General features: G+C 30.5%; 4 protein-coding genes and 2 pseudogenes across 6 annotated transcripts; 4 read left to right on the forward strand and 2 right to left on the reverse strand.

Moving 5' to 3' along the window:
• Positions 1-8654: 8654 nt before the first annotated feature.
• Positions 8655-12203, forward strand: LOC110662756 (receptor-like protein 7). Of its 2 annotated transcripts, XM_021821860.2 has the most exons (2): positions 8655-10628; positions 10812-12203. In XM_021821860.2, exons 1-2 carry the CDS (start codon positions 8714-8716, stop codon positions 12086-12088), a joined length of 3192 nt encoding a protein of 1063 aa, XP_021677552.2. In that variant the 5' UTR covers positions 8655-8713; the 3' UTR covers positions 12089-12203. The 2 variants fall into 2 exon arrangements, with proteins under 2 accessions (XP_021677552.2, XP_021677551.2); XM_021821859.2 differs by having other exon boundaries at positions 8656-12203.
• Positions 12204-25520: 13317 nt separating this feature from the next.
• On the forward strand, positions 25521-26446 carry LOC110662757 (uncharacterized). Its single transcript, XM_021821861.2, has 2 exons — positions 25521-26138; positions 26236-26446. Exons 1-2 carry the CDS (start codon positions 25716-25718, stop codon positions 26308-26310), a joined length of 498 nt encoding a protein of 165 aa, XP_021677553.2. The 5' UTR covers positions 25521-25715; the 3' UTR covers positions 26311-26446.
• A 2858-nt stretch (positions 26447-29304) lies between these two features.
• LOC110662758 (uncharacterized) lies at positions 29305-37155 on the forward strand (annotated as a pseudogene).
• Positions 37156-38619: 1464 nt separating this feature from the next.
• LOC110662759 (BAG family molecular chaperone regulator 4) lies at positions 38620-42005 on the forward strand. Its single transcript, XM_021821862.2, has 4 exons — positions 38620-38949; positions 39548-39867; positions 39951-40097; positions 41599-42005. The coding sequence occupies exons 1-4, from the start codon at positions 38787-38789 to the stop codon at positions 41791-41793; spliced, it is 825 nt and encodes a 274-aa protein (XP_021677554.2). The 5' UTR covers positions 38620-38786; the 3' UTR covers positions 41794-42005.
• An 801-nt stretch (positions 42006-42806) lies between these two features.
• LOC110662760 (ammonium transporter 2) lies at positions 42807-47069 on the reverse strand. Of its 2 annotated transcripts, XM_021821863.2 has the most exons (5): positions 46945-47069; positions 45916-46686; positions 45527-45812; positions 45337-45440; positions 42807-43343 (listed from the first exon to the last, which is right to left on the reverse strand). In XM_021821863.2, the coding sequence occupies exons 2-5, from the start codon at positions 46546-46548 to the stop codon at positions 42927-42929; spliced, it is 1440 nt and encodes a 479-aa protein (XP_021677555.2). In that variant the 5' UTR covers positions 46549-46686; positions 46945-47069; the 3' UTR covers positions 42807-42926. The 2 variants fall into 2 exon arrangements, with proteins under 2 accessions (XP_021677555.2, XP_021677556.2); XM_021821864.2 differs by lacking the exon at positions 46945-47069 and having other exon boundaries at positions 45916-46834.
• A 1136-nt stretch (positions 47070-48205) lies between these two features.
• Positions 48206-54169, reverse strand: LOC110662770 (nudix hydrolase 15, mitochondrial-like; annotated as a pseudogene).
• Positions 54170-72089: the final 17920 nt, after the last annotated feature.

Genomic DNA, 72089 nt, shown 5'->3' on the forward strand with positions numbered 1-72089 from the left:
TTACAAAGTTAATGTCTCTCTCTTCTTACTATATATAATATAGATATAAATATTTTTTTTTATCAGAAAAAGATAGACACACACAGTGTTTAGGGATAAGATTAGACATCACTAAAACCTCTCATCTCATATAAGCATTACGCAAACACACTCCATTTCTGATGTGGGATTCCAAAGGATCAGCCTCTGAATAAGCCCACACTTACGGACCTCAACTAGGATCACACTGAGACACATTCGGCTCATTAGGGGTGAGCAGATTTCGGTTTAAATCGAAAAATCAAACTGAACTGAGTCAATTCGGTTCAATCGGTTCAGTTTTAGAATTCAATCGATTATGTTCGGTTTTATATTATAAAAATTATAGTTATTTCGGTTCGATTCGTTTTTGAAGAGAAAAAATCGATTAAACCGAACTGAACCGAATAATAATTTTATATATTCAAATCGAATCAAATCGAACTGAATCAATTTTTGAATTGATTAATTTTTATGGAGAATTTATGAATTATATATATATATATATATATATATATATATATATATATATATTGTTTAATTTCATTGATTAATTGTTATTCGGTTCAAACCAAAATCAAAATTAGATCAAATAACTTAAAAATTAAGTCTAAATTAAAAAATCAATCAAAAATTAAAACCGATCGGTTTGAATTGAATCGAACCGAAATAGAGCAGTTCAGTTCGATTTGATTTTTTATCTATTTCGATTCGATTTCTAAAATATGTAATTCAATTTTTATGATTTAATTCGGTTCGATTTAAACCGAATGCTTACCCCTACGGCTCACCCCTCTCGAGGTCTCCTTTTTTCTATCGAAATGTAGACACACACAGTCTAAGGGACAAGACACGACATCTTGATAAAATAATACAATTTTATCAAGACTTTTCATCCCATATAAGCACTATCCACGCTTACTCCACATCTGTTGTGGGATCCCAAAGTATCATAGATAAATATAAATCTTTATATTTAATTATGATTTTTTAAAAATTAAATTGTTGATAAATATTGTACTAAAATTTATCTTAGAATTTTTTTTCTCTATAAAAACTCTCTCAACTCATGATTAGATCTGGGTTGTTTCATGTTGGTGACAACTCCTCTTTCCCTCCTTTAGATATTTTTTTCTTCCTTTTTTTTGTATTTTAGTGTTTTTTTTTTGTTGTTTTATTTTAATAACTCTCAGTCCTCTGCTGAAGTGATAAAAAAAAAAAAATTTATTCTCCCATCTATTCTTCTTATTATATTTTGAATTTATTTCTCTCAATTTTTATAGTTATTCATTCTTTGGTGAGGGTTTATTTTTTAGTTATTATAAATGAAAATATGATAATTAGTTTTATTTTATTGGAGATTTATATCTTAATTTACAGATATAGATCTTTTATCATGAAACCTGTTAGTACGGCCTATTCCTTTATTTACGCATAATGGCTGAAACTCTGAGTTACGTACATCAAGTTCCTAGAAAAATAGTCCAGGTATGAAAAAACCAGAAAATCATTTTGTTGTCCAAATCAAACAAAAGACAAATAAATATTTGAAAGATTTATATCTATTATTAAGATAATAGCAGAAAAATCTAATATTATTATATTAAAAAATCAGTAAATTTTATTATTTATAATAGTATGTTTTATATCTAATCTATAAAAGTAGGGTTTTTTTTTTCTTTCCTGTAATTATTTATAATGCTTAAAACTTTGTTATCATTACTAAATTTACGTTTTTATATAAAAAAAAAGGATAGATTTATCTTAGAAAAATTCAGGCGCTCAAAATATGACCGATAAACAATGTAAAGATTAGTTGAGAAAAAAAAAAATTTAAGATGTCTTCAGGTAACAATTTTATAAGTTAACTAAAACTAAATTTCTTAATTTAAATTTTATTAAATTTCTATTTTATCTAAACTCTTAATCTCAATTTAATTTGATTCTAATAGATTATTTATTAAAACTATTTAAATTTAAAAATTATTTTTAAATAACTAAAAAAATAACTTAATTTATTAAATAAAAAAAATATGTAATTGAGTATTAGAATTGTCAAGATAAAAGTAATGTTGGTATTTTAAAAATTATTAGGATCACATAATTTTTTACTAGATAAAAAAATAATTTTAAAATAAATAAATAAGTTATATTTATAATTTTTTCTTTATATTTTTTTTACTTATAAATAAGTTTGGCTAAAGGATCAAGGCAGGCAGAGAATTTGCCATTAGCTCATGTTTCCTGGTGGTCAAGCAAAGGCAAGATAGCCTTGCATCATCTTCAATTTCCCACAGCATTTTAGCCATAAATGAAGATTTGCTTTCCTAAAGGTTTATCTTTAGTGTGGTTGATATGCTTCTAGTGTGTGTTAAATTGTAATTTTCTTTATATATAATTAAATAAGTTTGATAGTAATAATTAAATTTGCAATAAATAATAATAGCAATTAAGAGATAAATTCTAATTAAATTTTAGATTTTATTACTATCTTACTTTCTGCCATTTTTATTAAAGATTCAAGTGAGGATAGTTTTACACGCGCTAATACTCTATTAATCTAGTAAAAGAAAAAAGAAAATTTATATTTAATTAATAAATAATTATTATATATTTTAATTATTAAATATTTATTTATTTGAAACAAATTATATATTTATTTATTAATTTAACGTGTATTACGTCGATTTTAGGCGAGAATTTTCAAAGAGGAAGAAAAGGACTTCCATAACTCGCAAGTCCATGATTATTTTCTATGGACTCTCCACAGATCGTGCCGTTCATGAGCAAGCAGATAAGTTGCTCTCAATTAATTTTCATGGACCCACTTTGTCATTTTTTCTGGCACCAATTAATTTCACATTTTTGTTTTTAAAACTTTAATCTTTATTTCAGATTTAAGATATATTTTTACGGTTGTAAAGATATATTATGACCGAAGATTGATGTTTTGTACGAAACATGTTTGGAACACTAAAATAAAAAATCAATCGAATCGGTTGTGGAAACTGAATGGGTAAGGATTTTATGATTACTTTCTTAAAATCAAAGTATATTTTCACTTTGCCAACAATCACTTTTAGATGATAGAAGTAATTCTTATCTTATAAATGAGAGAACAAAGTGGAAATAAAACAGTAAATAATTGATTTGTTAGTCAAGTTTTCACATGGAAAATTTGCAAAGCATCATGATGAGTCAGTCAACTTAAGGATTTTCCAATATCTTTTGAATCTAGTCTTCTTCTTCTTTCTTCTTCAGATTTTCAGTGAATTAGGATGAAATTTTCTTCTTTTTTTTTTTCTTTTTTTTTGTTGGATTTAAACTAAATCAAATTTATTATAGAAATTGCTGTTGGATTTAAACTAAATCAAATTTAAACTAAATCACTTTTTGTTGGATTAATTAATAATAAATTTAAAAATTATTTTTACATATTAAAATTAAAATTTATTTATATTCTATTTATATATTAAAATTATTAATAACTACGTTTGCAGGGTCAATTCCCTAATTGTAAAGTATTGATTTGATTGTGCATATTCTATATTAAATTTGTGTGACTGTTATAATAAATTATTTCTAAAATGAAAAAATGAAATTTTCTTAATTTGGTTTTCATTTCATTTTGAATTTTCGATATCAATTATCATCCTCAATTAAAATTCAACAATTTATGGCATACAAAGCGGGACTTAAAGTTCCACTGCATATCATCTCACCTTGACAAATTTCCCTTCTCTCTTTGTCTCGCACACTACTTTTTCTCTAGAACTTGACAACCCAAATTCCAATATTGAGAATCATCACATTCAGTGATTCCTAGGAATTATATTTTACATTTCAGAATTTGTTAATTTTTCCTTTATCATATTCATATGGCAAATGGCAGTTAAATAATTAGGTATGTTCGGTAGAATATTAAAAAATTAAGAGTTAAATATTATACTTATTAACCTCATATTAAACACTCTAAAAATTATATAATTTTATTGTAAAATTATGTGGAGAAAGCTAAGGGTAGCTGGGGTTAGAGGTCATTACTCTTTATATCGTTTCGGCTCTTTTTTTTACCTAAATTCAATTTATCATGAACTCATATATAATATATATAGTGGGATTTACTTATTAAATATATGGATCTCACATATTTATATATTTGAATTTATGATAAATAAGAATTAAACTCGATTTATCATGAACTAAAGATATAAGATGTATGATGAGACTAACCTATTAAATGAGTAAATCTTACGTACTTGTATTTTGAATTTATGGTAAATCAGATTTAAACAAAAGATTTTTATTGAATTAAATTGGTGGGTTATAAAGTCACAGAAACGCTGAAGTTATTAAATTGATTCAAAGTCGCGAACTTGAAAAATGAGAATGTTGAAAATGACCTAACTTTGTCATTAAAAATATTTAATTTAAGAAGTTATTAACATTTGAAATAAAATGGACGTAGCAGATAGGTAAGGGAATATACTTCATTTTTATGATTTTTTTTTATATATATAAATAGTGTTGTATCGGCCATTCTTTTCGCCGAGGAACTCTTGTACCAGGTAAAGGAGAATACATTTCGAGGAAGTAATAGCATTTGGGATTTTTTATATATATATATATATATATATATATATTTATGTTTAAAATATTTTTGGGTAATTTTTGTCTATTAAAATTAAATTTAGTATTCAAGCGACTTAAAGGTCTTTGATAATGAATTTTTTTTTTAAAAAAATTTGTTATTGTAATAATTTATGATGTGACTTAAATTTTAAATATTTTTTCATGAGTTTGAATTAGAACCGATTTTGAATAGTCTGTAGTGCAAAAAGTCAACCACTGATCTTGTTAGGCAATCTGCATAGTGCAAATTACCATAAATATTGTATATTTTATAAATTATTATTTTCATCACACTAGAAAATATCATATCTTATATGTGTATATAAACTTTATAATTAAATCACATAGATTACATAATAATTAGTTTAAAACAATTACAAATCTAAAATTTATTTAAAAATGAGTTTTATTTATTGATATGATATAAAGTTAAAATATAAAATTCAATTGAATAATATATATTTATATATATGTGTGTGTGATGTATCTAATATAAATTTGAGTTTAAATGAGAATGAATTTATGAATAATATATAGACAATTTATTTCAAAAAAATTATTGTGCTAATTTATGGAATTTATTTTAAATTTCATCAAATTTAATAGAAATTGATTTTAGTTATAACTAAATTAATTTTATGAACTTAATTTTTTTTTCAAACTAAATATATAAAATATGAAATTTAATTAAAATTTTTAAAATTTTGTGAAATTTATTGAATCAAATATAGTCTTTATTACGGAAAAATAACCTTTATTTTCTCATTTTATATTATATTTATGTGATTACATGTACTATAGATTAGATTCATGTGACTGTCATAATAAATTATTCAGAAAATGAAATAATGAAATGTTCTTAATTTGGTTTTCATTTCATTTTGAGTTTTCGACATCAATTATCATCCTCGATTAAAATTCAACAATTTATGGCAGACAATGCGGGACTTAAACTACATATCATCTCACCTTGACAGATTTCCCTTCTCTCTTTGTTTCATACGCTGCTTTTTCTCTAGAACTTTACTACCAAAATTCCAATCTCGAGAACCATCACGTTCAGTAATTCCTAGGAATTATAATTCAGATTTCAGAATTTGTTAATTTTTCCTTGATCGTATTCATATGGCAAATAGCAGTTAAATAATTGGGTGCGTAAGTTGTTACTTAGGGTATGTTTGGTAAAAAGTAAAAAAATTAGAAGTTAAATGTTATTCTTATAAGTTTTAACCTCTAAGTAAGGTAATTATTAATCTACTCTCAAAATTAACATTTAACCTCTTAAAAAAGTATAAATATTAATCAGGTAAAAAATTAACATATTCTCTTTTAAATATCTAAATAATATTAATGAAGGTTAAATATTATAAGGATAACAATTACCTTTTGTTAACTTCGTACTAAACACTTCCTTAATTTTAAGCTAAAAATTACAGAATTTTGTTGTAAAATTACGGGGAGAAAGCTAAGGGTAGCTAGGGTTAGAGGTTATTACTCTTTATATCATTTAGGATCTTTTTTGCTTAAATTCGATTTATTATGAACTCAGATATAAGATGTATGATGAAATTTACTTATTAAATAAGTGGATCTCACATGTTTGTGCGTTTGATTTATAATAAACCAGGTTTAAACTCGATTTATGATGAACTCAAGATATAAGATATATAGTGGGATCTACTTATTAAATACATGGATCTTACATGTTTGTATTTTAAATTTATAATAAATAAGGTTTAGATAAAAATTTCTCATTTATAAAGCCATAGAAAAGTTGAAGTCATTAAATTGATTCGAAGTCACGAAACTTGAAAATGACAAAGTTGAAAAAACCTAACTTTGTTATTAAAAATATTTAATTTAAGAAATTATTAACCTTTGAAATAAATTGGACGTAGCATATAGGCAAGGGAATAAACTTTAATAAATGTGACAACTAAAACGGATACAAGTTGAGAGGTGGGGTTCAGAAATGGGACCATTTTCATCAGAATAACTATTAAATTCAGTTTGTTATAAATTTAAAAAATAATATATAATAAAATTATATATAAAATAGGTGAAAAGTGGTGCTTTGATTATTCAATATGAAAAAATAAACCATGGAGTGGTGCAAGAAAGACTGCGAATGAAGGTGTGAGTTGAGTCAAACGAGATCATTACAAAGCAAGAACAACGACTGGCTTTCGTGTTTATTACAAGAGTAGATTTTGACTTGGTCATTTGTTGTTAATCAACCAGTGAGCTGCTAGGTGCAAACCCACCTAAACCTAATCCGGACGTCAGAAGTTGCCGTATTTATTAGTCCATGTGGATTCAATCTGGCTCACTGTGAAGTTGAAAGGACGCCAAGCCATCTCATTTTCTATACTCATTAATGTTCCATTGAAAATTCAATCAATCTATAAATTTTTAATATGTTTAATCAAATAATATATATTAATTTATAAGATTGATGAATAAATCATTATTCGAATCGTATTTTAAGATTTTTTTAATTATTATAATTGATAAAAACATTTTCATTTAAAATATGATTGATGAATTATTATATCAAAATATTTATAAACCATTCTTTTAGTAGTTAATTGTAAAGAATAAACTATTAATTTTAGTAGTTTATAAACCTTTCTTTTGGTAGTTATCCAACAAAAGAATAAGTTTTAATTAATATATTAATTAAAAAATATTAAAAATAATTTTAAATTCAATTTAATAAATTTTAATTATAAAAATATTAAAATAATAAAATAATTTTTTTCAAAATATATATTTTTAAAATATATAAAATAATATTTTTAGTCATACAAACATTTTGAGCCCTCTAAGTTTAATGCCAAACAAGCACATAGTTGTATGTTTTATCCATTTATCATTTTAGTAGTTTTCTGGCCTTGGTGCTTTATTCATTCTTTTTCTTGGTATCCACTCTTTCTTTATTTTTCCCTTAAATATTTACTTAATTATTTACTGATTCATACTTCAAGACTGTTTGATTTAATTTATAAATTAATTAAATTTATTTATAAATAAAAAAGTATAAATAGTTTATTATTTAATTTTGCTTATTAGATTATAATTTAATTTTATTTATAAATTAAAAATTATTTAAAATTAATAAAAGTCATAATAAGGTATTTTGTTTAAACTACACTTTTTATAAATAAAAAATTGTATATTATTCAATAATTTTTAAAAAAATTAATACTATCCTCGTTTTAACAACTACAATACTCAATTATATATATATATTTTTATAATTTTAATAAATTAAATTACTTTTAAATACATTTTAATCAAACACTTAAACTATTTAAAAAAAATAATTTTAAATAGTTTCATCAAATAATAAATTATATATTTTTAAATTGACTTATAAATTAAAAAATATATTTTAAATTAAGAAGTTAAAGTAAGTAGTCAAATTAAGCAATTTATAATAAATTTTAAATTTAATTTTTAGATTAATATTTTTTTTAAGAATTAATTTTAAATTTATTTATTTAATTTTCAAATCAAATATTAATTTTAAAATTAATTTTTTTGTAAAAATAATATTTTGCTATAAAATTTAACTTTATTTCTAAATTTTATAAAATTAAAATTTAATAAAATTAATGTAATCATAATTAATTAATAATAAATAGAAATATAATTAATAATTTTATGAATAAATTTAATAAGTTAAATTTTTGTAAAAATAAAATATTTTTTTATTAATTATTAATTATTAATTAGTTTGATTATAATAAATTAAAAATATGAGAGAAAAGGAAATGTTGCCATCCGACATCGCATGATCCACCTCCGTGCAATCACCACGCAGCATCTGCCAATACCAATTTTAAGAACAAAGATGGAAGGCCATGTTTGCTGGTTTGGTTTGAATTTTCATAGTCTTCCGTAACTAACAAGCCTACAAAGTCTACGAGGACAGGCTGACGGCAGCAACGCGTTACGTTACGCGTCCAACAAATTTTCATAGCCGTCCCTTGCCACCACTTAAACCCAACAAACCAAAAAAAAATTCTCGCTTGTTTACTTTTCATAACCCAAACACCAAATGAAAATTCCTTTATCCTTATGGTTTCCATTGCTGCCTCTTTTAACACTGCTCTTTGGTGTCCCTGTAGCTTTGGCTTCTGGCGTATGCCAGACCGATCAGAAATCCTTGTTGGTCGAATTGAAGAACACTCTCATATTCAATCAATCCAAGTCTACAAAACTGGTGGCATGGAATTACAACGCAGATTGCTGTGGGTGGGCTGGTGTAACCTGCGATAAGGGTGGTCTTGGTTATGTTACTGGCCTCAATTTGAGCAACGAATCAATTTCTAGCGGAATTGACAAATCAGATGCAATCTTCAGCCTTCAATATCTCCAGAATCTAGATTTGTCTTTCAACAACTTCAACACAAGTTTTCCCGCTGGATTTGCCAACCTCACTCGTTTGATTTCCCTCAACTTGTCCAACGCTGGATTTATGGGTCAAATTCCAATTGAAATTTCAAACATAACAAAATTGGTGACTCTTGATCTTTCAATGCTCTACTACCTTGGAGTTCGATCACTGAAACTTGAGAAACCAAATTTGGCAACACTGGTTCAAAGTCTTAAACAGCTGAGAGAACTTCGTCTTGACGGTGTAAATATATCTGCAAATGGGAATGAGTGGTGTCAGGCCTTATCGTCTTCTCTGCCTAATCTGCAAGTGTTGAGCTTGTCCAACTGTTCTCTTTCGGGCCCTATTGATCCTTCCCTTGCAAAGCTTCAGTCTCTCTCAGTAATTAGTATGGGCCGTAACAATTTATCTGCCCCAGTTCCAGAATTCTTCGCAAATTTCTCCAATTTGAGGATCTTACTTCTCACCTATTGCAATTTGCGAGGAACATTTCCTCCAAAAGTATTCCAGGTATCAACACTAGAGATTCTTGACTTATCTTACAATCAAGAACTTAGGGGATACATGCCAGATCATTTGCAGAATGCCTCTCTTAAGACCTTGGTGCTCAGCTACACAAATTTTTCAGGGGCACTACCAGATTCCATCGGTACACTTAAGAATCTGTCAAAAATAGGGCTTGAAGCTTGCAACTTCAGTGGATTGATTCCTACTTCAATAGCGAATCTCACTGAACTTGTCCATTTAGACTTCTCATCCAACATATTCAGTGGTCCAATCCCATCATTGGGCAGGTCCAAGAAACTCATGTATATAGATTTTTCTTACAATCAATTGTCTGGTGAGATATCATCCACTCAATGGGCAGGCCTTCTGAATCTTACCTATGTCGACTTGAGGTATAATTCACTTAATGGGGACATTCCGTCATCTTTGTTCGCAATCCCATCACTGCAGAAGATTCAGCTTTCTTTCAACCAATTTACAGGTCAATTTCCTAACATCTCAGGCGCATCTTCTTCTTCTTTGGATACCCTGGATTTGAGTAGCAACAAACTAGAAGGGCATATTCCCCGTTGGGTATTTAATATCAGCAGACTCAACGTCCTCTTACTTTCCTCCAACAAGTTCAGTGGCACTATAAAGCTAGGTTGGATTCAGAAGCTTCATAAACTTGCCACGCTTAATCTTTCACACAACAAGTTGACAGTGATTGCAAATTTCACATTGTATTCCCTTCCGCAGATGACCACAATAAAACTGGCTTCTTGCAATCTAAAAGTATTTCCTTATCTAAGAAATCAGTCAAAACTAGTCTATTTAGACCTGTCAGATAACCAAATTAATGGAAAAGTACCTCGATGGATTGGAGAAGTTGGTTTTGACACTCTCCTCTATCTGAATCTTTCACAGAATCTGCTGATGAGTCTACCAGAACCTCTTTCTCTCCCTACTAGTCTTGCTGTATTGGACCTGCACAATAACGTGCTCCAAGGGAATGTTCCACTTCCTCCGCCATCTGTTACCTATGTGGATTGCTCAAACAATAACTTTTCTTCCATACCACCTAACATTGGTAAGTCTCTCTCCTTCACCATTTTCTTTTCTCTTTCAAACAATGGCATCGTAGGAGTTATTCCTGAATCAATATGCAATGCTAGTTATCTACAAGTTCTTGATCTGTCCAACAACAGTTTGAGTGGCACAATACCACCCTGTTTAATGGAGAGAAGTAAGACTCTTGGTGTTTTAAATTTAGGAAGGAACAAATTCAGAGGCAGCATTCCAGATAAATTTCCAAGTACCTGTGAATTAAAGACTCTATATCTGAATGGAAATCTATTAGAGGGGAAGCTTCCAAAATCCCTTGCTAATTGCACTACGTTAGAGGTTTTAGACCTTGGGAACAATAAAATGAATGACATATTTCCATGCCTTTTGAAGAACATATCCAGTTTGCGAGTCCTTATTCTACGGAAGAACAACTTTCATGGCAAGATTGGATGTCCAAACAACCATGGTCCTTGGCCAAAACTTCAGATTGTCGATCTAGCCTCCAACAATTTTGGTTATATTCTACCAAATGGATGCTTGAATACGTGGGAGGCAATGAAAAGAAATGGAAATGAAACAGATGGTCACCTTAGTTTCGAGGCCCTAAGCCTCAGTGGACTGTATTATCAAGATTCAATAACAGTTACAATCAAAGGTCTCCAGTTGGAGCTGTTGAAGATCCTAACAATTTTCACGTCCATTGACTTCTCTGACAACCATTTTGTAGGGCCAATCCCAGATGTCATTGGCAATTTTAATGCTCTCTATGTTCTCAACTTGTCCCACAATGCACTCGCTGGTCGAATTCCACCATTTTTAGGCAACTTATCACAGCTTGAGTCCTTAGACCTCTCAGTTAATCAGTTGAGTGGAACAATTCCTCAGGAGCTTGTAGGCTTAACATTCCTTTCATTTCTGAATGTCTCATACAATCAGTTGGTAGGAAACATCCCAACAGGTAATCAATTCCTCACATTTGAGAACATTTCATTCGGAGGTAATAAAGGATTATGTGGGCCTCAGTTGTCAAAATCTTGCTCACATACCAATTCATTAGCACCCGCTGGACAAACCATCAAAAAAAGGAATGGAGTTGATTGGCAGTTCATAGTCCCTGGCATGGGGTTTGGGGTAGGAGCAGCAGCTGTTGTTGCACCTTTAATGTTCTGGAAGAAGTTAAACAAATGGTATGATGATCGTATAGATAAAATTCTGATGGTTCTTCTTCCAATGTTGGGATTGGTGTACTACACAAGTAATGATTGGAGAATTGCAGCTGAGGAAAATTTTGAAGAAGATAGCACAGATGCTGACTATGAGGAAAGTGAAGATGATCTTGAAGGACGGTTCTGTGTTTTCTGTACAAAACTCGATCTCACAAGGAAACGGGCCATTCATGACCTGAAATGTACTTGTTATCACTCACCACCCCTATCTTCTTCATCATCTTGTTCTTCCTTCTCCTCAGTTGCTTCTCAATAGGCACATTTTTTTTCCATCTTTTTTTTATTAACATTTTTCTCTATTATTGTTTCTAGAATGTAAATAGTACAGAAAGCAATTCATGTTGATGAGAACATAACCTGAACATATGCAATTCTGGTTTTCTTGGTTAAAACTGCAGTTTCTACCAGGCCCATTAGCTAGGCATGGCCTGGCGATACAGGAACTCGTTCAGGAATTTCATCGAACAGTTTGAGGTCGTTTTCACACACTAATCTGTTAGCTACCCTCCCTCTGCTCAGTTTGTAGGCCACACCACCACCACGTCTAAAACGCCTTTCCTTTTACCTCCGAAATTTTTTTTTTACAGGGTTTCACTCCTATAAAAATCTGGCTTGCAGACTTTGTTAAAACAAAACGGGCCCTTAGTATGTGGATCCATAGCATCTCGGCAATTGTATTCCCCTTTTTCAAACTTCATTGATGTGCTTAGCTTGGCCCACTCCATAAAAATTTTCCGGTTCCGCCCTGACTGGTGATAACTTTCTGACAAAAAATTTCATTGTAATTGTGATTAAAATAATTCACAAAATCTAAAAACGTAAAATTTAAAGTTATTTAATAAAAATTTACTCTACAAAATAAATTTATTATTAGAAAAATCCACTCACAAATCAATCAAATTACTACGTCACCACACACTACTACTACATGCACACAAAATTCGTACCTACTCTAAATAAAAAAAAATCCAAATACATTTCTTAATGAATGTAGCAACTATAATACATTTCCCTTTGAAATCATTCTTGTCCTCAGGAATGAAAATTGGAGGTTGTAGAATGAAGGAAACTCTACCCATTTGGAATCTTGAATACTCGTCACTTGAATCAAAAGTTTCTTGTAGTTGTTTTGAATATTGAGTTTGTTGTGGACACAACAAATGGCTATGCTTGCATACTCTTGGTAAAGAATACTAGCAGACTTGATTTGACAATGAGCAACTTGAGGCTATGATAATAGGAATTGTGCATCAACTTAGCATTTCTGCAAACATCATATTCTCTCTCTTTTTCTCTACCTTCCTAATATCTCCCATTTCTCTTGTACAAGAATTATAGAATTACAAAAGCAGAACTCACGAACATAGTTTGCTAAATATTGCAGCTTCCGTACAATCCTCACAATTGCCATAACTCTCCTGTTTTTCCTCTTATTGAGAATATTTCAGAGAATCTCAACAACAAAAGAATCAAGTTCATGAATGACTTGTGCAAACCCAAAAATTTTAATGGTACCCTAAATATTTTCTCAAGAATTGCAATAGATTCAATGATAACAACATTACCATTGTCATCTTGATTTAAGGGTTTCAATTTGATTTTGGATTCTTTAATTTTTCTTTCACCGAACCCTTGACAGGAAGAAATGCTACATTCTTTCTCTCTGCCTTTTTCATATACCTTTCATTCAAAATCATATTCTTGATTAGGCTCTACTGCAACTTCTTTCAAGAAGTCGAAGACTTCCTTTATGCCTTACTTGTAAGTTGTCCACCTACTGATTCTCAAACAAAGATGTTTAAATCTCCAACAAGCCCTCCATTCTTCATTATGTCTTTGTGAATCATCCAAACCTTCAACAATTTCCTCCAAAAGAATTACACAATTACATTCTAAATAACATAATTCCTCTCCAAGACTTTGGATTTGGGGTTTTCTGGCATATATTTAGGGCCCATTTGGTTCGCATATTAGAATTGAAATCGAAATCAGAATAAGAATCGAAGGGAATAGGAAACGGAATGATGTGTTTTTATTTATGTTTGGTTCACTGCAGAATCAGAATCAGATTCCTTTTCAAGTTGTTTGGTTTGCGCATAAAAACAATGGAATCAGAATTAAAATTATTTTGCACCTGAATGAAAATTGTTGTAAAATTTTCATAATTTTTAAATAATAGTTTAATTTAAATGATTAAATCTCATCATTCAAATAAAATAAGATAAAAATAAGTGCTAAATAATATTATTCTAAACTAATATTATCATTCTAATATAACAAAAAGAAACCATGATAATTGTCTAACAAAATATATCCATGACAAGTTTAACAAACTATCCAAAGTTTGACACAATATCCATAACAAAAAGCTTGATAAATTTTTAAGCATGGTAACTTAACAAAATACAAGGTGCTTTGATTTCAGCTATCATGTAGGAGGAATATCTCTTAAGTGCACTCACTAAGAAGATTGATGATGAATTGCTTTCTTAAATTAGTAGGGAGTTCATAAAATACTTCACGCTTATGCTGCTCAGCTTTGAGAATAACAGCTGCATACATAACTTCAGTTTTAGTCAAACCTTCAATTTCAAGCAATTCATTCACCACCATTTTCTTTTGCTCAGTCACCCTTTTATTCTCATATGCTATTTCTTTCTCGATTGCATATTGATCTACCTACACATTTGCAATAACACCCAAGTGTGTATTCATTTGTTCTATAAACATGTTGAAATTAGCAAGCATGTCATCATCATGTGAACCTTTTAATTTCGTTTCTTTAGAATTTTTGTGGTGCTTTGGCCTTTTGGAGGTAGAATGAGATGTAGGTTGACTTACTGAATGATTTCCAGTCATATCTTCAAACAAGTCATCTTTGTCAAGGTCAACTGTCATTTCTTTTTCCATGTTCTCTATGGCATCAACAAAAGTCTCAACACCTTTTCTAGTTGCCCTGTCCCTTCCCACCAACTCTCCAATCATATCAAATAAAGGAAATACTACATTCCATAATCCTTTGGCTTCATTATGGCTCTATTAACATGAAAAAAAAAAAATATAAAAGTATATACGATTAAATTTCACATATACAACATTTTGCAAAAAAAAAAAAAAAAAACTTAAAAAGTTCTTTCATAATGTACTAATCTTACCTTGCACCATTCATCATAAACACTCTTCTCGCATTGTATCATTTTCCTTGTTTCATCCCAACCAAATCCAGATTTGTTCAACATATCTGCCATTACATTACATTTTGCTTTCAAGATTTTCCACCTAGAATCATTATGAGGACTAGCCTTCAAACCAGAATTAAGTAGTTTTGCATTAATCAGTTCCTCAACCCGAAGTAGATAGCCATTCTTCCATCCATTTTCCTTCTTCCATTTTGGATCTGTAGCCACCTCCTGTAATGCTTCCACCAAGGCATTATCCTTTTCACTTGTCCATATTCTCTTGTTCTTACCTCTGCCACGAGTAACTTGGCTACTTTCAACAAAATCCATCCTATAAAAAATGATAAAATAAATATACATACATATATGCACTTATGTTAGATAAATATTAGCAAAATGACAATAGTTTTGATTGATACATTGAAAAGTTATCACAAGTCTAGAAAAAAAAAAACACACCACAATTACAATGATATACCAATCTCAAGTCTTTAAAATAACACACTACAATAATCAAATAATAATAAAATGGTTCATCATAAATTCAATGTCTAATAGAATGAGCTCTAAAATTATTGAATATTTGTTGGGCTAAGGAATTCCTAAAATTTGTCCAATGGTCAGATGTTTGAATTGTGTTGATGAACTCAACTTCATTATTGATACTTTCTTCCTCTTCATCTTCATCATCAAGAATTTCCTCTTCCATATCTGTTGGCATGAATCTTCTTATTAAATTATGTAATAAACAACATGCCATAACAATACGTCCTTGAGTTCGTATTGGATAGAATGAAGGACTCCTAAGGATTGACCATCGTCCTTTAAGTAAACCAAAATATCTCTCTATGACATTTCTAGCTTTGGAGTGTTTCATGTTGAAATACTCCTCTGCTGTTTGTGGTTGTCTTTCACCATTCATTAAGATGATAATGTTGGCCTCTATAAGGGGTGAGAAATCCCTTGTAATTAGTGTAGCCAGCATTAGCCAAGTAATAGCAACCTTAAAATGTATAAAATGATGTCAAATTATACAATATATAATTCAAATTTAAAATTTTTAAAGAAACTATATATTTTATTATTAATTATATTTACCTTGAGGTACCTTTAAACCATTTGGCCTAGAAATAGCATCTCGAAGGACACGACCATCATGTGTTGAGCCCTCCCATCCAAGTAACACGTAAATAAATTGCATGTCGGGTGAACAAACTCCTAAAACATTCATTGCAAGATTGCCCTTTCTTGTTCTATATTTTGGTCTTTTATCAGATTTTACAGACACGCTAATAAATGTCCCATCTAATGCTCCTAAGCAATTCTACCAAAAAAAAAAGGATTAAATTGAAAAAAAAAATCATTAAGTTGATCAAGGACTTGTGATGATCATTCAATGACTTAAGACATATATATGTACCTTGAAACATCCCCGCCTATCATCCGTGCAGTTATCCATTAAGGGTGTAGGCCTTTTCAGTAACTCAGAATGCAATTTCAAGACAGTTTTAAGACAAAGATTGAATTGTTTACTCACAGTTTCTCCACTCCTAATAAAATAATTAGCATTTGTTCTATTCTTTTTATGGTGAGCTAATGTGTATAAAAACATTCTAACTATCTCCTCCAACTCCAAGACAAAGATTGAATTGTTTACTCACAATTTCTCCACTCCTAATAAAATAATTAGCATTTGTTCTATTCTTTTTATGGTGAGCTAATGTGTATACAAACATTCTAACTATCTCCTCCAGCTCCATATTTCGAGTTTGTTTCAATCCTCCAACATCTCTTAACATCTCACAAAGAACATAAAAAGTATGTCTATTCACACGAATTTCATTCTTACATGCAACATCACTCTCTATAATTATGGCATTTAAATTAGCTAATCTATTCCTTTTTTTTTTATCAGTTTTCTATTTTCTAGCCTAGGTCTATGCATATGCATAAAATACCACTTCATATAAGCAACTACAACAATGTAAATCATAATAATCATGAAATGGAGTTGTTGCACTTGTCTCTTCCTTTGTAGTGACATACCAAAACGAGCCATTTCTGTGCATATTTCACAAAATAAACAATCAACTTTAAGTAAAATAAAAAAGTCATCAAAAAACAAATAAATCTAACAATTAAGCAAGCAATATGGATTTATATAGTAATTAATAATTCCATTTATATAACACATAGCATTTAAACTTAGGCTAATGGGCCATTTCCTATTACTTAAGTCACTGCAATTATATAAGTTACTGGATTTATATAAAATTAACTTTAAAGAATATGTAATATACATTAATTTAATACAGGAACCAACTCTAAGCGTTTCACTATGCCAATGTCTTTCTCCAGTATGGCATTAATTTAATCAAGGAATAGATCCTAAGTTTGAATGTCCCAAATGCAAATAATAAAAGGAATACAAATAAAAAAGGAAGATAAAGACAATGCCAAAGATTAGAAAGGTAAAAGAAGGTAACAAAAGCAAAGAACATACGATGAGGGTATTTGATTAAGGAACAAAAGATACAAAATTTTACTAGGAAAAATTAATATTCTCATAAATTTAACATATTGTGGTGTTGTAAAACAAAATAAAGAAAGAAATAAATTGCTATCACTTTATGTTAACAAAGAAATTTTATTTTGTAATGCCTAATTAATTGTTTATCTAGACAAAGTAATTTTATTTTTTTGAATGGTATACAGTGTGGAGTATGTGGCCAATAAACTCTAACCTTTTGACATTTGATTAATGATAACAAAGAAGCACAAAGTAGCAAAATAGCAAATTGAAATAATCAGTTTTAAAATATTCTCTTTCAGAATTTACAACTTTTTTCCTGTACAAGCTCACACTTAAAATGCTAATTAAAAGAAAAAGATTAAGGATTAATTTAATAATGGTTTCATATTTCTAATTCCATATTCTCTGTTCCCATGTTTTCATGATTTCATTCATTTATTTCTTTTGTCAGATATGGTTTCTATAAGACAAATCCACCATAATTAGTTATAGTGATTTAATTTCCTTTCTTCTTTTGGATTCTTTTTCTAATAATTATTTGATTTACCCTTTCTAAATCTGTAGCATTTTAATTTCTTAGGCAACTTATTTACTTCCACCTTCAAATCATGCACAGATGATGGCCGATTCTTTTCATTCAAATTAATTATTAGAAAAAGAAAAAAAAAGAAGTATCATAATGATTAATGATGTAATTTTTATTAGATTAATTAGGATCACCAACATAAAAATTAGATCTTTTAGTGTTGTGGTCTTGCCTGAACTTTCTGATCATGTAGATAAGGAACTTCTAAAATTTGATGCAAAAGGGCTCTCATGCATGGCCTCGAGCTAGTAGAGTTCATTATTTCTAAAGCTAGCAAACCATTCCATGAGAGTTTTTATTTTTTTTTCAAAATTTTAAAATAAAAAGTGCAAATATGATTTAAAGATTGAACTTTAAGACCTTTAGCAGCTCCTAATGCTATTTCTATTGCTAAGAACCAATCTAATGGCTTTTGCTTTGGAGGAAGTTCTACTAGATGGTATTCAAAAGATCCATAAACAATGTTCCAGCAATTAGATTAACAAGATTTAAAGATTATGAAGGTGCAGGAGACTCAAACTCAAGCCTTTACCACAAATTCTCTGTTTCAGCTATATGCTCAAACTAAACTAGAAAAATGAATGCTATTGATGAAAAACAAGCAAGCAACAAGGTTTTACCCAGCAAAAAATAATATTATAGTAGGAAAATCATATATTGGCAGCTAAATAGCAATTCAATTTCTTCAGTTAAGACCCTTTATCAAACTAATCAAATCAATAATTATCCAATATAAAAAATTCATCACCCAAAGAACCCATAAGATTTTTGGATCCAAAGACTTCATATGTTATACCTAGATCATGATTATACTCTAATTCCCCAAAACCAGAGATACCCATACAGCCACAAACCATAAACAAGTATTAGCATGCATCAATAAGGGAATTAGGGGAAAGGGGCCTTGAGTTTCATAGACAATTATATCTAGGTTATAAAATAGAAGCAATAGAAATTGATGAAGGGAGAAAGAAGTTACTAGGAAGTGATTGTGAATGGTGATGGTGACGATGATGAAAAGTGATGAGAACAGTGGATTTAATCTAAGCAAAGAGGGATGGCGTTTATGGGAGCAAATGGGTTTCTTTCATTCCCGACTTTAGATTCCCTAGTTAAATTTGGGAATACTGATTCCCTTATTTGTGGGAATGACATTCTCTAACTTATGGGAATAGGAATGAGAAAAAGGTCTTACCAAACATCAACAAAGGGAAATTGTTAGTAGTATGCCCTAGAGCATATCATTTAGTATGTATCTTGTACATGTTTTATTAATAAAATGCATTTTCACTTTTCCGTTTACATAATATATTTATGTATAATAGAAAAGGTCCATTGATATTTTGTTAGAAATTCTATTCTTAAGTTGTTAAGAATATGAGTGACAATATTTATAGCACAAAGTATCATAAATTGGTTCACAATCGAGGATACTTCACAATAAGGACATGACTTATCCAGAAAGATTGTAATCATGTTTGTTCCCAAATTATTTATATGAGATCTAAATAAGATGGAATGGTGAGTCTCATGCCATATAACAAACATGATAGGCACTTATACATGATAAGTAGGCCGAACCAGTGACATTTATGACAAGCATATGGAGTTTACTCTTGTCAATGTATTGTCATAAATCATACTAGTGTATATAATCTTTAGACCTGAGATAGCACAGTTATCTTGTACATAGGTGGTTTGAGTTTGATACTGCTTTCATACTTGTACTGTGTATGGGTATATGGGCATGTGTTGGCTCCTACTAGTTATATATGGAGGTAGGTGTTGATCAAAATGGAATCTGTTATCCTAAGTAAAGAGGGATAAAATCCTATGTTCATTTAATTGTTCTTGATGTTTCAAGTTCCTGGCCAGGAATTCTGATGAGAAAATTTTTTTAATTAAGAACTGGAATTAAAAGAGAACAATATTCATAGTAAATGGAGTTTGACATAAACCATGACTCCAGCTCGAGTTGAGATTTTGTAACAGAGAGATTCTAGTGCATGGTAACATATGATTATAGGTTCATTTAAGGTAAACTTTATTACTAATTGGGTGGCCATGGCATGCTATGCTAGGTGTTAACCATGGTCTATGAGGTGCATAAAATGATTTAGAGAAATCATTTATGGTAAGAAAGAGTTTTGATGATATTAAGAGTTGATATCATGTCTCATTGCCAATTAGTAATGAGCCTAGTAAGTCACACACATACACAAGAAATCACCAAATTAAATATGATTTAATTAATTAATTAAAGAGTTTAATTGATTAATTAAATAGATTTGGTTTGCAGTTAGATTGCAAAGTCCCTAGCATGGCTTGAAACCAAATCTAGGTTAATGGATGTATAATATAAGTTAAATTTATATTTAAAATATTTAAATATGAATTTAATTATGAGAAATTAATTAAAAGAGATTAATTAATTAATTTATATTTGATATAAATTGATTAGAAGAAGAGAAATAATTATTTTGAGTTGAAAACTCAAAATTAAGACACATAGATATTTTGGTCATTACATAGGGTGACATGTGGCACCATGAGATGGTGACACATGACACTACACATAAGCTTACCATATGTCTTTTAATTATGTAAGATGATCAAAGTCAAGATTAAATATAGGTTTGACACTTAGCACAATGTGATTGGGTCAATTAAACCTAGAGCCAATCAGAAGGTGACATGTGGCAAGAGTTTTAAGTGGTAACCTAGCTATATAAGGGAAAGGATGAAAAGAAAAAAAAATACAAGCTGCTCATTCTCTCTTTGGTGCTGCCACCCTTGCCTTGCTTTCCTTCTCATCTTCTTCATCTCTCATCAATTCAAAGAGATTTGCCAACAACCTCTTGAATTAAAAATACTAGAAATTGTTTCTAGTGTCCTGTTTACATCTGTAATCTCTCAAAAAGCAAAACATGATTTTCTAATTGATTGGAAAAGCTTTAGAAGATGTTCAAGGGGCTGCCATTAGTGATCTTGGTGTGGACAAGCTAGAGGGACAGCATCTGGTATCCTAGGCGCATCCCAAAGGTGCCAAACATACTGTAGTGCATTAAAAAGGTTAATGCACTTGTTCTTAATCTAATCTAGGGTTCTAATGAAATAATCTGTTAATTCTAAAATCTTAAATGACAAATGTATATCTAAAAATATATTAAAAGAGTTTTAATATGCTGTTTACCATTGAAATTAAATAGATAAAAATGAATTTTGCATGATACATGTGACCCTAGATGAAAAATTTTTGAATTCAATGATCTAAACCTGTGTTTTTCATGCTTCCGCTCCTTCAAAAATCTCATTCCCATTCCCATTCCCATTCCCATTCCTGGGTAAAAAATCTTCCAACCAAACAGGGCCTTAATTTGAGTTGTGATAGAGGCTAGGGTTTGTGTTAAAGGAAAAATGGTAAGAAATAGATGGAATTCAATGGAAAGAAGGGATAGAAAATAGTGAAAAAATATGTGAATTCATAAGAATCCATATTAGAGTGTTTGGTAACCAAAATATCAAAGGAAAGGGAAGAAAAAGGTAGAGATTTAGAGAGAAGGAGGTAAGGAAGAGAGAGAAGAAATTATAGAGAAGAAGAAGAATTGCCCTTAATCAAACCTGCTTTGATACCAATTGTTGTGACAGAGCTACAATAGGAAAAGAATAGATGAAATGGGAGAGAAATGGAAGAAAGAGAAGAGGAGAAGAAGGAAGAGAGAAATAGAGAGTTGGAGAGTAGAAATGGCAACGGGCAGGTTTCTCCGTGGGGTTTTTTTTTTAATTTTAATTTATTAATATATAATATAAATTTATTTATTGAAAAATAAAATATGATTAGAAATGTTATATTTTGTTAAAATTATAATATTTAGATATATAAATATATAAAAATAAATTATTTTTTAATAAAAAATAATAATATATTACTGTGCAAGGCCGGTTACAGAGTTTCGAGATGGGGATAAGATCATCCTGCCCCTGCCTAGCACAAATAGGAGTCAAAAAAAATTGATCAGGTTTAGGGCAAGTCAGGAACTTTTGTCATCCCTATTCGAGAGGGAAGGGATAGGAAGAGAGAGTTATGTTATTATTTCTCAATGATAGTAACAACGTATTCCTATATTTATACAATCTTTCTATGATTCCCTTTTATTCTTTCAGTTGCAACCAATTGCTAAGCAACGCAATAGGTAAATATCACACGTAATCACTCAATTTTAAGTGTATTTTCATAAAAGTCACTAAACTTTAATTTTTTTCGTAAAACTTATTGAATTTCAATTCGATTTCATAAAAATCACTGTGACCGGAAATTAAAAGTTTTCATATTAACCTGCTGGCTTGTCAACTATTTTATAAATAAAATTACTTTATTTATTAGTTTCTTTAAAAAAAATAAAAATATGATGCATAAAACATCTCTAGCTATCTCCCTTGTCGTCAAACCCTTCCCCTTTCTCTATTTCTTTTCCATTAGTAACCATTATTTAGATAATTTTATTTGTAAAATAGTTGGTAGGTTAGCAGATTAACCTTAAAAGTTTTAATTTCTGATTACAGTGACTTTTATGAAATCAAATTGAAATTCAGTGAGTTTTAGGAAAGAAATTAAAGTTCAATAATACTTATAAAATTGAGTGATCACGTACGATAATTACCTTAATAAAACTAATTACTAACTGACATTGCTTATTAATTACTTCTCACTTAGCTCAATTTGTTACTCATTAGCTTAGCTAACCAACTCAGCTTTACTACTTGTATTCACAGCACTCTCATATGTCCACTTCAAATAAAACACCCATAATTCAAGTAATCTAATTTACCAATAAAATCAAATTCCTTTAGATTCACTAGCATCTTAACTTCTCATTAAGCAATTTGATTTTTAATCTACCAATATCTTCAACCCCTTCCACCATTAGCTAGTTTCACTTGCATTTCTTTATTCTTATCAATCTATCAAACACTTAATCTTTGAGCCAATGGAATGGGTGAATGGAATCCATCAGCCATTCATTGTTTCCTTGTCGTCATCAGTATTTAAAACTTCACATTCAATTTCTCCATCAATTATAACCGTAGTAGTGTAGTAATTCCAATTTTCCTACAACTCTTTTTAAATTGTTTGAACTCTGCAGAATTTTCTTTCATATTCTTACTTGAATGTGATGCATATCATGATAGTAGTAGCATTTTTTATCTACATAGTCTACTCGTGTTCTCAAGTGACTTAATTTTTCTTCAATTATTTCTGCATAGATTATTTCTGTTACAACCAGAACTAGTAATAAAAACTCTACCTCTTTTGCTACTTCCAGTATCATAAAGTGGAAGTGTAATATGTTAGCTAACCACAAAATGCATGGATCTCCTAATTGGAAATAAGACACTGATGAAAAATGCAATCAACACAGAGGCACGTATATCCCTTCTTGCCTAACTTGAAAGACTTTTAGAATTTTTCATGTCTAAATCCAGTTTACGATTAAGATACAAGATGTATAATAGAATTCATCTATTAAATATATAAATCTCATACATTTGTATTTTAAATTTATAATAGATCAGGTTTAGATAAAAATTTATCAGATATGAGGCACTATTTACTCTCAAAATTCTCCCAAGAATCGCCAAAATGCTAGAGTTACAGTGTGGTATGTCGACAAGAAAAGCAATCAGTAGAGGCACTTAGGAAGCCACTAGTCAATAGAAAGGACCACAAGAGCAATCACAGTGTGTTATTATTGCTTGATTTCTTTAATAGTTCGAGCTTGATGATAAATGATCCATCACTTTATTATATTGGCTTATAACATTATCGTTAATCAAATAAGAGCTAATTGTCCAATGACAACACTAAAATCTATCGAGGTGTCACCGCATGGCAGAATTTGAAGAATGTACATTCTTGGACTGATTGTCAGGAGCCAATTAAGAAATACGATCGTTCTAACCTACATGAGACCCATATATGGGCTCCTAATAAATTAAATATAAATTCCAATATATGCTATTAAAATGTCAACTTTAATGATTATAGCCTAATTTGGCATGCCAATGAAATGTTGACAACAGTAACTAGGAAACCCATAAGTACACACTAATGCTTAACGTGTAAGACCTGAACTGCGGCCTTCAGCTTTAGTAACAGTGATGTGTATACCATAGGGGCTAATTAAAAAGGTGTGATTAGGTTTCGTTTCAAAGAAATGCCTCGAGGGGGTTTTATAGGCTCAAAACATCCCGGAGAAGCTGAAATCCTTGACTGTGGCGTCACCAATGTCCAAAGATTGCAAAAATTTACAAAAGCAAAGTATAAAATCCAGCTAAAAACGATGGAGATGTCACACTAGCATGACCAGCTTCTGAAACTCCTCGCTTGCGAACTGATGCTGCATGGCAAGCAGCGATGGATCTAAAATTTTTTTTTTTCAATATATAAAAATAAATAATAAAATATTATTAAAAATTTTTAAAATATAATATTAAAAAAATAAAATTTTGTCTAAATTTTATAAAATTTTCAAATTTTGTTTTCTTGTCATGTCTGAAAAAAATTTGGACATTACATTATTGCGCTGGCCAATATTTTTTTTTTTTAAAGGTAAAGCAAGCTAATCCTTTCATATATAAGAGCTCTCACGTCTTCTTTTTCCTAATAGCCTGCTAATTAATTGTTCATTAATTTTTTTTTATGTCAGTTTAATATTTTTATTATTAATAATTATTTTTATTATTATATCCTTTTAAGCGCTTTAATCAGTATCATTATATAGATCTATTTTATATCAGATTTTCTTTTTTCTAATATTATTTTCTTCTAACTACATTAAGCCAATATCATTTAAAAATAATTAATTTAATGTATTTTAATAATTTATTTTGGCATAAATTTATTAATATCACCTAATATGTAATAATATTTACATTTTTTTTCATGTCATCTTATATACTCATATTTATATTTAATTTTTAATGTCAAATAATAATTTACAAATAAATCAAATATATCATATACATCAATTTAAATGATATAACTAATTACATGATTAAAAAAATAAATATTTTATAATTAAATGAATTACTAATAAATTATTGTTAATTTTATTATAATTATTCGTAACTTAATGATAATTAAGTATAAAAAATAGTAGTTATAAGTGAAAATTTATATATATATAAGATTTTATCATTATTCCTTAAAAAAAATAATCATTATTATTGTCATCTTTTAATGATATGAAATTTTAAAATTAATTCAGAATATAATTAAAATTTAAGAATATTAGAAAATAAAACTAAAAATATGAGATAAAATTTAATAATAATTACGTGCGAAAGCATGAACGTTATATAAGAGAAGAATTGAGAATGGTTTACGCTTTCTACTTCAACTGGTTGTAGAATCCTCCAGTACGCTGCACGTGTCCTTCCACGCGTCCCATCCTTGCGCTCCTTTGCACCTTCTCTGGACAACGCGAAACTTCTTGTCCCTGTGTTTCCGGATCCACCATACTCTATAAGCTGCCTTGGCACAAACATCCTTTCATCACCGGTAAATAAACAAAGCTTTCTAGCCATGGCGGATGAGTTCAGGCTGGTGTCCCCTGCAATAGACCATGAAGGAAGGTTGCCAAGAAAGTACACAGAGGAAGGTCAAGGAGCACGCAAGAATCTATCCCCACCTCTGGAGTGGTATAATGTGCCAGAAGGAACCAGGAGCCTGGCCTTGGTGGTGCAGGACATAGACGCACCTGACCCAGAAGGTCCTATTGTTCCCTGGACCTGCTGGGTCGTAGTTAATATACCCCCTACGTTAAAGAAGCTACCTGAGGGTTTCTCGGGGAAAGAAGAGGAAACAGGTGGTGATTATACAGGGATCAAGGAAGGAAACAATGACCATAAGGTTCCAGGGTGGCGTGGACCCAAGCTTCCAAGTCATGGACATAGGTTCGAGTTCAAGCTCTTTGCTTTGGATGAGGAACTGAGTCTTGGAAACAAGGTACGTCGTGTAATAATAGGTTGATTGAGATTGTGAAGTTGATGATAATTCCAGTTTTTTGAAGCCCAAATTGATTGAGATTTTGGTGGTTTTTCAGGTGACAAAAGAGAAGCTGTTGGAGGCAATTGAGGGGCATGTTCTGGGAGAAGCAGTCCTGATGTGCAAGTTTTGAAATAGAGTCATGATTCATGAGTATCTTGGCTCGTCTAAATTAATGAAAATTTTCATCTTTCTTGTACAGATGGGATAGCTTGAGAGCCATGCATGTGTTTTCCTCCCAAATAATTAATCATATATAGTTGCTTTGATCTCGTTGTCTGAAAAGAAACACGTATGAGAGCCTTTATATTGATGGTTATTGAATTATATATTCAAAATTTATATTCAGCATTCAATTATGCTCTCAACGTTAGCATCGATTGGATTCTTAATGCTATAATACATAATCGATGATTGTAAATAGAAATCTAACACTAGTTAAAATTTCATGAATAAATTGAAGTATTCACTATACATCAAGGATAAGGATAATTGACAAATTTTGGAGCCCCGAAAAATGTTGTAAATAAATCTGTGAAGCATTATTGGTTAACTCTCAGTGTGGAATTAAATAGCCTCACTATAAGAAAAAAAAAATGTACATTTTCCAAAACAAAATTTCGTTGCTAAATGTTAAATTGACATTGTAAAAATATTTGAATATAAATTTAATAATGGTTCATTTTATTATTATTTTATAAAATTAAAAAAATAACAATTATATAAATTTACTTAAATAATTAATTTTTTTTATTAAATTAACAACGAAATAAAATCTTTGTTACTTAGAAACGAACTTTTAGAATTTAATATTAGTTTTATGAGAGAAAAAATTCGTCATTTGAAAGTATATATAATTATAAGTATTAATGAATTTTGAAATATATTGCTAATTAATAATGTATTTGAAAATCATTGTTATTTTATAAGGAAAAATTTTGACACTAAAAATTTAAAAGTGTATACAATATATAATTATTTGTTGTTAATTTTACAAAAGAAAAATCTCATCATTAGAAAATTAAAAATATAATTATAAAAATATATATAATTATATTTAATAATAAATTCTAAAAATTATTGCTAATTAGCAATAAATTTTGAAATCTATTACTATTTTTTACGGGGAATTATTATTGCTAAAAGAAAGCTGTAGCATTGTCTTTTGCATTTATTTTAGATTTGTTTAAGAATTGTCAATAGAAACTACATCGTTTTTGGCTGCATTTTGGATTCATTGAAATAGTCAGAAACTTAATTTGTTGGAAAATATGATATTTATAATTAGTATCAATTTTGATCAAACTTTAAAATATTTCAACTTAATAAATTTTTAAATTGCTTTATATATTTTATAAAAGTTTTGCTTGATATTAAAATTATAAATTAAAAATTGATACAATTAAAAAGTGAAATAATTTTTTTTTAATCAATAAAACTACTTTCTAAAATATATCAATTATAAAAAAATTAAAAAGCTATTTTAAAAATTATACCTCTGCACAGTTTTCAACACAAATCCAGATGGCAGTAAATTTCAGTCATATATATATATATATATATATATATATATATATATATATATATATATATATATATATATATATTAATTTTCTTATATTAGTTTTATTTTAATTTAGTTACTTACAAATTATTTAATTATTATTATTAAAATGATTTTAAAATAATTTTTTTTAATAAAGTGTAATTTGCTGTTTAATAATTGTTGTGATTAATTATTTTATTGTGGATTTTTGTGTTCGATTTCTTTATTTTTTTAATAAATTTATATTATTACTAAAAGTAAAGACCTTATTTTTAATTTTTACAAAATATATATCTTGAAATTTCTTAACATGCTGTTCTGTTATTTGTTTTCAATTAGTTAAATTTTCTGAACTAAAAAGAACCTTATTACTTATTAGAGTCTCATTATATTTTTATTTAAATTTTTTATTTTATTAATTAAATTTTTAAAATATCTTTTTATTTATTTTAATCCTAAACCACTTAATTGCTTATTTATATATTTAAATGAATTTTATTTTATTTATTTATTATTATTATTATTTTAATTTTTTTAATTATTTAACTACTTAATTATTAAATTTAAGTTAATTATTGTTATATTTCTTAAATAATTTTAAAGCAACTTTATTTTATAATGAAATAAATTTTAATTCATATATTAACATTATATTAAAAAAATATCAAACTTTCATCCCATTACAATAAAAGTATAACAATTCATTTTAAGAATATTTCTTATTTTTTTAAATTTTTATTATAAATACTATTTTAAAATAATAAAAATTTAGATTGACATAATTATTCTTTTATAATAATAATAATAATAATAATAATAATAATATTATTATTATTATTAAAATAATCCCTATAAATTTTTTATAATATGTATAAATTTATATTGTATATAATAAATAATTAATTACTTTACTCTCAAATTTTAATGTAATTTATAATATATTTAATTTATTTTTTAATAATTAAAAAATACTTTAAACTGCAGTGGGTTCCTAAGAACCTTGCCATATTGAATTAATATAATCAGGAAGAAAATCAAAAACTTTATACTTAACCTATTATTATAAGAATAGTATTAGATTTTTTTAAATGAGTTAATTATTATAAGTAGACAACATATTAATTTTTTTTATTGATATTAACTAATTTTAAAATAAACTATATATACATAATCAATATCAATATATTGAATTATTAAAATTTTATTTTAATAATTTTAATAATTACTGATAAATAATAATTTTGTTTAATAATAATTTATTTATAAAATGTAAGTCTAATATCTTATATTATGAAAAATAGAATTCAATATATTTTTAATATAAATATTTTATATTTATTAATTAAAACAGCATCGAGTGGGGGCTCTTTAATGCCCGTATGTGTTAAAACTCTCAATCTCACGTCACTGTTCATAACAACCGTGACTAGGGTATTGGCAGGGTCTAAATATCCAAATTGCCCCTGAATCTTTTATTTATTTATTTCTTTAGTATTATTAAGAAATATTTTATCAACCCGCTGCAAAGCGCGGGAATCCTACTATACATACCAACCAGCGACTCTTAAATTTCATTCGCCAATGCCAATTCTAGATCCGATGAAGAATTTGAGTTACTTGAATGAAGATTGGGAGGCGAGGCCAGGAGGCATGCACATCAGTAAAGAGAATCAGCTGCCGCTGCTGCTGATGATGCTGGGCCCTTGATCCAGATGAACGTGTCTCATGGTCCCTCCCAGCTTCAAATTCATGTAACCGCTCAATCTACTTCCGGCAATTTCTATATAGAGTTTGATCTCCGGTTCTAGGAGGTTTGATTTACTGGATTGTATGTTGTTTTATTCTTGTGTGAAATTAGGGGTTTTCAAGTGGGTTTTTGCTTGTTTCCTTCATGTTCTACTCGTGAAAAATCCCTCTTTTGCTTGTTAAAGTGAGATTTCTTTTAGCATGGCATATGCTTTGCTTCCTTGTATGGACATGAATCTTGAGGTTATTTTACCTTTAGCAAATTTTGACGTAATTGCACTTAAATCGAGCTTGACTCTAAGCCATTCTTTGTACTTATTGAAATTGTGATATGTCTGCTATATTATAATTGAATGACTGTTTTTTCCTGTTTGATAGAAACAACTTCTCTTGTTTGACAATATCTTTTAAAAATGTCATACTTGCAACTTTAGTTTTCTGGATTAGAAAATTTTACGAGATTATTCCTGTAATGATCTAATTTGAAGGCTGAATAAGCTTTGTACATACTGATGTCATTCTATTTTAGCAACCATTGCTTTTCTATTTCAGGATATATGAAAGAAGCTGTTGAATCAAATTGGGGTAGGAGTGGAGGGGTTTACGTCCCTCCTTTTAAGTAGGCTCGAATGATGAAGGAAGTTCAAGATAAAAGCAGTGTTGTGTACCCAAGGTTGACATGGACGCTCTTCGTAAGAGTATTAATGGGCTTGTGAACAAGATTAATGCCAGCAACATTAAGAATATTATTCCAGAACTGTTTTTGGAGAATCTGATTCGAGGGAGGGGTCTTTTCTGTCGATCATGCATGAAGTCTCAGATCGCATCTCCGGCTTTTACTGATGTTTTGGCCGCTTTGGTTGCCATTCTGAACACCAAAGTCCCCGAGGTGGGCAACCTTTTGTTGAGAAGGATAGTTTTGCAGCTTAAGAGAGCATATAAACGGAATGATAAGGTGTGTGTCTGCACTTATTTTATTATATCTGGATTGTCCTTGTGGGGAAATTTTTTTAATTTTATTTTTTGAATTGCCTATGTTCTGAATACATTTGCCTTTGTTTAATGTTTGGACAGCCTCAATTGCTAGCTGCTGTTAAATTTATTGCACATTTAGTGAACCAGCAAGTGGCTCAAGAGATTGTTGCTCTAGAACTTCTTGCTGTTTTGCTGGAGAATCCCACTGACCACAGCGTTGAGGTAGCTGTGGGTTTTGTCCCAGATTGTGGATCCATACTTTAAGACCTTTCACCAAAAGGCCTGGATGGTGAGTCTGCTATTCTCTTTAGATTTGCTTTTATCAGAAATTTATTTATTTGTTTATTATTATTTTTTGGTGTTATTTTGAATGTTTATGTGATCATGAACTGTAGCTCTCTTACCAACTTTTTAGTGTGTGCATGTGTATCTTCTTATTATATATTTGCAGCTAAGTTGTCTTTCTTTTAGTTGTTTATTTTGCTAAGGTCATTCACAAAAGGAAAAAAAAAAATCTTATTTGCATTGGATAGTAGTTTGTCCTTATTCATTAATAAAATTATGGAACAGATTTTATAATCTCATTTTGGAGATGTTCACTTTGTTTTTATGTTCTATGTGAGGTTATGTAAGGTGGTAGTCATGCCTACTTATAATGCCTGAAGCTGACATACACTTGGCTTTTAGATAAATACTATTCATTGCTGAAATAGGCAGGAGATCGTTGTGTTGAGAACCAATTCCATCATTGACTATGATTGTGAATATCTTTTGAAGCCATGAATAATTATTTGTTAGATTTTTAGGTTGGGACAGAGAGATTCACTAAAAAAAAAAAATACTGATGATTAAATATTGTGCCTGCAATAGTGGATTGATGTAGTGACATCACAGTGAACTAGTGTAGCCTGGGCAATAGCATGGTTACTAATGAAGATAAGGTTGCACCACTTTTATCGTTTGAAAAAACCTTTGTATGAGAGAAGTGTTTTTACTCACGAGACATTTTCATCTTGGCTATTGGCTTGTGATTGGTGGTGGTGTGGACTGGTGATCAATTGTGTGATAGTGATAATTGGTTGCTTTTCAACTGAAAATTAACAGTTCATGCACTTGCAGGAATGTGAGGTTTTCACTTTTTTACAAAATAAGAATAGAATTTTGGTGGCTATGTGGTGTAGTCTTCTATTTGGTGCCTGTAAACTTTGTTTTTGATGTTCAATGGATTTGTAATCAATATTGCCCTTTGATCTTGTTAAATTAGAGAAAATGCAGTTGGTTTTATGCTATTTCTTTCCCTTTTTGTGCTGTTATATATGTATGGCGTTTGCTGCTTGTCATTTTTGCAGGAGCTTTTGAGTGATTTCGTGGAATTCTTCATGAAGGAGAGATTGATAAGCGGGTGCAGTTTTTGATTGAAGGCCATTTTGCCATCAGAAAAGCCAAATTTCAGGTGCGATCTTCTGCCTTTGTTGATTGTTTGTATGATGATATGTATAAGGCGTGCAATAGCCTAAACTGCTTTTATGAATGTATGCATCTGCAGGGGTACCCTGCTGTTCATCCAGAACTGGACCTTGTAGAGCAGGAAGACCAGTTAACACATGAAATCTCACTTCAACAGGACATAGATCCTGAGATCACCCTTGGTATGGTTTAGAACATTAACTTGCATTTAGCAGGTTGATTATTTATCTATTTCTGTATATGGTTGTAAATGTTGTTTTATTTATTTATTTTGATATTTGTTCAGATATTTTCAAGCCAGATCCTAATTTCCTTGAGAATGAGAAATGCTTTGAAGAATTGAAGAAAAGCATCCTTGGTGATGAGTCTGAGGATGAAGAAGGTTCTGATGCAGTTTCAGGTGATGATGATGAGGATGATGAATTGGAGGAAGATGAACAGCAGATGCAAATAAAAGATGAGACTGAAACTAATCTTGTAAATCTTCGGAGGACAATTTATCTAACCATAATGTCCAGTGTAGATTTTGAGGAGGCTTGCCACAAGTTGCTGAAAATTAAACTTGAGCCAGGACAGGAGGTAAGCAACTGAGATTCTGTTTGCATCTACTGCAGTACAATTATGATATTTGTGGTAGGCATATGGTCCCTTCAGAGCTTAATATTAAACTGTATTTATTTGAATTTAGTAATTTGGTAGGAACAGAATTTCAAGTACTGTAGCAAGTGCTGCCATTTGCTACTGTGGCAAGTTCTTTGTTCATGCTACTCAATTTGAGCATTAGTTTGTGCATTTTGCTCTTTATTTTTGTTCTGTTTAGGGTTATGAAGAAAAGCTTGGATTAATTAAATGCTATATATCAATAACTTGTATGAATTAACCTTTTTCCCCATTTTCCCTTCCCCCCACCTATTGGTGATAAGCAAAGAGAGAATAATATTGAAGGGAGGCTGTCACCTATCAAACAGTGTATGGTATGTCAATCACCTGCTAGAAAAATAAATAAAGGTCTGATAACATGTATTTACACAGGTTTCTGGCTACTAAACCAAAAATCAACATATTTTGCAATTTATCTTTGTTCTGAGAAAGACAACTCTTCTCTCTCAAATCCTCTTCTATTCGTTTCCCTACAAAAATTCCTAAAAGCATCTTTGGGAATTTAACCTGAAAATTTTCCCCTTTTTTTTGTAGAAGACTGCATACCCCTCGAGCCCCAAGATTCTTTTTGGATTGCCCTCACAGCAATGTAAGAAATTCCTAGGACAATTAAGCTAATATCCAAAGATGTTGAGCCTGGGTACAACTTGATAAATGCACTGACTCTGCTGCAATTTGGCATGAATAACATTTATTACCATGATATGTGCCTCTAGTAGATTCGTGAGCGAATAATGCAGCTTTTGAAGGGAGCAGAAAAAAATTTACCTTTCCCACTGTAGGTTGATAGCTTTTTCTGTATCAATCAACTCGCGTAGAATTTGCATTTTCTTTTTCTCTCCTTTGATAAATTTGTTTGTCTTTGTGTGTTCAAGCATATCTTTTCTTGGATGATTACGTTTTGACGCATTATTAGGTTGGCAATGGGGTTATGCTGGACTTTGTTTTATACTACTTGGTGACTGAACATGTTCTTCAATTGGTGTATGTAGATGGAATTATGCATCATGCTTTTGGAATGTTGTAATCAAGAGAGAACTTATCTTCTGTACTATGTTCTTCTGGGGCAGCGGTTTTGCATGATCGATAATGTCTACCAGGAAAATTTTGAGAAGTGCTTTGTTCAGCAATATTCCATGATTCATTGGCTAGAAACAAATAAGTTGCGAAACATGGCAAAGTTTTTTGCCCATTTACTTGGTACTGATGCCCTGCCTTGGCATGTGTTAGCCTACATACGGTTAACTGAAGAGGACACCACTTCTTATTCTTGTATGTTTATCAAGATTCTCTTCCAGGTAATTGAATAAGCATATTTTGATATTACACATATTCCTGTTTCCATTTTCTTAGGTTTTATCATGCATAAATGTATAATGCTGCTGATCTAACTTATGCATTTTGGATGGGTTATTGTCTGGCGATGAAGCATGGAAACTTTAGGGTGCTAGAGTTTCTGCATTTCACAAACGTTTCCGAAACTGAAACTCTAGGTTTGTCTGAAATGTTTTAGGGCAGTTTCTGTAATTTAGGAAAAATTTGAAATGCATTTCTGATAATAAACGTGTTTCTTTCATTAAAAATAAACTCTTGCATTGAAACAAAAAGGTCCCTTAGGGTAGCCAGAGCTTTAAGAACAGAGGATTTGCATTCGATTATTAGATAAAAGTGGAGTTGAACAAAAAGGATTGATTCAAAGAAGGGAATAGTGAAATACAAAAACGCTTCAATTGGTTTGGTAGGAAGCGTAGTGCATTGAAGGTGTGGTTTAGATTCTGTCTTTTTTTGGTGTTTGTGTATAAAATTTTGTTTATATAAAATATAAATTTATAAATATCTTTATATTTTTATATAGAACTCAGAATTTATAAATATACCCCTACAGTTTTTTATATTTACACGTTTCTCCCATGTTTTTGCTTCCTACAGTTTTAGAAAAAAAAGCCTTTTTTTTCTGCATTTCTGTTTCTGTGCTGCATCAGTGTCTGGGTCTTTACCACATTGGTCTCCCCCCAACTTGTTTGTGAAATTATAATCATAGCCAAATGACAATGAGTAGATTTATAAGATAAAGTATAGATAGGTAAGAGGTTAAAAAAATGGAAATCAAATTTTAGATGATGAGATGTTTGAATTTAGCAAGTAAAAAAAAGGATAGAAATAGGTGCGTAGCTATAAAGAAGATGTGTATAGAGCAGAGAGAGAGAGAGAGAGAGAGAGAGAGAATTATGTGTTTGCAGTCAAAGAGAGTGGAAATGGGAAGAGAGAGAAGTTATAATATGACAGTTATATAGGGGTTAGAAAATAAAATCCCAATGGTGAGCCAGAAAGATGTCTATACATCTTTGAGGGTCCTAGTTATACTGTCTATTTTAAAGAAACTTTGGTGAAGATATGTATCACCAACATGGTTGCCTTAACTATTCTTATTTTAGTTGATCAGCCATTTAGAGAATTAACTTTTTTGGGTTATACTGCAAATATAGGTATACTGTACTTAAATTTAGGTTGGGGAAAAAATATTCTCATGAAACTGCTCCATACCTCCTGAAACTGGTTCCTGATGGTCATAAGAACTGTTAGAAAGAAAAATATGAGATACGAAGCACATGCATGGCATTCCCTTCCTCTAGTATATGAATAAAGGATATCAGTTTATTCCAATTCTTCTTGATACCCAGACACACCCGCCACACTTCTTGTGCAAAGAGATTTTTGGTTAAAATCATCCGTTGCTCCAAGTTCATGAAAATCAATAAATATCATTGGACAACTCTAAGGAGAGGCAAATCAAATTCAATTTGATATTGTAAACATCTGTGAAGCATTATTGGGTAACTCTCAGTGTGGAATTAAATAGCCTTTGTCTTCCCAACTGTGGACTCATTGAGATTCAACAAGGATATAATGTTGGTTCAACATGTTATCAAGTGTCACTTCTATTCTCTAACTTTGAAATGATTATTTTCATTTAGCTCTGTATGCAACTACGTATTGATGCGAAATTGTGGGAAAAAATCGAATTAAAATTGAAATTAATGGTATCCTCTCATATATCTTTGTATGTAAAATCTTTCTGTAATATAATATGCTTTACTAATTCAGGTGAAGTTTTATGGTGGAAATTGACTTGCTCCTATTGCCAATGCAAGTAAACTTTATCTTGTAGATGAGAGAATCTAAGATCTTAATATTTGCTAAATGCAAATAACTAACCCCAAAGGATGGAGAAAAATGAAAGAATAATGTAAATGTTTTTATGTTATATATCATTTTCATTCTAGAACATGTCTGAAAAAAATTTACTGGTTTTTTTTTTTTTTTTTTGGAACAAAATTTTACTGTTCTTTTGATAACGAAGTTCAACTTTGTATTTTCTGGTGCAGGAGTTGTCAGAACATCTTGGCATTCATACATTGAATGAACGCCTCACACTTCCTGACTTGCAATACTCATTTTGAATCTATTTTGCCTAGAGATAATCCGAAGAACACACGGTTTTCCATCAACTTCTTCACATCCATTGGGCTTGGTGACGTCACTGAAAATTTTCGTGAGTACTTGAAGAATATGCCACGGCTTATCATGCAACAACAAAAACCCGCCTTAGAATCTGAATCAGATGATGAATCTGGAAGTTCTGGTTGAGTCTGGTAGTTCAGAGGGGTGAGCAGATTTCGGTTCAAACCGAAATATCTAACCGAATCGAATTAATTTGATTCAATCGGTTCAATTTTAAAATTCAATCGGTTCGGTTTGGTTTTATATTATAAAAATTTTTGTTATTTCAGTTCGGTTCGGTTTTGAAGAGAAAAAAATTGGTTAAACCAAATTAAATAATAATTTTATATATTCAAATTGAACTAAATCGATTTTTGAATTGATTTATTTTTATAGGAAATTTATGAATTATATTTAATTATATATATAAATTGTTTAATTTCATTGATTAATGGTTTTTATGTTTAAATCAAAATCAAAATTAGACTAAATAACTTGAAAATTAAGTCTAAATTAAAAAATTAATCAAAAATTAAAACCGATCTGTTTGAACCGAATCAAATCAAAATAGAGCGATTCGATTCGATTTAATTTTTTATCCATTTAGTTCGGTTTCTAAAATATATAATTCGATTCAATTTGAATCAAATGCTTACTCCTAATTCAGAAAAAGCAGAGTCAGAGTCAGATTCATCAAGTTCTTACGATTCATCGAGTTCTTACGAGGATGAAAGACACAAGAAGCTAGATAGAAGTGATAGGGATGAAAGAAGTAGGAAGCCAAGTAGAAGTGATAGGGATGAAAGAAGCAGGAAGCATTGTAGGAGAAATTAGGGAAATGGAAACCTTATGCTGTAAGGTGAACAGTTCAATGTTTACAATTTTTAGGTTTTCATTTGAGGCCATCATGCAAATATGGCAGTGTTCTATGCAAGCCTTTGTTGGATTAGAATCCTTTTTTTCAGTTTGACCCTCGGGTTTATTTAAGTAGTCTACTGTCGGTCCTGTACTTATGCTGTAGTATTGTCTTTTGCATTTATTTTAGACTTGTTTAAGAAATTGTTAATAGAAACTAAGAAACGAAGGGCTGTTTGGTTTAAATATTTGATAACTGTTACTGTTAGCTAATAGCTGATAATTAATAATTGATGGTAATTGATTTATATTAAGTGTTTGATAAAATTATGTTTAATTATTATTGTTAATATGTAAATTGACTAATAAAGATATATATTATATAATTTATTTCATTATTGAAATAAATATAAAATTATAGATTTATTATACTATATTATTTATTATATTATTAAAATAAATATATAATTATTGATTTAATATACTACATCATTTATTATATTATTAAAATAAATATATAATTATTGATTTATATTATATCATTTATTTTATTATTGAAATAAATATATAATTATTGATTTAATATATTATATTATTTATTTTATTATTAAAATAAATTTATAATTGTTGCTTTATTATATTATATTACTTATTTTATTATTAAAATAGGAAAATAATTAAATTCTTTAAAAAATAATTAAATAACTTTGAAAATGTAGTTATAAAATAATAAAGTAATTATTATTGTTGATAAAGAAAAAATTTATAGCTAAGTTTAAGTTATTAGATATAAAAAATGTATTATTTCATAATAAATAAGTATTTTATATTTTATGTTATTAATAAAAAATATTTTAACAAAGTTGTAATGTGTTAATTAAGATGTTAAGATTAAAAATAAAAAATAAAAGTATTAATAATATTAATTTTTGAATTACATAAAAATTGATAATATAATATAAATAAAAAATAAAATCAAATCAGCTGGTAAAAACAGTTTTAAAAATAGAATTGATACAAGTTACAGCTGATAAGTATCATATCAGTTACTCATTAGCTATCAGTTCTATTTTCATAAGTTTATCAAACACTTTAATTCACCTGTTTTAATATGTATCATCTATCAGCTGTATCTAAAAAGTGAATCAAACACTCCCTAAATTATTTTTGTCTGCCTTTTAAATTTATTGAAATAGTAAAAAAAAAATTATCAAAAATAAATATACATGCAAATTCAAAAAAAGTGATATATTTTTTAATAAAATTATGACTAAATCTATCTGGCACGGTTATGAAATATATAATTAGGATTTTTAAATATTTTTGCTTACAAAAAAAATTTTAATATTTTAACTCAAAAAATTTGTAAGTTACTTTATAATTTTATAAAAATTTTGCATGGCATAAAAATTATAAATTAAATTCATAAAATAAAATTTAAAAGTGAGCAAGAACAAATAATGATTTTTTTTTAATCTGTTGTTTTGATTCAAACTATTTTCTAAAATATAATACCAATTATAAAAAAATTTAAAAAGCTATTTTGAAAATATACTAGTACAAATGTATCAATATAATAGTTCATATGCCATTAACAAAACGATGCCGTATTATTTGCCCAATATTAGATGGTCGTTTTCTTAATTCTATGGGTCCTACCCTAATAGGTGAAAAACCATATATCGATTCATTGAAAACCGACAAACCGTTTCTCTAAGAACTGATAAAAATTATATTTAAAAAAAAAAAGAGGATAAATTGTATTTGCAGCCAGGGATCCCTCAGAAATCCATCTACTTGATTTGGTGGTAGGCAAAAGTAGTCTACATTTTCATGCACCAACTCTAATTTCAGATCCGATGAAGAATTTGAATGAAGATTGGGAGGCCAGGCCAGGTGGCATGCTTGTCCAAAGACGAGATTCAGCTGCTGCTGCTGCTGATGCTGGACCCTTGATCAAGATCAACTTCTCTCATGGTCCCTCCCAGTATGAAATCCATGTTCCCGCTCAATCTACTTTCGGTAATTCTCTATTTTTGTTTTTCAGTTTTCTATTCTCTACTTTTTATATGTAATTTTTCGTTGATCATTGAAATTACTTTAAGAATTCGATCTCTGTTCTAGTAAATTTGGTTTACTGGACTGTATGTTGTTTTATTCTTGTGTGAAATTAGGGGTTTTCAAGTGGGTTTTTTGCCTGTTTCCTTTCTTTGGGTTTTTTCAGTTGTCAAAGTGAGATTCTTTTGAGTTTAATTTTTAATGGGCTCTTTTAACTTGCATACTTTTTGAACAAAAGCATGGTATATGCTTTTCTTCCTTGTATGGACAGAGAAATTTCTTGAGGTTATTTTCCCTTTAGCAAAATTTGGCGTAACTGCACTTAAATCGAACTCGAGTCTAAGCCATTCTTTGTACTTAATGAAATTGTTATATGTCTGTTTTCTTGTTTGTTGGAAACAACTTCTCTTGGTTGGCAATGTCTTTTAAATGTCATACTTGCAACGTTAGTTTTCTGGATTAGAAAATTTTATATTCCTGTAATGATCTAATTTGGAGGATGAAGAGGCTTTGTACATATTGATGTCATTCGATTTTAGCCATCTTTGCTTTTCTATTTCAGGATATATGAAAGAAGGTATTGAATCAAAAACGGGTCTGGAGCCTAAACAGCAAAAGATTTTGTTTAGGGGGCAAGAAAAAGAGGATCGGGAATATTTGCATGAGGCAGGTGTGAAGGATAAGTCCAAGGTCTTGGTTTTGGAAAACCCAGCAAGCAAAGAGAAGCCTGTGGAATTGAAGGAACTTGAAGGAACTTCTAAGGCTGAGGTAAAGGAAAGTGAGGAGATATCAAAGAGGGAGATGAAGGAAAGAGAAGAGATGTCAAAAGCATTTCAAGCTATTGCTGAAGTCAGAGAAGAGGTCGATAAACTTGCAGAAAGAGTGAGTCTATGTCTACTTCATTGGCTAATTAATCATGAACGCCTTTATTCTGTGGAAGCTTACTATTATTTTCATTTTTTTAGGTGTCTGCCTTAGAGGTGGCCGTGAATGGTGGGACCAAGATTGCAGAGGAGGAATTTGCAGTGTCATCAGAGTTACTGATGAAGCAATTGCTGAAATTGGACACTATTCAGGCTGAAGGAGAAGCAAAGGTGCAGCGGAAGGCCGAGGTTAGTATTTTGTGCCATAGAGATCACATATGAATAAGTTTATTCATCACATTATCTTCCATATATCTTACTTAATGAATTTCAACTGAAATGTGCTTGTGACTTTGGCTTGTATCTCCATTATTTGAGATAAAAGTTTTTCACTTGGAAAAATGATGTTGTCAAATGTTAAGATGGTTGTGCCAGAAAGGTTGAGGGCAATGGAGTCAATTAGGAAGAAAAGTGGGGTAGCAATTAGTGGGCATATTCAGTATAATTGTTTTTGAATATTGATTTGTTAATAATTGAGGTTTTTAAGTTTTCACATTGATCAGCTGTAAGATCTTGTGAGAATTTCTGGGATCCCAATGTAAAGCTATTCCAAGTGCTGAGAAATCTCTTGCTTTTATTCAGCACTTCCTGCCTGAATGTGGGTTTTCTTCTTCTTTTTTTTTTTTTTTTTTTCACATTTTCCTTTCCTGGATAAAGTCCGTAATGAGAGTATTAGAGAAAAGGTAGGAGTGGTGCCAATTGAAGATAAGTTGAGAGAAGGGAGATTGAGGTGGTTTGGTCATGTGAAGCGTAGACATACGGAGGCTCCAGTTAGACAAGTAGAGCACATTAGGTTAGAGTATAGAAAGAAAAAAAAGGAGTAGACCTAAATTGACTTGGAGGAGAGTAGTACAACATGACTTAGAAGCATTACACATTTCCGAGGATTTAACCCAAAATCGTTCAGAGTGGAAAAAGCGAATCCATATAGCCGATCCCAAATTTTTAGGATAAAGGCTTAGTTGAGTTGAGTTGAGTTGAGTTGAGTTGACCTTTTCCTTTCCTGGATGCTGCATGGTTGGTTTTTCATGACTTGGCATAATCAGTGGGTGAATGTAATCCTTGTACTGATTACACAAACTGTAATTTTTGCTCTTTAGGGGCTTGTTATAGGGCTTGAAAACTACCTTGCCTCTTTTTACTTGGCAAGTTAATAACCCATAAGCCTGAATTAAATTGGGTTGAACTTTTGAATTTCTGATTGAATGAATCTTATTTATTTTTTTATTGCATGGATAAACTAAAAGATATATTATTATCTTCCACCCTTGTGACTTGGAAGTTGTTGCATTTTTATTTGTCTTGCATTAATGCATCTATTGTGGTAGGTCTACTCTTTTACATGTTGCACTCTTGGTTTCTACTTCTTTAGGCTTTCCTCTCATTCCTTTGTAGATTATCTTATTTATCCCATCTTCCCACACCTGGCCCCCAAAAGGAAAAATAAAAAATAGTAAAAAAAAATTCTTGCCATGGAACTTCTTCACCTTTATTTTATTTTTTTTTTCCTCCACATCCTGCTTATGGTTGTGAGAGGAATTTCTGCAAGTAGCAGACTGTGTATGCTTATTTGTATTCTCTCTTATAACTATGTTTTAACTTGAGAAATTCGGAATTTTAATATGTCAGTGGAGAATTAGTTACTTGGTCATCGAATGCTGCTGGCTTAACTCATAGCTTCCCTGAACAGGTACACCGTGTCCAAAACTACCATGATCTACTGGACAACCTAAAGTCAAGTAATTCAAAGCCATTTAACAATAGCAGCAATGCTGTGTCAGTGACAACTGAGTGGGAGACCTTTGACTCTGGACCAGGGAACTTGAGTCCTCCCCCACTGTCATCTTCAACAAGAATTACTCAGGATTGGGAAAGGTTTGATTAGGAACCTTCTTGACTATTTTAGCCTATAGAACAAAATGGAATATATAATATTTAGAATGTAGAACTCACTATTATGATTTTATGTCTCATTTATATTTGCCTTTTTCCCCCTTCCTGTCGGCTAGAGATATTTCATCGTTAAGAGCTTTAAGATCTATTAGTTACACTTGGAAATGATACTTGTTTATGGAATAGCCAATTGATATTTGCGTATTGCTTCCATCTTAAATTAAAGATGGGGATATTGGAGCACCACAGCTTCATGGTTTCCACCAATCTTTATAGAATTTCCCTTTTGTCCTTGTCCAGCTGGAGCATATGCTTGTTCTCTGTGAGCAGACCATCACAAACTCTTAGTTCTTCAGTCATCTACAGGGGTGTCAACAATTTTATCGCACAAAGAATGATGGACGTAACTAATACATTCCACACTATGAAAAAATCTGCTCCTACTAATTGAATTCCGCATCGGCCGCCATAGAATGTCCCTTTTGAGTTGTGGACTACTAAGAACGAGCTACTGAGGTATGGATGTGCGAAGAGTCCTGTTAGATCCCCACCTAAGATTCCAGCAATAGCATGAATGTGTAATACGCTTAGTGTATCATCAACCTTTGCAGCAAGGGCAGCTTCTGGCTTAAGCACATCATGGTGTACCCGGGGATGCTTCCTGACGCTAATCCTATTGCCATGCTGTCCATACTTGAACAAGACCTATGGGGGGTAAATTTTGGGAAATGAAGAAAGCTTTATACTGAGAATTTTGAAAAATGGGCTTTTTGAATTGAAATATTTTTTTAAAGATGAATTGTTATTTATTAATTAAATATTTTAAAATAAATAAGACAAGTATATATTTATTCACATTAATTTTAAATTAATTAGATTTTTACTAACAAATTAAGGTATAAAATTAAATATGATCAGGAGAAAGCTACTATACACATGCGATATAATTATTGAATAATTTTCTCTTTTTCCCCCCCTTTAGAAACATCTAAATTTGGAGCAATATAAACATCAAATTTCCCCCTTTTTTTTTCTTGCAAAATTAAATTAATACCCTCATGATCCAACTTTTACAAAAATTTATAGACATTAATATTTTGTATAAAACAAACACAAAGCCGTATCTCACAAGTTAATGGTAACGCCTCGAGCACCAATACCATATGGTGAAGGGGCAATATCCTGTCCATGATGGTTAGTTGGGTCATATTTTTCGCCGTCACCCCAAAGGGCATAAGCTTCCTCTCCATGAACAGCATCGTCTCCGATCACAAGTTGTTCTTCGGGCATTCTCAACGGTATGAACAACCTTATAGCTAGAAGAATTATTGTTGTGGACGCTATGTTCCATGCTATAACAAAGGAGGCTGCAGCCATTTGCTTCAAGAATTGCACCCCACCATTTCCACCGTAAAATGCACCTCTTGTTTTCTTTGGCAGAACTAGTTCGCAAAGATCTGGCTCTGCTAGGAGGCCGGTGAGGAGGCCACCCAATAGGCCGGCCACCGCGTGGGTGTGAAACACTCCTAAAGTGTCATCCACCTATTGCCATACAATCAACAGTAATGAGTACCACTAACTAAAAAGCTCTATAATGGACATTTTCTTTTTTTAAAAAAATCAAAATTAGTAAATTTAATATCTTATCCATATTAAAAAATATATATTATGTTCTTGATAACACGAATAAGTAGATAAGTAAAATATAAGAATTTCTTTAATGTTTTTAATATATAGAAATTAATTTTTAATAAAATAAATAATGAATTTAAGAATGATCAATCACTTTATTTTTAATGGGAATTGTTTATAAATACAACATAATATAATAAAAAAAGATTTTTTTTGTTGAATTGGGGTGAGGACTAATGGGTTGAAATATGCCATCAATTTCTTTTTTTTTTTAATGAGATGTTTTTGTATTTTCTATTATTTTCAAAATGTTTAACGGTTTGTAGAATAATTTATATTATATCAGCCCTCATCCTTGACTTCAATCCTCTAACAAATGGAAAAATTAAGAAATTTCTCTTGAGATTTTAATTTGTGTTAATTGTTTTGAGTGGAAAGATCCTGAGAAATTTTACTATTTGCAATTTTGTATTCTGAAATTATGGATAGATATATAGATAATATATTAACAAAAAGTCATTATATTTTAAAGAAAACTTAGTGTTAAGGATATATAAATTGGACTCATATATGTACATGTTGAGAGATTTAAAGTTTATTAAAAGTACATTTTTTAAATTCTTGAAAATATAAAAAAAAAGTGAAATCAATCTTGATTCTTGAAGAGTGGCAAATCTTCTGTTCTTAAAAAAGTTTGATGCAAGAAGAATGTTAGATTGGAGATAAGATTAGAATGAAGATTTTGATTTAATGGTCAAAAACAAAGTGGTGGTACAAAGGGCAAAACACTAGTAAATTCCTTGTTTGAAAAGAGATCATTTTGGTCTATATAGGAGACTGGTGGTTCCCTTCCGATGAAGTCATCTTTCACCAACTTAATTAAGGGAGAAAAGTCTATATCCGGGTATTTATTGTAATTAAAAAACAAAACTTTTCATTCTTGGTCAAAACCTTATCATTTTAAGATGACTGATATCTTTTATTCCAACCAAGTCTTTTTTTCATGAAAAATAATTTATATATAAAAAATATTTTTTATAAAAATTATTTTTTAAAATAATATTTTTTATAAAAATTATTTTTTAAAATAATATTTTTTATAAAAATTATTTTTTAAAATAATATTTTTTATTATAATATTAAAATAATAATATATATTTATATCATATAATAAATATTTTCATAGTTTAATAAGATTATTAAAATAAAAAAAATAAATCAATTTTTTTTAAAATGATTAATTTTTCATTTCATCAAGAAAAATATTTTCTATGAAATTATTTTTTTAAATACCCAAACACTAAAAATACAGAAAAAAAATTTCATAAAATAAATAGAATCTTAACATATTCTTTTCTTACATAGACTAATGTATAATGTTTTTCTTTTTTATTTTAAGGGATTTAGGAAATACAGGCTCGTATGTCTTTAATTATTAAACTAGATCAGATTAGTGTCTTTTTTTTTTTCTATGATTAAGTAAATATGGTCTATATCTAGTCTTACTTTGTGGCTACTCTTGCTGAAAATTCTGAACAACTTATCATATAAGATGTGTGATTTTATTGAATGGCTTCTTCTTCTTTATCATTATCTAGCTTTTCTATGGTTGAAAATTAACTAATATTTATGAGACTCTTCTTTTGCGTAGGTACAACGATTCAATGTTTGCATACGTTAGTTGAAGTGGAATAGTTTGTCGTGTGATGCATTTAATTTCTTGGAAAAAGACTAGCGATTGTTAATTCAATGGATCCTAATGCTATAAAAAGATTAATCATTAATTTTTGATAAAATCTTATTATAATAAAAATCAATAAAATTTAAAATTATTTCTTAATTATTGCCTTAATTACACCATTAGAAAAACCAATAATTAATTTTTGAAAAAGAACAAAAGTACCTGCTGTAGCAGCGTAGACTTCTTGTGAAGCACCATCATAGACACCCACGGAATGCTTCCAGAAAGAAATCCGAATATGATAGCCGCCCACGATTGAACCAGCCCTGCGTCAATGTCAATAACTCCATCAATTAATTAAAATCCATTAATTTCAATTGCCAGAAATTTCATAACACCTTTCGACACTTACCTGCTCCTGGGGTAATGCAAGCTAGACCAGTCATCATGCCCTGAACAGCTCCTATCACCGATGGTTTACCAAAGAAAATAACATCTAGAGTCGTCCACACTAGCAAGCTTGTAGCTGCACTTATGTTGGTGTTTAGTACCGCAATCGAAGCATCGATATTGGCTGCATATGGTGCGCCACCATTGAAGCCCGACCACCCCATCCATAGCAACCCAGCACCCGCAAGCATCAGCAACACGTTATTTGGGGGAAATCTCTCCCTATCGCTTTTTAGCCTTGGCCCAACCTGCGTCATTTGTATCGGAAATTTAACATTGATTTTGCTTGAAAAATAGAAATATGTAAAGAATCATCAATGAGTTGAATCTCAGGAATTCTATAGCACGTACCCAATAAGCTGCGGTTAGCCCTGAAATTCCTGAGGAGAGGTGAATAACAAAGCCACCGGAGTAATCGATTGCACCCCATTGATATAGAAAGCCGCCACCCCAGAGACTAAAAGCACCAACAGTATAAGAGAATATAAGCCATAAAGGCACAAAAGCCATCCAAGCTTTAATGTTCATGCGGCCAAGAACAGAACCCGCAAGTAGAATAAGCGTAATAGCAGCAAAAGTGAATTGAAAGTAGACGAGCGTGGCCATGGCGTAGTAAGGCTCAACAGTCTTAGATTTTCCATCACTTACATGGGTACTTTCAGGGACTTTAGCTCGGGCAACGAGATACTTTTGGCCTAGAGCAGGAGCACCCTTACCCCAGAAAGGAAGGAGCTCATCCCCAAAGGCCATCCGGTAGCACAACAGCACCCAGCAAATTAGGACGGCAGCGAAGGCGTAAAGGGCCATGAAGGCAGAGTTGACAGCCCATTTTTTCTTGACGATGCTCGCGTAGAGGATGACAAGCCCTGGCATGCTCTGGATGGCTACGAGAGTCGATGCTGTCATTTGCCATGCGTTGTCCCCTTTGTTTAGCCATGAAGGGACTGCTGGAGTCACCTCTGAGTAGGCGTTTGAGATGTTCATTAATTGCCTCCGGCTCTTCTAATACAAAGTTCTTCTCTTTAGCGTTTGGGCTGCAAATACTTCTCATATATATGGGGAGCAATGTGAAGAAATTTCGTCATTTCGGCTGCTCTTTCCTTTAGAAATTTCTCTGACCACCTACGAAACGTGCACTAATTAAGTTAATTAATTATATATTAACGAAATGGCAAAATTGCACTTATTTTTAAGTTCTCTTTAGGTAAAAATTAATTGATATTATATCAAATGAAATTTGTACATAAATATAATTATTAATTAAAAAAAAAGAGAGAGATAAAGATGGATGGTTATATATGAGGTATCTCCATCTAAGACTAAGAAGAGCTTATATACATATCGCAAGGAATTTAATGATAAGACTTATACATCACCCACTCGTTAAAAATTCTAACAACAGTATAGAATTCGAACTCGGGATACAGTGTATCAAAAGTTAAATCATCAATGGTGAATCCATCTTTTATGGGCAGACTCACTTTTTATATATATATTAATTAGATTGTTATTCAATATAGCATTATCTACATGAAATTACAATGGTCGGATATCAGGCAGTCTCCGCGGTGAGGAGGCTGCGATGAAATGGCAAAGGCGAGGTCGGTCAACGCGTGGGTGGAACACGTGGAGAATGTTCAAGTCAAGTGTAGACAGGTAGGTGAATATTTGACAAATGTAATAACCTTGCGGCGGGGTATAGCCTTGGTTGTTCGAAGTTGACTTTTCTTGCAAAGGGGTATGTAGGACAAAAAAAGAAGAAGCCCACACTTCAGGAAGGGGTCATGCTTGTTACGCAATTGTCCGAGGGAAGATGAGGTAGAAGTTCAAAGGAGTCGGACCAATTAATCAATTGGACAGTACAAATCCGTGCATTTTGGGTGATTTATCACTGATTAGCCCTTTCCACCAGCTGATTAATCAATAGTTTCGATTTATGATTAGGAGGAACCGATAAGAGAGGAAGTTCTGACCCAAATTTGATTTCTGTTTTGATCAGTTTGTCTTTTTTTTTTATATAAATTTTATTTAAGGAAATTAATGGTATTTATTAAAAATTTTTATAAATCTAATTGCCTGAATAAAAATAAACAATTTTTTTAAATAAATGCAATTTAATTGCCTTCGATACCTTTAAATAAATAATTTTTCATTAATTTAATTACCTTAACTAAATAATTTCCTTAAATAAATGTAATTGACTGCTTTAAATAAATAATTTTTTTTAAATAGATATAACCCTTAAATTATTACAATTTCCTTTTTTATAAATTTACCAATTAAAAATCAGATCAAACGGGATTATTGGTTTCATTTTCATTTTAAACTGGACTGTTTCTATTTTGAGATAATCAGGATTTTTGGACCTCAGATAAAGTAAAGAACCTTAAGAACTTTACGATTGCTGCAACTCTTAAATCAGTATCTTCTAATTGCAATGCAATGAAAAGGATGTTTAATTGCAGGATCTATTTACTTCTAAAAGAACTTTAAATGAATTGGCTGCATCTGCCAACTGATCGATGCATAAAACCATCATACCCAAAAGTCTTTAATAACACTATCACAAGTATTACTATAATGCTTACGCGTAGATTCCACTATACATGTGGTGTCTTAGTATACGATGGACCGGGTCTAGTTAGAAATTTACTATAAGCATTACTATAATCTGTCATGTTGCATAATTCACAGCTTTCTGCAGTTGCTGAAAGTCAGGAAGATGTTGTTTGAAACAAGGAGACCTCTGGTAGATTATTGAGGCTGCTCGAATAAGAATGCTTGCTGTCAAGCCCCATATCTGGAAAACCTCTTGCTCTGATGTAAAATCAAATAGATGGAGAACATATTTCCACTCCATCCATTCCTTCTCTTCACATCGATAATTTTCTTCCTGCGTAACAAGAACAACGAGCATGTAAGTATGGTTTCAACTCCTAACCTCCTGCATTAATTTAAATACTGGATTAACTGGGTACACATTGACGACCTTGAGGAACATCTCTAGTGGGACGTCAAAAATAGCATCAACTTCATCAGTATTTAGTATAGGCTTGAAATCTTCTACCCTGGCAAGTAGACCTAACACAGGTACAACCCTTAGTTGGTGATCATAATTAAGTTCATGATCATTAGATGGTTTCAGGTTCAAAAGGTTTAACTGTACCTGGGAAATAAATGGCTCTAATTTTGCACCAACTTGAACGAGATGAGGATCCAAGCCAATCTCTTCCATGGCATTTCTTAATACCGTTGCAGAATCATCTGCATCTCCCTCTTGTTAGCAAATATTAATTGCACAACAAATTGAGCAAAAAATTAAACCCAAATTGATCTACTTTAATTAAAGATGAAATGTTGGTAATTAAAATTAATTCTCAAGCAAATTATCTCAAATTACTTTGGAAATTTGCTAACCATCAAATCGGGTTGTAGTAAACCACTAGCCATCTAGATGTCCGGCCTCTATTAGTAAACACACAAAATGATTGTGAAGAAATTCTCTAAGACTCTTTTAGAAAATTTGAGAATTTTATTTTGAGTGCTAGCTCAAGAGGAAAATAAAGCTCACTTATAAAAAATGGAAGATAAACTCCTTTTATAGGAGCAACTTTTAATAATTAATAATTTAACCTTTTAAAATTATTAGTTATAAATTAACTCTACAGGAATTAAAAATCACATAATTAATTTCTACAATTCTTAAATCTTTAAATTATGTTTACACTTAATTATTTCATTTTATTTTAATTAAATTTAACTTGATAATCTAATTTAATTTCTCATTCACAATATTAGAACTTGATTAGTTATAATTAATAAAATTAATACTTTAATTTTATCATCTACTCATAATTGATTAGATATATTTATAGATCATTATTAACATCTAACAATGTGTGATAACCACCCAAATATTAGAACTTGTCAAAGTAGTTTGACTAACCTTTCTATGATCAATATGTCAGTATAATTAATACCCTTCATTATAATATTTCGATTTATAACTCCGCCTAAGTAGTTTGCGCTTAGCCAGTCCCAAGCCCGGATAAAGGAGGAGGGTTGCTGTAGGTGACAACCAGCGTAAAAATTTCGTCACACCTTATGATATGGATTCAAATGATATAAACGTTGATGCATCCTCTACTAACGATGCGCTACATCGGAGTCCGGGTGTAGTGAGAAATATGCAAGGGTATAGGGCGTTCACCGAAAGCGACGCGCCATGCCAGCGCCCGGGTGTGGTGTTAAGTGAGCAAGGGTTCCCACATCATGGACGGGTGTGGGTAAAGAAGTTAGTCCATAGGACAGATAGTAGAACAGATAGTGGAACAGAACACAAGATAGACATAGAAAACAATAGAAGATATCATAGAAGGAGACCAATTAAGAAGGAGCAGGTTAGGAGGAGGATCAGGGTTGGTACTTGGAATGTTGGATCACTTACAGGAAAATTAATGGAGCTTGTGGATACCTTGACAAGGAGAAGGGTGAATATTGCTTGCATTCAGGGGACTAAATGGGTAGGAGAGAAAAGTAAGGAAGTAGGTAATTCAGAGTACAAACTGTGGTTTACCGAAAAGGAGAGAAATAAGAACGGAGTGGACATAATCATAGACAAGACATTGAAAGACGCAGTAATCGCTGTGAAAAGAGTAGAAGATAGAATTATACTAGTAAAGCTAGTACTAGAAGGAGAAACAATAAATATAGTTAGTGCTTATGCCCCACAAATAGGACTAGACAGTGAGAGTAAACAAAGGTTTTGGGAAGATATGGATGATTTAATGCAAAGCATACCGAATGAAGAGAATGTTTTCATTGGTGGAGATTTGAATGGACATGTAGGAAGTGATAGACAAGGTTATGAGAATGTCCATGGAGGTTTTGATTTTGGAAGTCAAAACGAGGAGGGAAAAAGCATCCTGGATTTTGCTATAGCATACGACCTAATACTAGCAAATACCTACTTGATAAAAAGAGAGTCATATTTAGTGACTTTCAAAAGTGGGCAACATAGAAGTCAAATCGACTTCCTCTTAACCAGGAAGACAAATAGAGCTCTATGCAAGGATTGCAAGGTCATTCCAGGAGAGGCTTTAACAAGTCAACATTGGTTAATGGTCTTGGATGTCAAGTTTAGGAACAATTCAAGTAAGGTCAGAAGAAATAGTGTAGCTCGAACAAAGTGGTGGGAGTTCAAAGGAGTAAAGTAAGTGAAGTTCAAAAATGAGCTTCTCGAGTTCGAAGTATGGAAGCTGGATATGGAGGCCAATGATATATTGATACAGATGGCATCAAAGATTAGAGAAGTAGCTAGAAAAGTACTTGGAGAGTCTAAAGGACATGGACCACCCTCAAAAGAGAGATGGTGGTGGAATAAGGAAGTACAAAAGACAGTGAAGAGAAAAAGAGAATGGTATAAGAAATTACCTAAATGTGATAATAATGAGGCATATGAACAGTACAAGATAGTAAAGAAAGAGGCAAAAAAGACAGTTAGTCAAGCAAGAGCACAGGCCTTTGAAAAGTTATATGAGAAACTTGAAACTAAAGAAGGAGAGAAAGATATTTATAGATTAGCAAGGAGGAGAGAAAGGAAATGTCAAGATCTCAATCAAGTTAGGTGCATTAAGGATAAAGAAGGAAAAGTGTTGGTGAAAGATGAGGACATTAAAGAAAGATGGAGAAATTATTTTAATGATCTCTTTAATAATAGTTAAAATGGTAATAGTGTGAATATAGATATAGAACAATAGAAAAGAATGTGAATTATACTAGAAGGATTAGATCTTTAGAAGTAAAGGAAGCACTTAAAAGAATGAAAGTGGGTAAAGCCTGTGGACCCAATGAAATACCAATTAAAGTGTAGAAGTGTTTGGGAGATACGGGAGTGGCATGGTTAACTAAATTATTTAATAAGATTCTAAACTCAAAGAAAATGCCTGATGAATGGAGGAGGAGTATCTTAGTACCTATTTTTAAAAATAAGGGAGACATACAGAGTTGCTCAAACTATAGGGGAATTAAACTCATGAGTCATACTATGAAGTTGTGGGAGAGAGTTATGGAGCATCGACTACGTCATGATACTTCTATCTCTCTCATTCAATTTGGTTTCATGCCCGGTCGTTCAACTATGGAAGCGATCTTTCTCATTAGAAGTTTGATGGAGAAATATAGAGATGTGAAGAAAGATCTACACATGATTTTTATTGATTTGGAGAAGGCTTATGATAGTGTTCCAAGAGATGTCTTATGGAATGTGTTAGAACAAAAGAGGGTATCTATTAGATACATACAAGTGTTGAAAGATATGTATGAAGGAGCAACTACTATTGTGCGCACAGTGGGAGGGGACACAAGAGATTTTTCGATCTTAATTGAATTACACCAAGGATCAGCCATAAGCCCTTACCTTTTTACATTAGTTTTAGATGAATTGACGGAACATATACAAGAGAGTATTCCTTGGTGCATGATGTTTGCGGATGATATTGTTCTGATAGATGAGACATGAGAATGAGTCAATAGAAAGCTAGAGCTTTGGAGAAATACTCTAGAGTCAAAGAGTTTTAAGTTAAGTAGAACGAAGACAGAATACATGCATTGCAAGTTCAGTGAAGGTCAAACTGGTGATAGGGAAGGAGTTAGTTTGAATGGAGTGGTACTGTCCCAAAGTAATCACTTTAAATATCTAGGCTCAGTCCTTCAAGTAGATGGGGGATATGAGGAGGATGTTTGTCATAGGATTAAAGCCGGATGGTTGAAGTGGAGACGTGCCACGGGAGTTTTATGTGATCATAAGATTCCCAATAAGTTGAAAGAAAAATTTTACCGTACAGCCATACGACTGGCTATGTTATATGGTAGTGAGTGTTGGGCACTGAAAGAGTCATATGCATCTAAGATAAGAGTTGCAGAGATGAGAATGTTAAGGTAGATGAGTGGCCATACTAGATTAGATAAAGTCCGTAATGAGAGTATTAAAGAAAATGTAGGAGTGGTGCCAATTGAAGATAAGTTGAGAGAAGGGAGATTGAGGTAGGTTGGTCATGTGAAGCGTAGACATACGGAGGCTCCAGTTAGACAAGTAGAGCACATTAGGTTAGAGGATAGAAAGAAAAAAAGGGGTAGACCTAAATTAACTTGGAGGAGAGCAGTACAACATAACCTAGAAGCATTACACATTTCTGAGGATTTTACCCAAAATCGTTTAGAGTGGAGAAAGTGAATCCATATAGCAGACCCCAAATTTTTGGGATAAAGGCTTAGTTGAGTTGAGTTGAGTTGAGTATAATATTTCGATTTATACATTGATACATTAAATGTATCTGCTATGTATAAATTATTTCTATTCTTCTAATGTGATTGATTAATTAAATAAGATTTTTAATCTTATTTTACCTTGTACAAGGATTTAATAATCTATACTAGCTAAGAATAATTAAAAAATTTTCCCTAATTGCCTAGAGTGATAAATTCTATGTTGAAAATTAAATATCGCTATATAATTCATATTATATTCAACAGCTGTCATATTCATTATCTTTATATAAAATGACATGTGAGTAATATCAAAACACAATTTTTTTTCTATATAAGATAACTTGGTATCTCTAGTCTAAGACGGTCACACGAGTCTTTCCATAGACACAGATAAATTTTCATATGAAATCCTTGTGTGGGTCAGTTCAGTGAACTTGTCAGCACAAGTACCTACACAGTAGTTAAACTTTAGCTTAATAACAACTGCTGCTTCCTTTGATAAAAAAAGAATGCAACATGTACTAGTCTTAACAGCTATATCAACTGCTGCTTCCTTCGGAACAATGCTATAATGCAATTGAAGTCTCGTAATCATAACAAAATTATAATTTCCATTACTATGCATAAAAATCCTATGAACTTTATCTTTATTAGTTAATATTCATTAAAATTAACATAAACATTAAAGATAAAATAGTTTTTATTAATAACAAAATATATATACATGTAATTAAGTGATCACACTTGCAACTAATATATTGGTTACCGCGCACATACACTAACACCTCTTTTGTCTTTCCACTAGGTAAACCTACATCCTCAGCTTCTTACCGCAAATAATAAAATCTAAAAAGTTACAAAGTTCTACGAATTACCAAAATTCATGCCTGAAATAAGGAAGTAATTGAAATTAATTCAGATTAATTAAAAAATTAGTGAGTTTTAAGCATAAATATGTAAAAATTCATTATTTATTACCTGGATGAGAAGATAACTTCATAGATCTCTTAGTAAGAATAACTCCAGATAGCCTTCATATCCCTCAAAGACAATCAAGACAGTTGCTCTCCTCTTCCTCAAATTCAAGCAGGATAATTGATCATCTTCTTCTGCTGATACAGAGATCATGTCCTCAAGCTTTGATCCTATAGCTTCAACAAACTGTTTTTCTACTTGTATGACACCGATTGAGTTGAAAAACTGGAGCTGCTTGGTCAGATTTTGGAGAGTTGAACTGCCATAAACATATTCTGTGAAGCAAAACATGTCTGTTTCCATGCACAGTAGGAGTCAGAGCCACGTCATGGTTGGATCTTGGCGAGTCATTTGCATGCATTGTTGAGAGACTGTTAGACACTTTTACATGTATATGGAGCACATTTAATTGGTCTACAGGCGAGAGTCTTAATTAATGGTGGATGTATTTTGCCCAATTCTTAATGCCAACTTGCATATTATTGCAATGAATTGGTGGCCGTAATTGATGGAAAGTAATTCATGTATCTAGATAAGTGTATGGTGTTCAGGAATATCGTGCGGCAATGTATGGTGAATGCTATAGCTTTCCGTCCATTTTTAACTGTCGGATATAATAATTAATAAAATAATAAAATAATCTAAATTATAATAAAATATTCTTTAACTTAACTAAATTAATCTCTTTGTATCATCTAATTAAGAGAGATAAAGATAATATGATAAATTTTAAAAAATTATAAAAATAATTATTTTTTTAATAGATGTAAGGTAAAATTAAAAAAAAAATTAATATTTTTTAATTTTTTTAAAACAACAATTATTTTGGACAAAATTTAGTTTTTAAATGAGTATTTATTAGGTACGTTTAACTTAGGGAGCAGGGAGTATTTGGTACAAAGTTAATAAGTGGTAATTATTATTCTTATAACTTTTAATATTCATTAATGTTGTTTGTATATTTAAAAAAAGAATAAATTAACTTTTCATCTTATTAATATTTATTATATATTCTTAGAAAGTTAAATATTAACTTAGAGGACCTAAGTTAATAGAATTTATTACTTTCTTTAAAAGTTAAAACTTATAAAGGTAACATTTAATTCATAATTTTTTAACTTTCTACTAAACACAATTTCTATTTCTTAAGGAGTCTTATTAGAAGTGATGCTTTAGAAAATTTTTTCCCACTTTATTTGTCAGTTTAAAAAATTAAAAAGTTATTAATTTTTTTTATTTTACTCTTATTTATTATTATTTTCAATGCATTTATCTCTTCATTATCATCTTTTTATATTCTAAGGATATTATAAGAGTATTAGTCAGTTATTAGTTTTTTTTTTTTTTTAAATAGGGTTATTTAATCATTTCTTTAATCTTTGTACAAAAATTTAAAAAAATTTTGAAATGAGAGGGACGGAATGTAATAATAATTTATCCACTTATGTTTTCCTTAAAAATATTTTATGTATTTTTTAGTATTTAGGACACTTAAAAAAATTAATCAATGAAAAATATTTTCTTGATTGACTGGAAAATTAAATTATCTTTTAAAAAAAATAACTTTTATTTTTTAAAAGATGAAGTCATTTTTTATTTTTTAAATTTTGATAATCTTATTAATATATATATATATATATAAATATATATATATTATTAATTTAATATCAAAATCAAACAGTAAAAAATATTTTTATGTTTTAAAAAAAATTTAATAAAAAATATTTTTCATACACAAGTTATTTTTCATTAAATAAATAGACTTTAATTTTTTTTTTCTAAGTTTTAGTATGCTAAACTCATTGGCTTATTCGCCTTGCTTTGATGCTTTTAAAAAATTAACTTATTATGCCAAAATTTAAATTATTGTATTAAAATATAAAAACAAAATAAGATTTAGATTAAAATTGTAATTAGGCTTTTGCAAAGGATTGGCACAATTACTTACATACTTCTATTATTGATTCATATTTTATGTTTCTTTTCTTGTAGGGAAGATAGGAATTGACCAATTGGTATAATCCTCTCACTACAAGAATTTAACGGATTGAATTTCATTGGTAAATAAGAAAAAAAATTAAAAAAATTAAATATTACAATCTAAGGGTAAAATTATCAAGGGATTTAAAATTCGTTGATAATTTAAAAAATTTTATTTTTATTTAAAATAATAAATTTTATTATTATTTTTGAGATTATTTTTTAAGTAATATTATTATTATAAAAATGTATTTATTTGATCACTAATAATTATTTTATGTAATGATAGGAGAAAGTGATATTTGAAAAAGGAAAAAAATAAAGATGAGAAAATGAAATGAAAGAACATTATATTAATGAAAATAAAAATATAAGATAAAAATTAAAAGAAAAGGAAAAAAATTAAAGTGAAAAAAATAGAGAAAATAGAAGAAAATGAGAAAAGTCAGAATTTTCCCTTTAAAATTTATCAACACCTTTTAAAATTTATTATTAACTTACCAATAGATTCTAAAATCTATTAATAGTTTAAACACCAATTTTTTTATGTCTCACAAGTTACTAATAAATTTTAAATCTGTTGATAATTCAAAATTTTAATTTTTTTATGTTTTATAAATTATCAACGGATTTAAAATTTATTGATATTTAATAATTAATTTTTTTATATCTCACAATTGACTAATAAATTTGAAAAATCGTTAGTAATTTAAATATATAATTTTTTAATGTCTTATAAATTACTTACCGATTACAAATTTATTAGTAATTTACTAATGAATTTTAAAATTTATTGATAAATCTATAATTTCACGATATGAGATATTGTGATTTAATTTTTATTAATTTAATTCTTTATATTTTTCTACGTTAACAAATATAATTTAAACAGTTAATAGCAGACGTGGCAAACGGGGCAACGATTCTATGCCTCTAAATCAATAGCATCATTTGCAGAAGAGCCATATGACATTCACCAAATAGGCAACCCTATCCACAACAACAATCAGTATTTTTCTATAGCTACCACTGGAACAAGCAGGTTTTAAAAACCGACCCTTCCACTAATATCTCCATACTACAACAAAAACTCAAAATTGCGATATACAAAGCAGTCCCAGAAACTTGAAGGGGAGACCCGCACTCCAGGATTAGGGGAGGTTGTCCCCTGCCCGGATGGGGCAGGGAAAAGCTGACTCAACAGCAGAAAAAGGGGCGCTAGGAGCTCATAACTTGAACGATACCCAGAAAAAGAGGGTGAGAAAAATGATTTCTACATGCAAATTGATGGTAGGAACATTATTTGTGTTGTATTTTGTGAGTAAAATTTTCGAAATTGAACCATTCCAAAATCACAAAAATATCAGGCCCAATTATCCTACCCCTATTGATAAACCGGGCTGTTAACTGAAGGGACCACGGACCCATTAGAACTCATTATAAGAACCCGGCGCTGATCTGTTTGATGGGTCTTTGCAAATTGAGCATAAAAATATAAACCCAACCCACAATGTTCTTACACTGGATATTTTTGTTCAGAAGGGACTTGAATTGAGTTTTTATCCAAAGCCCCGGTACCTAACTCATACATAACTTTTATCAGAAAAATTTGTTGGGAGCCTTAATTTTTATTATAATTTATTTAACTCATATTTTTTAAATAATATGTATGTATATAGTTTATTATCTTACAATTAATCATTTTACACCTTGTATTAAAATTGGTGAAAATATAAAATATTAAACGGATAAAATATATAATTATATAATAACTATAATAAAAATTAAATTAAAGACACACTACAATAATTATAAAATTTAATGATGTATTTATATACTCAAATTTGTTGTTGAACAAACAATAGTGACTGAAGGAAATAAGCTGAAGGTAAAATCCTTGTTGCTTAAATAAATAGTCTGTTCAATAATATTAGTTATTTTGGTAACGGTTAATTTTTTTAGTAATTATCAGTTATCTTATACTAACGATTAACTGTTAAATATTAACTATTAGTTTTTTTTCTTAAAAAAAAAACTGTTATAAGTGATTTAAATCGTTAATGTTCAGTAAAAATAATTATTAAATTAACTGTTAAATGTAAAATAATAAAAAAAATACATGAATATCATATTTTCTATCATAATCAAAAAATTAAATACTATCTTAAAAGTTAAGAAGATAACATTTCATGGTTTACTCACTCTCTCAATCTTTAAATGTTAATATAAACATAAATGGAATAGATAGTGTTTTAACTAACGAGGAAAGATATAAAATATGTTTTGTTCATTAACAATAAAAATATATTGCAAAATAGAAATATATTCCTCGTTAAATGTGTTGGAGAGAAAAATCAAAATACATTTTGGCAAGAGAATATAGCTTAATAAACTATTTTTATTCCACAATGGATAGTGACGACTTTTTTCGTGGATAAATATTTTAATGAAATATATAAAAGGTTTTTTACATTTATAAATAAATCTGTCTATTGTTGATTGGTGGAGCTATACTTTTTTATTTGTTAATTTGCTGCGGATTTATCGGTAGTTGAATATTTAAAAGGTTTTCTGTCATATTGTCTGTTTTTTAATTTTATTTAAAATATTATATAGACGTAAATGAATTACAAATTCATAAATCAAAATAAAAATAAAATAACCACAGACAATATGGTCAATGTATTTTCATATCATATAGTTAATTTCATTAATTGATATACTTGTGATATATATATATATATATATGTAAAACCTCAAAAATTAAGCCACTGTAATTTATATTCACCCAGTTGGATAATGAATACGTGCATGTAAAAGGATTCAGAAGTCACCTATCCTACATTGCGCCAATCCAAGAAGATGTCAAAAGTAAAAAAAAATAAAAGAAATAATGCATCTCACTACAGAATCGCCCGTGGAAAAATGCTGACAGAAATTGAAAATGTCCGGACTTCATTTCCTTCTTCAACTTGCCTATCACGCTATTGGTATCCTATGAAACGTGTCCAATTTTCAATGCATTTCGTGAAAATAATAGATCAGGAATAATCGTCACTGAGCTACGAGAGACCAATGTCCTTGTTGCCACCAAGTTACGACAAGGCTACCCATACCTTCTAATCCTATGATGGGGCCATAGCCATTGCAATTATGATTTCTTGATTCTTTCCTATTCTTCTATTTCAGATTATTATTTTCAATGTGGCCAAGGCTTTTTGTAGAAAAAATATAATCCGAGTATAATTTCTTTTCAAAAACTAATTCAAAAGAAAGTTATTTATTTAAATTTTATATATAATACAAAGTTTTTATTCTAAATTAATATGAGATAATACATCATTTATATATAAGTATGAATATTTAGAACGTAAAGTTTGTAAATAAACACATTTATGAGCAGTCTAATATTAAAGTCTGATACCATGTAAAAAGAACTAAATTTAACTCCACTCTAAAAATTAATTTAAATGGAATAGGTGTTAGAAGAAAGAATACAAGTAATGAAGAAAAGGATTGTGTATTTGTCTGTATCTCATTTACAGAGATATTACATCTATTTATACATGAAAATATGAACTAATTTGGACAAGAATAATAATTGCTATAATTATGCTACACAAATCTCCTATAATCATGCTAATTGCTGTAATTATGCTAACACCCCCCCTCAAACTCAAGGTGGTAGCACAGGTGCTAACTTGAGTTTGCTTAAGAGATCCTGAAAACGAGCGGGAGGATGCGTTTTGGTGAATATATCGGTTTTGGACAGAGGAGATAGGAATCAATCATATGGTGTCATGAGCAACATGATGACGTACAAAATGACTATCAATTTCGATGTGTTTGGTACGCTCATGAAATATATCATTATGAGAAATCTGTATGGCACTTCTATTATCGCAATGAAGCAATGTGGCGTAAGAATGAGTGACACCCAAATCGATTAATAACCACCGTAACCAAAGTAATTCGGATGTAGCATCGGCAAGAGCACGATATTCGATTACGTGCTAGAACGCAACAACAATTTGCTTTTTGCTACGCCAAGAGATAAGAGAATTACCCAAGAAGAAACAATAACCGGTTGTAGAGCGGCGATCCGCCGATCACCATTGTCAATCAAGATCGAGTAGCGGATAATACTAGGAGGAGGTAGCGGAAAAGTGCAAACCATGAAAAAGAGTGCCTTTGATATAACGAAGGATTCGAAGTCCTGCAGAGAAATGAGTTGAGCGAGGAGCAGACATAAACCGTGACGGATGAACGAGATATGAAATATCGTGTCGAGTAATCGTGAGATAAACAAGACTCCCGGACAAGTTGTCGATATAAAGTAGGATCATCAAGAGGAGTGCCATCAAGAGGTGTAAGTTTGCAATTGAGCTCCAATGGGGTTGATCTTTGTTTTGCTATCGATGATGCCCGCCGAGAAAGTAAGTCGGATGCATACTTGGCTTGAGATAGATAATAGCCATCGAATTTTGAGAAACTTCAAGACCCAAAAATAGCCGAGAACCTGTGTCTTTCATTTCAAAATGTTGATTGAGATAATGTTGTAACTCTAGAATACCAGATGAATCATCTCCTGTTATTATCATATCATTAACATAAAGCAATAGAAGAACAATACCACCGCTTCGGCGAGTGAATAATGCAGAATCATGTGGACTAGAGAGAAAACCAAGTTGAGCAAGAGTGGAACTAAATTTGGCAAACCAGGCCCTGGGAGCTTGTTTTAATCCATATAAGGCTCGTCGAAGTTTGCAAACCTTATGAGGAGAATGATAACTAGGTGGAGGATGCATATAAACCTCTTCTGTTAAATCACCATGAAGAAAAGCATTTTTGACATCCATCTGGAAAAGTTTCCATTTACGAACTGCAGCAATAGCTAAGAGACTGCGAATAGATGTTAATCGGGCCACTGGAGCAAAAGTTTCTTCATAGTCGATACCATACTCTTGAGTGTACCCTTTGGCTACTAAGCGAGCTTTGTAGCGTTCAATAGTTCCATCAAAACGGGTCTTGATTTTGTAAATCCATTTGCAACCAATAGGGGTCTTGTTTGGTGGAAGATCAACTAAATCCCAAGTATGAGTTTTCTAAAGCCCAAGTTCGCTACCATAGCTTGCTGCCAAAGAGGGTCAGTACTTGCCTCACAATAAGAACGAGGCTCATGAAGGGTTGCAATAATAGAGTAACAGTAAAAATCAGAAAGATAATGAGGAGTTTCTCTTACACGGGTAGAACGACGAAGAGTAGTGCTAGGAGGAGATGCAGGCGCAGGTATTGGATCAACAACCGGTGCCGATTCAACAGGGGCAGGTGTAGTTAGGCTAATATTGAGCACATCACAATCACCTGGATCAGGACTTGGAAACAGCTCTTTGGAGGAGTCAGTGAAAAATAGAGAGTCAGTATTGACAGAGTGGTGAAATTTGGAAAGAGAAGAGAACATAGTATTTTCCCAAAAGGTAACATGACGAGAGATGCGTAACTTATTAGAAACAGGATCCCAACAACGATACCCTTTGTGTTCAATGCCATAACCAAGAAAACAACATAGACGAGCACGGGGTTCTAATTTGGTATGTTCATGAGGTTGTAAAAGAACAAAAGAAACACATCCAAAAGGTTTAAGGATGGAATAGTCAGGAGGTTGTCCAAACAACTTTTCAAAAGGAGATAAATTATGAAGAATCAAGGTAGGAAGACGATTAATAATATAAACAGCATGAAAAGCTGCTTCTCCCCAAAATTTTTCTGGACATGAGGCAGAAAGAAGAAGAGTACGTACAGAATCAAGAATATGGCGATGCTTGCGTTCGGCTCGCCCATTCTGTTGAGAGGTGTGAGGACAAGAACATTGAACAATGGTGCCTTGTTGACTAAGAAATTGAAGTAAAGAAGAATCCCGATATTCCATGGCATTGTCTTTTCGGAGAATTTTAATGTCACAAAAGAATTGAGTTTTAATCATTTTTGCAAATGTGATGTAAATTTGTGATAACTCATATCGATGTTTCAAAAAATATATCCAAGTAAACCGAGAATAATCATCAATAAATATTACAAAATAACGAAAACCATTTATTGAAGAAATAGGAGAAGGACCCCAAATGTCAGAATGAATTAAACCAAAAGGAGTGTCTGAAGTAGTATTATTATGAGAAAAAGATAATGCAGGTTGTTTTGCAAGCTGACAATTTAAACAATTAAATGACTCAAACTTAGTAGATCCTAATAATCCACGAGAAATTAAAGGTTGAATTTTACTGGTAGAAGCATGACCAAGACGAAGATGCCATTGGTGAATGGAGGAATTAGGGATTGTAGCTGCAGACACAAATCTCTGAGGAAGATGTAAAGATGTAAGCTCAAATAATCGACCCACTCTGCGACCCTCCCCAAGAATCTGTCCCGTTTGTGGATCCTGTACCTGGACACCATGGTGAGAAAAAATAACATTTAGTCCTTTTTCACACAACTAATCAACAGAAATAAGATTGAGTGCCAAATTAGGGATATAATAGGTGTCAGGGAGATGAAGATTTGAGGTAGACACATGACCAGTATGTGTGATGTTCATTTTAGTACCATTTTGGTATGGATTGGTGGTAAGGAAGATACAGGTTTTGCAGAAGACAAGAATTTAAGATTAGTGGTCATATGATTACAACATGCAGAGTAAAAAAGCCAATAAGAATTACCCGGAGTGGCAGACATGGCAGCAGGAGAATTAGAAGAGATAATCTGTTTGAATAGTGCCTCAAGATCACTCATGGTGATGGCAGTAGAGCCCTCAGTAGCAGCAACAGCAGTGACAGAGGAAGATCTAGGCTTTGAGACATTCTTGAATTTAGACTGCCCTCCTTTTGGTCTTGGAGGACGTGTGGGACAATGTTCAAGAATATGACCGTAACCATGACAATATTTGCATTTTATAGTAGGACAATATGCAAAAGCATGACCAATTTGATTACAATTCTTACAGAGTTGATTGCCAGATTTCTGATGTGAGGATCGAGTAGTTGCAAGAGCAGCTTCAAATTGAGGAGTTTTATCCAAACTGAGACGAGTCTCTTCAAAAATAATCTCTTGAATAGCAGTTTCCAATGATGGGAGTGAATTTCGATGTAGCAGGGACGCTCGAACGGCCTCATATTCTGATCGAAGAGCCATTAGAACTTGAATGAGATGAAGATGATCTTCACTGATTTTAGCCTGAGATATTTGATTCCAAATAGGTTGGACCTGGGCAAGAAAATCATTCACAGATTGACCTGCTTCTTGCTTCAGATTATGAAGAGTAGTCCACAACTAATAATAGTGGGCAAGTCCAGTGGTCTTATATCGATTAGTCAAAAAATCCCAGATTTCTTTTGCAGAGTCATAATTAGCAAACTGGATGTGGATGGATGAGACAGAGGTATTGCGAAACCAGGTGATGATCTGATGATTTTTATTATCCCAATCCTCAAGACGGTCAGCAAATTTTGCATCAGTTTCATCGTTCTCTCTTGTCGGCGCAGTGATATCTCCGGTAACAATACGCCAAAGCTTACGACCTATCAAAAAACTTTTCATTCCTTGAACCCAAATATTATAGTTGGAACCAGTCAGAACTGTTGCAATAGGTCTTGAAATATCAGATTTCTCCATTGATAACAAGATGAGGAGAAAAAAAAATGGTATAATAATAGGTATGAAAGAATGAACCAGAACAGGTTGTAGAGAGAGCAGAGAGACCCCAAAAACTAGAAATAAAAGCTTTATGGCTCTGATACCATGTTAGAAGAAAGAATACAAGTAATGAAGAAAAGGATTGTGTATTTGTCTGTGTCTCATTTACAGAGATATTACATCTATTTATACATAAAAATATGAACTAATTTGGATAAGAATAATAATTGCTATAATTATGCTACACAAATCTCCTATAATCATGCTAATTATTGTAATTATGCTACACAAATCTCCTATAATCATGCTAATTGCTGTAATTATGCTAACAATAGGTTTGTTCAAATCTTATATATAACATAAAGTCATCTTCCCAAACTAACGTGAGATAATAGTATATTAATATCTCATATTAGTTTCAGATAAGAGTAATATGTTTTTTATAAAGCATTGAATACTCCTCTCCTTTGAGCTAGATTTTATGGATAAGTTAAGTCTGACTCATTTTCTTAAGATGGTATTATAATCTCCTAATTAATGTTTGAACTTCCCATGTATTTCACGCTCAAGGTATTTAATATTAATCGTGAAAGAGTGTGTTAATATCTCACATTAATTTGGGATAGAGATAATATATTCCTTATAAAATATTGACCAATATTTTCTTAACTAATTTTTAAGGGCGAATTAGAAACTTGCTCATTTTCTTAAGACTCTTAATGTGTGGTTAATAAGAAGTTGTTTTTAGTTTAGTTTGTCTTTTTCTTCTTTTAGCATGATTTTCAGTTTACAAGAGAAACATCTATCATTGATTATTTGTTTTTGAGCGGAAAAATAATTGCGGAAAAGTCAAGGAATATGAGGTCCCCAACGCAAGGGAGTCTCACAGGAGAACATAGATGCCCATTTAATCATTTGAATCATTTGATCGATCTTGCAGTGTTGATAGGTAGCCACACTCAATCATGCGAGTTTAACTTCCATGGATTAAAATATAAAGTTAATTTACAAGGTTGAATGGTACTAAAGTTTTTATTTTATTTATTTCTATAGTTAATAATTAAAATTCAAATTATTTTTTATGATTTTTTTTTTTGGCATGATGACACTTTTGAGGGGATATTATTTTGCTTGGAAGATAGAATCATGGAGGACTAATGTTTGGCGACTCAAAGTTAAAGTGTTTTTGTCATGTGGTGTGTTGGAACATTTATTATTGAGAAATATACAGTTTCAGTACTATGTACTGTTAAATTCTTGCATTCAAGGCCTGAGATTCTTGTTTTTGGTAATTTAAAATCTATGCTTTCAGGGTAACTTTTATTGGACGTTCCTCAATTTTGAGAGTTGTAACAAAACTCTCTGAAATTTAATTTTATTTCAAAAAAAAAATTCTTTTAATCTGTAATAAATTTTTAAATTGAAAAAGAAAAATTACTATTTTACTCTTCTTTTCTAAAGGAAAATCACCATTTCTCCCATTTCTCAATCTCTCAAATACCATTTCCATGCCCTTTACTGTTGTCCATATCACTCGCCCTCTCTTTTTGCTATTTTCCATCTTTCTCATTCCCTCAATCCAATTTCAATTAATTCAGTCTCATCCAAAATAAAAATAAAGAAAAAAAAAAGACAAATAAAAAAAGATAGCAAATCGCTAGTTGCATCAGCATTGGCCTATCACTCTTTATTGGGATTAACTGCGATAAACAGCTTGTGGATCATTAAAAAGAGTGAAGCAGTGGTGGCATTGGGCTTCGGGTTGAATACACAGGGGGAGTGAAAGAGAGAGAAGGGAGAGGCCAGAGTCGCCATTTCTGCCACCTCTTGACTGGCTGCAATTACGACGGCCTACTGCTGTCGTTGGACGTGATCATCGATGCTGTCGGACAGCGTTGCAGAGGGAAAGATGAGAATTTCTCTCTCCTCCGATCCTCTCTCTAACCCGATCAAAAAAAGGGCTTAGATTTTAGATCACAAGACAAGGTTGTCTTTAAATGCCTCAAGTGATGATTGTTGAAGGGATACATGTTTATACAATAAAATGTAAAAAAAAAAAAAAGATGCAGACATCCCCTTGACTGAGGACTTGGCTTCACTTGGGTAATAAGATGCAGACCTGATCGATGCTGATTCCAGGTTAAACATATTCTCTCATATATCGATTCAGAAAAAGTTCTATTGTGTTCGCCTATTGCGTTATTAAATTGGCTTTAAAAGTTCTCGATCAAAATGCGGAAATTCACTTGATATGAGAAAGTGTTTGTCTTATTTATTTTTCTGTTCATCCTGATAATGTACAGGATTCAGAAAATTTACAATAATAATAAAATAATAATTTAATAAATATTAACTTTATTAAAAAATAAAATAATTTTATTGATAATAAATATTTTTTTATATGTGATAAAATGGTAATTTTATTTTTAAAAAAAGTGGCAAAATAATAATTTCTCATTTTATTACATGAAAATTTATTATTACAAATTATAAAAAAAATTTTAAAATAAAATTAAAATTTAAAAATTTTTTAATAATAAACTGAAATTAAAAGGGATATCAAATAAACATTGCTAATTATTTTGTTACTGCCTTCAATTAAAAGTCTCAAATTACAAGGCAAGTGTGCAAAACTTTAAAAATAAGAAGTTGTCTTGTCAAAGTTGGGGACATCAACAAATGATGTTAGGTTAAAAATGATCACCATCAGGACTAGACATTTATGTGGAAAATCCAAAAATTAAACATTATTTAATGATTTTTTTTTTTTTTGAAATTGTAAGAATGATTTTTGCTTGTGCGGTGTCGATGAGTGATTTTTAAACCGTTGTTGAGAACGACAAGGGATACGTACTGTTTTAAGCTAAATTTGCTCTGTCCAGGTGGAGGTCAGGCAGGAATGGATTATCTTACGCTTCTAATTTTTTTTTTTTCCTTTTAATATAATAGAGTTCCAAGTGAGTAGTCGACTCCCTTTCTCATCCTAAATAATTTTATATTCTATTTAATATTATTATTAAAATTATTATTGAAAAAATTATTTTTTTAAATAAATTAATTAAAAATTATTATTAAAAAAATTATTTTTTAAATAAATTAATTAAAATATATTAAAAATAATTTAAATTAAATTTAATAAGTTTTAGTCATAAAAATATTAAAATAATAAAATAATTTTTTCTAAATTATTTTTTTTAATAATATCTAAAATAATACTTTTATTTAGAAAAACAGTTTCGACCCTCTAAACACAATATCAAATTGACACTTAGAATATATTTCTCACCCTCAATAATCTTAGAATATATTAATAGAGATACTCAACTTGAAATCACCCGCACTCTCTATATTTTAAAGGTATAAAAAATACTAACCATTACAAAAAAAAATAAAATTAACAACTGACCAAATCAGTTATTAATCTATTAAAATCGGTTACTAATCAATTTAGCAATCGATTTAGTCAATTTCAATAACCTGATTGTAAATAGCAGCCCACAATCAAATCTATTGCTAAATTAATTAAACTTAAAAAAATAAACTTTTGGTAAAAAACTATCAGTTGCTAGTAGCAACCGAATTAGTTGCAAAAAATTTAATATCTTTAATTTTGTAATTTTATAACTATTTTATAAATCGGTTGTTGTTCAGAGTGGAAAAAGCGAATCCATATAGCCGACCCCAAATTTTTGGGATAAAGGCTTAGTTGAGTTGAGTTGAGTTGAGTTTTATAAATCGGTTGTTATTTACGACTAATTTAGCAATCGAAAAATTAGTTGTTAATTTAAAAAAAATTATAAAAAAATTAATTTCTAAATAAGAAATAAAAAAATTCAAATAAATAAATTTTCCAAAAATTACTAAAATAATAAATTATAAAATTAGTACTAAAAATTAATGAAAAATATTATAAAAAATTACTAATAATAACTAATATCAAAAATATTAATAAAAAATTAAATATAAAAATGTATTTATAAGACAAATTACTAAAAAAATAATATATATATATATATATATATATATATTATAACATAAAAATTACTAAAAATTAATATTACAAATAATTTACTAACAAAAAATATATTTGTACAAAAAATTTTAATTTATGTCAAAGAAAAATAAATTAAATACAAAAGATTAGAAAGAAAAAGAAGATTAAGAAAAAAAAAAGATGAGAAAAAATGTCAAAAAAATAGATAATAAAGAAAAAGATAATAAAAAAAATATGATAAAGAAAAAGATAATGAAAAAGAAAATAGATAAGAGAAAAAAATGATTAAGAAAATAGATAAAAAAAATGATGAAGAAAATATATGAGAAAGAAAAAATGATAAAGAAAATATATTAGAAAAGAAGAGATAATAAATAAAATAGATGAGAATAAAAAAGATGATTAAGAAAATGAGAAAAAAGAAAAGAAAGAGAAACAAAAAAAGTAGTGGATAAAGAAAATGAGTAGTAATTTTTATAAGCGAATTAGTAACCAATTTTTAGTAACCGATTGTTGGTTGCTAATTTTTTTAAAAATTTGGGTGGAAATTTTGGGAAAAAAATTTTGAAACTGATTCGTAATTAGTTACAAGGTTGGTTACTAATTGCAAATGATTTTCAATCAGTTACAGAAATCGATTACTAAGAATAACTGATTTATAAATCGATTGCAATTCAAAATAAAATAACAAAAAATAAATAAAAATTTTTTGAAAGAAAAAATCGGTTGCAAAATTGATTACTAACAATTGATTTTAATTGATTTCAAAAATCGGTTGCTGGTTTTAAAAATCAGTTGTTGTTAGTAATCGATTCACAAATTGATTGTAAATAAAAAAAAAACAAAAATTGGACAGAAATTTTTAGTAGAAAAAATCGGTTGCTTTTAGCAATTGATTCGCAAATCAGTTGCAAAAAAAAATAAAAAAAAAACTAAGCAAAAATTTTTTAGAGGAAAAATCGATTTTAAAATTTGTTGCAAAAATTGATTGCAAATTAAAAAAGGAAAAAAATGAGTGAGAATTTTTTAAGGAAAAAAAATTTAACAACTGATTTATAATTGGTTGCAAAAATCAGTTGCTATTAACAACTTATTTAACAATTGACAAGGAATCGGTTGTAAATAACAACCAATTTTAGCAATTGATTGCAAATCGGGTGCGAACTCTGGAGCCAATATAAATATTTAATTTAGTAACCGATTCTCTAAATTAGTCTCTGTTAGCAACTAATTTTAAAATCGATTACTATTAGCAATAGATTTTTGTAACGCCTTCACCATAGATAGTCCGTATATTTTACTGTTCCGATGACTCATGTCTGTTCGGACAGTTAAAATGTCTGAAACTACAACTAGACTATAGTGAGAAGGCATAAATTGAAGAAATAAATGTTAAGAAAATATAGGAAAAATATAGAGAAAAAAATTTAGAGAATTTATTAATTTGTATAAAATAATAAAAATGATCTGATATACATTATGAAGGGCATTTTGGTCATTTCACCCCAGAGGAGAATTTTGATCTAAATATCAAATTAAAATTTAGAGAATAAAATAATTTACATAAATTAAAATTTATGAAATAAATTAGCAAAATGAGAATAGAAAAGAAAAGAAAATAAAATAAAATAAAGGAAAAGAAAAGAAAAGAAAAGAAAATGGCTTAGGAAAATTTTAAAAAAAAAATAGAGTACACATATAAATATATAAATATAAAGTATAAGAGACAAAACTCACCAACTAAAGTCATCTTCTCCATCTTTTCCCTCTCTCTTTGTCGTCCACCATTGTCTCCCTGTTTACTCCATTGTTGTCAAGCTTCCAAGCTTGATTTCCCAAGCTTCCACACACCAAAACCCATAGCTCACTTCACAAAAAATACTCTCCACACCCTAAGAAAGCTATAGACACCCATCGGAAGCAAGAAGTTTGAAGTTAGGGAAGGTCAAGTAAGGTTAGTGTACTAATCCCTTTTCTTCTCTTTATTAAACATGAAAAACATGTTTAGCCAAGCATAAATATCATTAAAACAAAAAGAAAATCTAGAGGAAAGAACTCTTGAATTTTTGGCAGCCATGGAACTTGAAGTTTATTGCTTTTAAGTGATGAAAAATGGTTCCATGAGAATGTGTGATGAGTTGAAATATTTGGGTGTTTGATTGTGTAGTGTTTGTGAAAATTTAAAACTTTGAAAACTAGGGTTTGTGTAAATGCTTGAGGACTTGGTGTAAATATTGAAATTGACCTATTGAGTTGAGATTGTTGCTTATAAAAGTGTATTCCATGAAAATTGAAGTAAGGAAGTTGAAGGAATTGAGATATTGGGAGTGTTCAATTTTCTGCAGGTTTGGACTTAATGAGTCCAGTGGGTTTATTGACCCATAACTATAAATGTGTGACTCTAATTGGTATGATGCCAATTGGAGGTGAAAATAGACTCAAAATAGCCCATTTTTCATATGCACACCATGCCCAAATTTTGCCTAAATCATGACCAATTCTCTGCCCAAAACCGGATGACCAAACACTGAAACCCAAAAAATGACTAAATGAACAGTACGTGTTCATTTGGTCATAACTCTCTCTATACTGGTCCAAATGACCAAAAATTTATATCAATGGAAAGCTTAGACATAGGGCTACACATTTAATGAATACCACTTGACCCAGTTTTGCCTTTAACTAAGTCAAATTGTTAGCACATATTGGGTCACTAAAACTGCGAGCTCAGAAATTGTCCAAAATACTGTTCCTTTGATATGCTCGACCAGTTTTGGCAAAAATGCCATAACTTGGTCTCCAAAGCTGAAAATTGAGTGAAACTAGTGCCAAAAGTTTTTTAAGACATAGCACAACAATTTTTATGTTTTGACCAAGCTCTAGAAACAATTGTATCCTAGGGAAAATATTAGTCAAAGTTAGGAATTGAAATCTGGAAAATGTTAAGTTGAACCCAGAATGCCATTTGATACTCGTGTGTTCATTTGGCCATAACTTCCACTAGGAAATTCCATTTGAGATGTGCCAATATGATCTGGAAACATGATACTTAGGGCTACAATATTGATTTAGACACCTTTGCCAAATTCTAAGTGTAAAGACTTTAAAAAGAGGGTCAAACATACTACCCTGAAGTTTGGTTATTGCCTTTATAGGATTGAGAGTCCAGGTCAATACATTGACCTTAACTCACTATACCCATTTGAAAAATTATGAAATTGTACCTGGGAGTCCCTAAGACATAGAGGAACATATCTTGTGAAGGAACCGAAATCTAAAAATGACCATAAAATAATCAAATGACTGGTCAAACTTTATTAATCAGGAATTGTAAATTCTGGATAGCTTAGAGGCAAAGGGACCAATTATGGTATTTTGACTATAACTTGAATTCTGTAATCCCAAATTCAGTGATTCAAAAACTGAAATTCAAGTTTAAACTTAGAGGAGCATTTGTTATGAAGGAAGTGTGACCAAATAGACATCCTAACCTAGTCAAATTCCTAGATAAAGATAACACATCAAAATGAACCTAAAGAAAGGTTTATTGAAAAAATGTTTTATATGATAATTAAAATACTCATAAGGCTAATTAAATATTAAAAATGATATGAATATGTAAATTGGGACTAATGTCCTATTAATATGAAATTAATGGTATCACTGAAGAGTACAAGAAAATAGTAACAGTGAATAGTGCTAAAATAAAAAAAATGTTTAATTGCCCATAGTATACATAGACTTGTTTATTTGGTTTGGATAAATTGGTATACCAATTAGAGACTACAGATAGCAATACTGCCTACCGAGAAAATCATGAACTGATAAAATATGTCTGGTATGATTTTTCTACAGGCTATATGCCTACTTACTGGCCATTGTACCTACTTTATTTCTGGCTTTACAACCCTGACAGCGGGCCTCATGCCCGACAGCTGGCCTCGTGCTTGACAGACGTATACTGGATAGACATATGGCTATCTAACTAATATACACCCGCGCATCCAACTTTTATAATTTGTTATAGGTTTCTTGGGCACTGATAAAAATTAATTAAGACTTAAAATACAATAAGTAATCATAAAAGATCTCGATAATGTTAATTGCTTCCAAAGAGCAATAAAAATGTAAAAGACCCAGAAATTATGATTTGTAGATATTATTTCAATTGTTAAATTATTGTTATTATAAATTATGCACCACTAAGCGTTACGCTTAACGCGTTAGTTTTTCATCGCGTAGGTACTGGAGATTAGCCGCAGCAGCAGCACCAGTAGTGCACTGACAGAGCTCTGACCAGATCTGCCACTGTTCAAAGTCACCTCACCGGTCTTTTATATTTTGGTAGGGCCCATGTATAGACTAGTATTTTGATTCATTATGTCTAGTCATAATTTATTTCATTTTGGACTTGTAATTAAACTTTGAGATTGAAATGAAAACTTATAATTTATTATCTATGAATTTCTATATGAATGCAATAGATCATACTTCATTTTTAGATCTTATGAATAATTGTAAATGATATGATACAAGAGAATATGATATGAAAATGTGTGAAATGAACATGGACATGTTAACAGGTGATTAGTGGAACCCGCCAGATGCTAATAAAATAGGG

This window comes from Hevea brasiliensis, chromosome 3, assembly GCF_030052815.1.
Source record: "Hevea brasiliensis isolate MT/VB/25A 57/8 chromosome 3, ASM3005281v1, whole genome shotgun sequence".
NCBI classification, from domain to species: domain Eukaryota; kingdom Viridiplantae; phylum Streptophyta; class Magnoliopsida; order Malpighiales; family Euphorbiaceae; genus Hevea; species Hevea brasiliensis.

What these genes read in the sequence shown, in the direction of transcription:
- LOC110662756 (XM_021821859.2), top strand. Translation starts at nt 8,714, where the DNA reads ATGAAAATTCCTTTATCCTTATGGTTTCCATTGCTGCCTCTTTTAACA.
- LOC110662757 (XM_021821861.2), top strand. Translation starts at nt 25,716, where the DNA reads ATGGCGGATGAGTTCAGGCTGGTGTCCCCTGCAATAGACCATGAAGGA. An exon ending in AACTGAGTCTTGGAAACAAG is followed by an intron (nt 26,139 to 26,235) that starts GTACGTCGTGTA and finishes GTGGTTTTTCAG; the next exon opens with GTGACAAAAGAGAAGCTGTT.
- LOC110662759 (XM_021821862.2), top strand. Translation starts at nt 38,787, where the DNA reads ATGAAGAATTTGAATGAAGATTGGGAGGCCAGGCCAGGTGGCATGCTT. An exon ending in TCCCGCTCAATCTACTTTCG is followed by an intron (nt 38,950 to 39,547) that starts GTAATTCTCTAT and finishes TTTCTATTTCAG; the next exon opens with GATATATGAAAGAAGGTATT. An exon ending in TCGATAAACTTGCAGAAAGA is followed by an intron (nt 39,868 to 39,950) that starts GTGAGTCTATGT and finishes TCATTTTTTTAG; the next exon opens with GTGTCTGCCTTAGAGGTGGC.
- LOC110662760 (XM_021821863.2), bottom strand. Translation starts at nt 46,548, where the DNA reads ATGAACATCTCAAACGCCTACTCAGAGGTGACTCCAGCAGTCCCTTCA. An exon ending in GGCTAACCGCAGCTTATTGG is followed by an intron (nt 45,813 to 45,915) that starts GTACGTGCTATA and finishes CAAATGACGCAG; the next exon opens with GTTGGGCCAAGGCTAAAAAG. An exon ending in AGTCTACGCTGCTACAGCAG is followed by an intron (nt 43,344 to 45,336) that starts GTACTTTTGTTC and finishes GTATGGCAATAG; the next exon opens with GTGGATGACACTTTAGGAGT.